This window comes from Octopus sinensis, linkage group LG4, assembly GCF_006345805.1.
Source record: "Octopus sinensis linkage group LG4, ASM634580v1, whole genome shotgun sequence".
In the NCBI taxonomy this organism is placed as follows: domain Eukaryota; kingdom Metazoa; phylum Mollusca; class Cephalopoda; order Octopoda; family Octopodidae; genus Octopus; species Octopus sinensis.
In genome coordinates this window covers 82,878,781-82,950,869 of record NC_043000.1, presented here as the reverse complement: position 1 = coordinate 82,950,869, position 72,089 = coordinate 82,878,781, and the positions used below count along the sequence as shown (strand labels likewise).

General features: G+C 34.7%; 1 protein-coding gene across 3 annotated transcripts; it reads right to left on the bottom strand.

Moving 5' to 3' along the window:
• Nucleotides 1-15,475: 15,475 nt before the first annotated feature.
• On the bottom strand, nucleotides 15,476-66,581 carry LOC115210814 (heterogeneous nuclear ribonucleoprotein R). 3 transcript variants are annotated; one of them, XM_029779560.2, is made up of 12 exons: nucleotides 66,303-66,581; nucleotides 56,883-57,063; nucleotides 43,465-43,691; nucleotides 28,949-29,056; nucleotides 26,696-26,872; nucleotides 24,621-24,756; nucleotides 23,576-23,784; nucleotides 21,097-21,270; nucleotides 20,857-20,972; nucleotides 17,195-17,316; nucleotides 16,273-16,394; nucleotides 15,476-15,929 (listed from the first exon to the last, which is right to left on the bottom strand). In XM_029779560.2, the coding sequence occupies exons 2-12, from the start codon at nucleotides 57,061-57,063 to the stop codon at nucleotides 15,591-15,593; spliced, it is 1,911 nt and encodes a 636-aa protein (XP_029635420.1). In that variant the 5' UTR covers nucleotides 66,303-66,581; the 3' UTR covers nucleotides 15,476-15,590. The 3 variants fall into 3 exon arrangements, with proteins under 3 accessions (XP_029635420.1, XP_029635421.1, XP_036358097.1); XM_029779561.2 differs by lacking the exon at nucleotides 66,303-66,581 and adding an exon at nucleotides 60,683-60,887; XM_036502204.1 differs by lacking the exon at nucleotides 66,303-66,581 and adding an exon at nucleotides 57,823-57,842.
• Between the last annotated feature and the right edge of the window lie 5,508 nt (nucleotides 66,582-72,089).

Genomic DNA, 72,089 nt, shown 5'->3' with positions numbered 1-72,089 from the left:
GTAATATTGGTAACAGCTGCGATACAGGACGGTAATCGAGATAACGATTACCTCCCCTTGCCGCAATGGGCGTCAACATAGCAATTGAATGATTTTTTAAATAAATACTTAATTATGTAGCATTAAGGAGTATTAATTAAGTGAATAATCACAATACCATATAACGGCTTTCTCTACACTCTACGAAATAAAACACTGTTCAGACACCCCCACAAGTAACATAGAAAATTAAGAACGTTCAGTTTCAAACACACCTCTGTAGATACTGAAATCTTACCTGTTCCAATGAGCAGCTATTCTATTACCCTCGTACACCAGTCAAACCTCCAGCTAATGAAATTCGCAAAACCGTTTTATTTTCCTGTTGAAACAATTCCAGTTTACTTACGCCACAAATTGCCTTATGAAAATTGATTTCAATTCATCTAATCTTCAACGCTAGATATAATTCAGGAGGGGGGGGGATATACTCCGTTGAATTGCAGTTCTAGGTACTAGGTAAATAAAAATTACTGCGGGAACAGCGAAATACGACCTCAAATTGCCATTCCTCTAAATTATTATACGGAGGAAAAAAAAAAAAAACTGGTTGTATAGCGACAAAATGTTATGAGTTATCTACCCTGGCGCCGTCGTTACAATTGAACGGTGATCAATTGTATAATTTACCTGTGACGAATTGACGTACAAGGTTAGTTACGTTGTTTAGAATAAACTATAAAGAAAGCGAGTGGCTAACATAGACCTGCATTCGCGTCAAATACATGCTATTCCACTAAAACTAAAAAAGTTCTTGTTCATATCTATTTTTTACTTCATTATCTTACAATATTCAAACCTTTTATATTTCTTTTTCCTCAAAAACACTGAAATTAAAAGTATTTCAATTGATATAAACTAACACACAAGACCATTTCGAAAGGTAATTATTTTATTAACATACAAACCGAGTGGGGAGGATGGGAAAAAAGGCCGAGTAGAAATAAAAAGAAACTTACCTCAAGAATCCTATAGCCAATTAAATAGACGAGCATTGTGAAAGAATACACTGCATCACACTACATACAGGTACCTTGTAATACTTTTACACACTGCATGAGTGGGAAACTATCAGAAAATACTTTTTTCTTTTAAAGTAAACTCTATCACTTTAGATTTTCTTCTCTTATCTTCACAAGATACAGCAATAACTTCTTGTATACTTTAAACAACTATAAAGCTAGCTATTATGAAGTCTTCATCCGGCTAACACTATCCAGCAGGTTGCTGTATCGACTAATTTAATGATTTCAGTGTAAACTGTGAAAGCAGGCTTGTGTGGTAGCAGCAGCAGCAAACTCTCTTTCTCATCTGTTTCCAACATGTTCTTAATAAGGATATCAGCTTTTGTAGTAGTAGTAGTGTATTAGTCATTGATCAGGGGGCCTTACCGTTTAATGAACAGTTCCAAAATGGTACCTTCAAGCCAAGGTCAGCACTGAACACCTTGATGGCACTCTGCAATTTCAACAACGTTGAGGTTAATAAATCTCTAGTTCAACACCATGCCAATTTATGCCAAAACAAAGAACAGGATTCTTGAAAATGTTATTATCAGTAAACATTTAGCTAGAAAAGTCTCAGATAGTTTAACATCGGACCAAGTGTGGTGAGCTACTTTGAGAAACAGATAATGGCAAAAATGGCAAAATGATTCTCATTATTACTTACCACATTTTACTGAAATTTTCCTCAAACGTTAACAAATACTAAGAAATGGTTCAATAATTTGGGTGCTGTCAAATGAATTTATAACTGAAATTGTGTAAAGTACATTTAGCAGCAACATTTTCTTCTGGAAATATCTTGTAGCAATAATGAAATGCAGATTTGCAAGCAGACTAATTATTTTCTTGCTAAATTACCATTGTAGAGATAATTAAAGTCAGCAGCTTTCCAAAAATAACATAGGTCTACAGAAGAATCTTGTAAATTATTGATGAGTAAAAAATGCTAATCATTCTCTTGATCTAATTTTCATTGGAGGAACAATACAATGTACTACAACAGATATTTTTAGCAAACAAAAGTCTGTCACTTTTTTTTAATGACATTTTAGAGATTCAATAGAAGTGAATGCCTCATTTTGTACATTAGTATAGTTCAGGCCTGTGGGTAGTCAATTTAATTCAAATATTTCATTGTGGTAGGAAACAAAAGAAACACCATCACTGTTAAAGATTTACTTTCAGTCAAAGAATAAGAGCTTGAAAAATTAAGACTCCCCACTCCTCAATAATCAACATTTTATGAACTCTTCTTATATAAGGCCATAGGATAGATGTCCAATCTAAGCATACAAACAATGCATTATAAAAATGTATGTATAAAAAGCTCCATTAATGTTAACAGAAAATCTCAGCAAGTGAGACAGCTCATAGGAATGGTGATTCTTTAAAGATATGATGGAATGAGGTCCAGTTAAATATAATGTAATAATAGTTTTGATAATTCCAAAACCTGAAGATGCCAACTATAAGTATCCCAAAGCAAATCTATAAAATAAATCTAATCATCATTGTCATCATCCAGGGCTGGTCATCTTTGTATAAACAGCTGGTGTATCAAAACAATTAAGTTATGCACATTTTGAGACTGGAGATACAACATACAATGTCTTGGATATTCTGTTGTCATTTTACTAAAACAAGAAAAGATTTCTGCTTCATGTATCGCACCAAAACTATATTTCAAACACAAAGTATTACAGAACAACAATCTATCTACATAGAACGTCCATCATCTGCAGTAAAACATTAAGAAAAAAAGGAAGAGGGCAACAAAAGCATTAAAAACTAAAGAAAACAAAACATATGCTTAAAGAAGTAAAATAAAAACAAAAAGACACAAAATGAAAAGCATAACATGCATTTTCAACAATAATTTTGGCTGAAGTTAATGAAATTCTCAGAAATAATTTACTTACCATCTTTGTATAGGTGTCAGCACCTATACAGCATTGATTAGTTACACACAGAGAAACAGTACTGAATTGAAGAGATGCTAGCTATGATGACATGCAATGAAACACAATTTAACTGATAGTTTAGAACCTCAACCACCTTCTCAAACAATATCTTAGTCTAAAACCTTATTGGAACTGTAATAGTACAGTAACTACTTACTCACATAGGTTTTAAATTTTGGCACAAGGCCAACAATTTCAGGGAAAGGGGTAATTTGATTACAGTGATCCCAGTGCTCAAATGATACTCATTTTATCGACCCCAAAATGATGAAAGCAAAGTCAACCTTGATGGAATTTGAACTCAGAATGTAAAAATTGATGAAACGCTGCTAAGCCTTGGTATGCTAAACGATTCTGCCAGCTTGCTGCCCTTAAACTACTGCTCATATAGTGCACACTAAGTAGTTAATATGTCAATAAATTTATCACAAAATGCTTGGAACTATATTTTACATATTTCAGTCTTGATTTGAGCAGATGGAAATATTACAAAAATCGTTTTTGTTTTTCATTGTTGAAAATAAAATAATTATGATGACTAACTCATGACAGTTTAACAATTTCAGTTACTGCACTAAATATTCTTTTCAAAAGAATGTTGACAATAGAAAATACAATTTTTAAAATGTGAAAGGTAATCTTTTTCATATGTATATCCCTGAAACTTCAATCATAATTTAATATTCTAAACAACAGATTAATAACAAAGAGTTTATTTTCTGAGATCCCTCCAAATTATTGATTATTAATTAAAGCAATTAGGCAGTGTTTCATCAGTGATATGGTTACAGTAAGTTAAGGCATCATGTTGAATAGTATAACCAATTTATAACAGAAGGGTTAGGAGTTCCTTCAGCCATATAATCTCTCAAATTATGAATGAGGAAAGTAGCCCATATGTGGTCACCATAATTTCTAGAAATAACAGCCAAATCTTTCCTCATAATCATATCCCAACCATTTTAAAATAAGAGCATTGGATAATGATTTACATGGTATCTGGAAACAAACATATAAGGGTTATCAGTGCAGAGATATGTTAGAATAGGGCTAGCCCTGGACTATACAACACCGGATAAATTTTGATCAGTTCTTGTTACTAAAATACCAATTGTCACCAGAATATATGTTAATTTAAGATCAGAAGTCCTATCCATTTATCAAAATTACTACAACTATATTGTGAGCTCTACAAATTGTAGTGATGGAAGTTCTAAATATTCTATCTGATTGTTTAAAGTAAATAGCCAGCCACAAATATATCTAATAAACTCTTAATAAATAATCTTTAAAATAGAAACAACAGTAACTAAGTTTTACATAAAAGCATGCTGTCATGATCACAGCCAACCCACTGAAGTTGGATTCTGACCAACATGCTGGATATCACAATGTGCACATTTAGAGGGGCTGAGTGTGGGAATCAGTTGCAAAACATTTGTAGGTTCATTATAATTAATTAGAAGATACTTAATATTATCATTACCAACAACTTTTTTCAAAATAAATATTATGAAAGACAAGTCTTCGTTCTCTATATTATTTTGGCTGACTTGCAGTAAGAAAGGCCAGAATGATCTCTGGTCCTGATTTATGATGAATAAATAAAAATATACAGTGAAAAGTCTTCACTCATGAGGTAGCTGGAAAAATAAACTAAGCTTTTGTTATATATATATAATTGCTTGCTTTATCTACTATTTTTGTTTTTCTTCAGATTATATATATATATATATATATATATATATATATATATATATATATATATATATATATATGAAAACAGAAAAATTGTATAATTAATTTAAAGGACCCCACCCTCTAACTAAAACATGTTATTTACGGTAAGAGAAAATTCTGAAGTGTACCTTTAGCAAGTCCCTTTCTAATAAAAGAAATAACTACATTTATATATGCAAATATGCAAGTATTTATATAAAACGAGTGGAAAGATTTAGGAGAGAATATATTACAAGAAAACAAAAGGAAGCAGTAAAAATGAAAACTGAAAAAAGTCACTTAAAAGTAAAAAAATTATATATATAGATATAAGCAAGTAACAACTTCTGAGTGTGCTGATTTAAGAATCTTAACCCTGAGGAAGGTGTGTGTAATTGTGGATACAAAATATTTGCTTAAATATTTCTCTTGAACATCCTTGGAATGTAAATTATCAATTTCTTTTTTTAATCAGTCTACCAAAAATTACCATAAATATTGGTAATATTCCTGAACAGTCAGATTTCGAGTTTAAATTTGGTTCTGGCAAGATAGATGAGATTTCTGAGAAGCTGCTTATGTTGTAAGTAACCTGAGGGTTAAGATCTTAGAACAGAGAGAAACCTAAAAGCATCAGCAATCTGTTGCCTCATTATTGAAAAGCAGTCTCAAGAAAACAAAATGTTACACCAAAACAATTATACTGACATAAAATTAAAGAAAAAAAAATATATATATAAATTTAAAAAAATAAAGATGTGTGAAAAAACAACAAACACAACAAAAGCACAAATTAAAATAAAAAACAGTGAAAATAGTAAAATAATTGCAATTTAACTGATGTAATGATAATAATTATATCTAACTTAGGCACAAAATCAGACATTTGGAGGAAGGGTTAGTCAAAATGACCCCAGTACTTTCTGGTACTTTACTTTATCGACCCCTGGAGGGATGAAAGGCAAAGTTGGCCTTATTAAGATGTGAACTCTGAGCGTAAAGAGCAAGAACAAACGCTGCAGGATATTTTGTCTGATGCTCTAAGATCCTGCCAATCTACTGCTTGCGCTTTATATAAACTGTGGCAGCTGTGGGATATGAACTCAAGTCTCCATAATAGCTTCTGACATGAGTGCAAAACCTCAATATTTTTTTTCTTTTTTGTGGAGGAGGGGGGCATAATTTTTCAGCTTGATCTCTGTATTTCTTTTATCATTCCTGGAAGGATGAAAAGTAACGTCAACCAAAGCAGGATTTGAACTCAGAATATAAAAAGAGATACATTCCAAAGTGATATTCTGCCAAGGTACTAATACATTGGTTCATATGAAGATTCATTGAAAATAATAATAGAGAGGAGAGAAATTACAGGAAACAAATTTTAGATATGATAACAAAATGGAATAATAGAAAGATGGATGGAGGTTGGGGGGGAAATAATAGTGATAGAAGTTATTAGTTCAACTATCTACTTCAAGATTGGCAGTGAAACATAAAGAACTAGAATTAAATAATTGTTGCTCTTTTTTGTTTTTCTAGAAAGATACATGGAAGAAGACATGATCTTTAGAAATTTCCCTGAGATAGATGTGTCGCAAAATATGGAAGGATTTAGTTCTTGAATGTCAGTTCAACAGTCAACAACTTAGTATTTTGCAAGCAGGAAGGTTACAATAAACTATTTCAAAGATGTGAAGATAGAAAATAGGAAAAAGTTAGTGTCACAGACTGATGGGAAATGGTAAAAACTGTGTGACATCATATTGTAGAAAACAAAGGAGGAGTAGGAGGTGAAGAAAGAGTATGATTAATTCAAAAGATTAATTAGTGGGATGGTAGTTTACAATGGATTTAGTAATTTGCAAGACATTGAGAAAGGATATGAGCACCCTATATAGATATAAATTTGAAAATAAGACCTATATACACACTTATACACACACACATATGTATATACACACACTGATGAATAACTAGGAGATAAAATATGATTCTTCTTCCTTCTAAAGAAATACTTCAAGGAATTTTCGACATTTAAAATGTGGATGTTTTTTCAAGAAGGCACTTTTGGTAGTGAAGGAAAAGAAATATATTATATAGACAACTTAATATTTATACAGTTTTAGATACGTAATGTCAAAAATGAAAAAAAAAAACATTGTTATTAGAATAGAATGAGAAATGTTTTTGCTTCATTTCAAATTTATGCAATCATACACATGTATAGTGGAAGATTAGGATAAAAGGTTTGGTTTTTTTAAAACTCAATTTTAATTTATTTAATCAAAAGGGAACAAACTGTCTTGCTCTTGATAGGAAGAAAATAATAATTTAATTTTTGAAGTATTAAATTTCTTTAAACATTGTTCTTACAATCCTGAGTGATGGTTTGTGTCAACATATGAAAATGTAAATTTATTAAAATTAATTAATTAATTAATAATAATAATAATAATAATAATATATACATTGGCAACCAACCATTTAAAGTAAATTGTTCAAGAGATTAATTACAACTGACAAGACAAAAAAAGAATAGATTATTTCTTGACTGGGTTAGTGTTTGCCAATAACTGTGCCAAAAGAGAGTTACAAAAAAAACGAAAATGAATTTTTTAAAAAATGGGCAAATTTTGAGGGGAATAAATAAACAATAGCGAAAAAATAATTGAATTTGAGCAGATTTGTTTATTTCTATTTATGTCATTAATTTTGAAAGCAGCACACTACTCTTGCTGTAAGTGTGTGTGTGTGTGAGAGAGAGTAGATAAGTGCCTGAGTTTTCTGAATGATAACATAACAAGAACATGCCTCTCAGAATGCATGTAATAGAGATATATTATCTAGAATTATATAGCAAAGTTTGCCAGAAAATTCCACTTTAAACTAATTGACAAAGTTTTTAAAAATTTTTTTATTTTTATTTTATTATATTTTTTAATGAGCCAAAAAGTAAATGAACATTACAGGGTGTATGTATATATATAGATATATGTAAAATATATAAATATATATAATATACAGATATATATATATTATATATAAATATATATATAGATATAATATATATATATACATATATACACACACACATTATGTGCATATATATGTATATATATATTTTAATAACTAAATGACAAAATGAGAACTATAATTAAAGTTTGTTGGTTTTTGATATTTTTTTTCTTTTCTCTTTTTTTTTTCTTTTCATAATTTGGTATAAAATATATTTCAAAATGATCAGTTTTCTGAAACCAGAATAAATATTTAAGTTTTCTTTGAAATATGAATAGAAAATGGAGAAGAATGAAGAATCAGGAGATATATATATATATGCCAGCATAATAGAACTGAAAAAAAAAATCTGTACAGGTTTTATAGTAGTGTCAATACAGGAGGAGAATAACTGGGGTGCCACTAGCTAATAATATGTGAAAGGAGGCTGGATTCCAAACAACAGAGATAATAATAATAATTATTATTATTATGAAGAAGTAGAGGGGGAGAAATATCAGAGAAAGAGGAGGTTCAGTAAATAAAAATCAATAAAAACATAAGAATGAAAATGAAATAAAACTGATAGGTTATGTAGCGTGCAGGTCAACACAGCTCTAGGACTATAATTGGGTTTTGGGGGTTAAAAAGTGACTAAACTTGTACATAGATGATTATTATTATTATTATTAAAAGTAGCTGTAGCTTGAAATATCTCTCTTACTCCCTCACAAACACATGCAAAATTCTACAAGCAACTACATTTCTTCTCAGCTCATCAATCAAACATTTTTTTTTATTATGATATTTGATAGCATCATTAGAGGGAGAGGTGGGGATGGGGACGTGAAGTAGAGGTAATGAATTATAAAAACTGTCCAGAAATTAGGAACTGAATGCAATGAGATTATGAAATACTTCGTTTTGATTATTCATCAAAAGATAATTAGAGACACAAAAGGAAGAGGAAAAAATTTTTTTTTTAATGTAATGATTTGTATATGTTATATAGAGCATTGTTAATGGTGTGTTTCTGATGTTAACAGAGGTTGACCGTTGTGAAGTAGATTATCATGGAGAGTTAAGTGGTTTTTGACTGTTAGTTTTTAGATGGTACCATACAACATCTCATAAGTCCATATCACAAAACATTCATAAAATTTTTTGTCAAAAACACAACTATAAAGGTTATTTTTATATTATCATTATAATCATTACTATTACTAATTTACATATCTTAACAGATGGAATTAGTGTAATGACCACATGTGTGTGTGTACAGTAACAACATACACATTCATAGAATAGACTGAGCAGAATTAAAGTAGAAGCTTTGCCAATATATAGCCAATAAGTAAACATTTGAGTTCAGCCTTATAGTAAGCTGGTAAAAATGACTCGTCTGTTTATGAAGCGCTCCTCCTATTTACAGCAAAGATCTAACTACCTATTTACAGTTAGGTGAACTACACTTAATTTGTCTAAGTAGTTGATCATTGTGCTGTAGCCACACAGGGCACCAACCTAAAGGACTTCTCTCGTCAATCTTATTGAACTCAGTATTTACATTGAGTATCATTAAATTATACCTTTGACACACTACCAATAAACATAAAAACAGATACACACGTAATATATATTACTTAGTACCTGTAGCTACTTCCTCCATGCCATGGTTTCATGCTAGTATCCAAGCAATTTGAATACAGCAATATTCCATGGAATCAGCTGTAGCTGTTCAAGCAAAAGACAAGATGACTGCAAGTCATGTGTGACATTACCAATGCTCTACCGGCTGCCTAGAAAAGAAATAGCAAAAACTTCATATATATATCTATATAATATATGACTTCATAGACAAGGCTCCAATGAAGCTATAAGGCGTTATTCAGGCATTCAGCTTTGAGTCCACTGCATCTTATAGTAGAAACAGCCATAAGCTAATGAAGTTCCTTTGTCATCCCTCTCTCTTATTACCACTCAACACTTCATTCTCAAGCATATATTGAGTTCTACACCAGGCTGTTGGTCTTGCAATGCCTAAGCAACACACACACATACATATATATATTTATTTACACATACACATGACAAGCTACCAATTCTACTCACAAGCTATTGCTTAACCTAAGGTTATAGCAAAAGATAGTTGACCATGCAATAGGATTGAACCCAGAACAATATGAAGTTCTAAAGTGAGTGTTTTAACCACATGGCCGTGCCTGTACCTAACATATACATTATAAAATAATAGGTGTGAACTGAAGGAATTTTTAAATAGTGATTAGACCTGTTGGAAACAGCTGTTAAACCACTCTCAAATCAAACCCTACTGTCTTAAAACAGGGAGGGGACAGTGGAAAATATAATCCCCAATATAGCTGTTTGAAGAAAAAGGCAGGCTGGTAGTGAGCTGGAAAGCTTTTGATCATAAATCTGCTTGACCAGGGGTAACATGTAGCTAATATATAAGCATACCTGTGCAATGGCATGTATAAGGAAGGGCTAAAGGATATATTTTCATAAGGTCAACAAGAAATATTAAAGCTTTAGTATTTAGTTAATATCCTAGTATCACATATTGGATGACACCAACATTAAGTGTTGGACATGGAAGAAAAATGCGAAAACCTAACAGGTGAGGACATCGAAAGTTTAGTAACCACACTAAAAACCCTATTATATATAATGACCACCTCATTGTCTATAAATTACCTATTTCAACAATACTGACCAATATACAGAACTTGCTAAAAATAACAACTAATCACTACTTTTCCAGAAAAAAAAGCCTGTTAACTGTGTCAGATTATCACCTATGTGTTTGACTTTTATTATAATACTATTCACATGCTTTATAGAAATATTTAATTGAGCCCAGAAGGATGAAAGGCAGAGTTGACTTTGAACTTGGAACAGAGAGGGCTTAACACTACTGTATTTCAATCTAGAATTAAGAGATTCTCCATCATTAAATTATAAGATTGCCATAAACTGTAAAAGAGAACGAAATGTGTGGCAATAGAAATAATCATGTACAGGATTCTATATTATTTTTCTCAACCATTAAAAAGAAATTAATATACTAGCTAAATATTTATCTAAAATTTTGGCACAAGGCCAGCAATTTCGGGGGAGGGGCTATGTCAATTACATTGACCTCAGTGGCATATGAACCCAGAATGTAAAGATGGATGAAATGCTGCTAAGCATTTTACCCAGTGTGCTAACAATTCTGCCAGCTCACCACCCTATGCTAGCTAAATATTAATAGTTAAAGAAAATCAGCAACTTAGTTATGTTACATAGGCATAAATGTTGGGGATACCTCTTATCTGACATAATTTCTACAGATCACTCAAACAACATGTTAATGAATTAATTAGTTGAGAGAGACATGCTATTAAGAACTGCAACAAAATAATTCAACTCAGACAATTATCTTATCTAGACCACTATGTATGTATAACACACAAGCATAAACACATATACTTTACATAATCCTATTTAAACCAAAATACACACACACATTACTGTTCTACAGACTAATCATACCTGTGTTATTGCCACCAGCCACCCTCATCTGAGGATTACCCCTAGAAATGAATAATGAAATGCAAAGCAGTCTGAACTAAGTACACACTAGAAATGTACTGTATGTAAGAAAGGAGTTCTCTTTCAATTTATTTTGAAAGTGGAAATAATTGCAAACGAAATCCCATGACCTGTCTAACTTGTCTGAAGAAGTGGCAGTACATTGTGGAAACTTCAGAGTAACAGGCCAATGGTGTACACATACACACACACATTCATCTGCTGGTTTTAAAATAGAGGAGGAAAGCACTCAATACCATGGTTGAGTATAATCACACAATTCAGTTGATCCATTGTCCGGTACTCGGGAGGATCTCCAATACCTAGATGACTCAAACAGAATAAGCTGTATAAGTTATCTGATGAACCAGATAGACATCTGTGAAACTCCACAGTAACTGACAACTAGAGTAGATGAATTAAATAATATATATATTACTTGAATATATATTATACAAAATTATGGTGTGTGCTGTAATGTAGAGCCAGGCCCAGTTTGGAGACACACAAATGTAAGTTTAATTCAAGTGAAACCAAAACCAATGCAATAACCTCTGACCCTCAGCAGTATTAATGTTCAATTTTTGGCCAACAGTTAAAGCAGTTACCTTCCTGTTTTTTCTTCTATCTTTCTCTCCCATTATTCAAAATGTAATGTTTCCACAAGAACATCAATACACACACAAGTATATTTTTGAGAGAGAGAGACAGTATTCATGCCCTATGCAAGTCCACCAAGGTTGGTGAGATTGAGTGTGATAAAATATTTACACATGTAAAGAGAAAACTAGAAACAGCTTCAAATGAATGAGAAAGGAGATATAATATAGAAGATAGACATATTCTTAAAAATTTAATAAAAACCCACTTAACTAAATGAGTATCAAGGATGAGTAGAGTACAATATATAAAGAAGAATTTTAGCAGAAATAATACAAGGGGGAATTTCAACCAAAATATAAGGAGAAAAAATAGAAGTTTATATGTTAATAGCAATGAGAAATAGTGAAATATTTGGTGAAGTAACCCAGTAGTTCTTTCAAGGGGCACCAATAGAAATATATAACAACAAAAGAAAGGATGATGAGATTAAGAGGTAAGCATCCCTATATTTCTGCAGACTTAACGTCACACTTTAAGCTATAGGGTTAATAGAAGCTATGTGAAAAGAGCTAGTGAGAGATGTTACATGTTTTGATTATGGACACAATTCAGTTTAAGTGGAAGTCAATACTTCAGTGAGTAGGTGGACACAACATAAATTTTGTTGGCCTGCTGTGATTATAAATGGCCAATATAAAGTGAATAATATACAGCAAATTGTTCTCTCTCTCTCTCAGACTTACTCTATTATATTTTATCTATTTTTTTTTAAGATGAAGACTGCATTGTTCTTTTTTGTGTCTTTTTACAGGTGGGGAGTAGAAAATTTGAGAGAATGGTAAAAGATGGAAGTTTCATCAATGTTATGTAGGAGTAAGTGATGAGAATAATGAGTTACAGAAGCAATATAGTAACTAATGTTCAAGATGAGATATATATATGGAACTTCCTTTCAATAATAAGAAAAACTAAATTGGCACTGAGACACACATTTAGGTTATATATGCAAATATCTATCTATGCCTGTACATACTACAGACATACATATATATGTGTGTGTGAAATGAGGAAATCCTGTCACATCTTTTTTTTTTCAATAGACGAGAACTGAGGTCTATACATATATCTCTAGCCAACTCTCTCTTTTGGAGGGACATAAGAATTGGGTGCAGTGAGATAAAATATTTATAAGTCTAATTGTTTGTACAGCATCATTCCTTCCTAAAGTGGAACATCAGAAAGAAATGTAAACAATAAGAAAAAAAAATACATAAATAAATAAATAAACAACCATTCTGCTCTTCTTTCTCTGACAAGAAACTATGGGAGAATACAACCAACAAGAAACCTAACAATCAACTCAAAACTGAAACACCACAAAAATGATATGTTAAAACTACTTCGATAGAGGATCAACAAACATGAAGACAATCCAATGAAGGAGCCGCTACATGGTCACTCAAACCTGCCAGAAATAGCAGCCAAATCTCCCTCAAACCGCAGTCTGCTAAACAAGAAACGGACACATTGAACAATGTTGTCCTCTAAACACTGTCTGAATAAGACAGAATGGACATGTCTGCTAATTCAAGGCTGACCTGGGCCTAAACAACAACAATGCAAAAGGACACAAACTACAGTAATACATTAAAACATTTGTTACATAGATAAAAAAAAAATAATTAAAATCTCACTCAGCCATATATCTACACACGCACACACACACACAAAATATTCAAAATATAAAGTGAAGAGGAAGCTAAACTCTGCTGAGATTAAACATCTTAATAGTATCAGTGGCCAGGAAAAAATAAATAGATTAACAGAAATAACTCAAAGGAGACAAAGCTGAGGAGAAGTCAAAAATTCTCAAAGACTGCACATGGTGGTAGTGCTGGCATGTGATCTATAGATAACTTTAACAATAATAATCACCTTTATCGTGTCTGCCAGCATGCATACGACTTTTACAACTGGAACCACCACCACCATCACCAGTTAGAGTAGGTTATCATGTACATGTCAGTCTAAGAGTGTATGATATTAAGTGACTGTATACGTCTGATGGGGGAAACACCATTACAAAGCATTAAATTCTCAAGAAATGTATTGTATGTATATGTATGTGCATGCGTGTGTGTATACACATATATACATACATACATGTCTAAGTGTTTGTATGTGTACATCAGTCATTAAAATAAATTATGAAGTCTTGTAATTGTAAAATTTGAAGAAAACAAAGAAACAACACAAAAACAGAAGTTATTTCAAAAGAAAGGAGGCCAAAAAATGTCAATAGAAAAAGAAAGGAAATTAAACTAAAAGCACGATACATTGATCTCAAGTTAAAATGTTTTCTCAACAAGGATTACAAAGGGAAAAAAAAGAAACAGGGGAAAGGGCTGGTGTTGGACCAGGGGTTTGTTACTTAAACGGAATGAAGTGAGGTCAGGTGGAGGGGAGGACAAGAAAAGATCATCCAAGACCAAATAATATAGCTCAAAGATGAATAATGCAAGATTAGGAAAAAGAAACCCACAAAAATGATCAAACAAAAAAAAAGGAAAAAAATTTAGATTACTATTTAAAAAATAATGTCTAAAATCTTACAATTTGAATTTTGTACAAATTTTGGTCACTATATATATATGAAATACCACTTTAGTTTTTTTTTTTCTTATGTTAATATTAAAATTTTTTTTTGCTTTGGTTTCTGATTTGTTTCCATATTTTTCTTTTTTTCTGCTATGGGTTATATATTTTTTTATGGCAGGCTATGTAACAGAAAAAGCCAAGTTCTTTTTTTTTTTGCTGTAGTTTTTTCATTTGTCTTATATATTTTTGTTAAATGCCAAATGGTATGTATATAATATGAGTATGTGCATACATACATAATACATACATATTTTATATATATATATATGTATACACACACACACGCATACACACACACACACATATATATATATACAAATATACACACAAACAGTATATATATTTTAAAACATTAAGGGTGGCAGAATGAACTTTACTACATACATATATATATATATATCTGTGTGTGTATGAGTGTGTGTGTGCATATATATACATACATACACACACACACATATATATATGGTGGAAACCAAATTTTAGATCCAAACAATAGGGACACATTTTTCTCAAACAAATGAACCGAATTGATCTCCATTATGTTTTTAAAATCTGTTCAGAGAAATGACATCATGATGAGCTCAACATACTTTACCATCGTTGGAAAAATCAAAAAATCAAATGAAGAATTTAGACAGAGGTGAATAGTAAGGGGGTGCAGGACAATTTCAGCTCACTCATGATTTTTTGATGTACAATTAATATGAATTCCAATGATTGAACTATTGTTAAAAAGGAGAACTTAAGACGAAAATATTTAAATATACATATACATACATGTATGAATGTATATATATATATATATATATATATAGATGAATAGATAGATAGACAGATAGGTATAGATAAATGTATACATAAAAATTAAATTTAAAAAAAAATCAGTTTCACTATTTTCAATTTTTTTTCTTTTTGGAATTTTTGGAGAGTTTGCTTCAAAGAAATGGAAGATTTTTTTTTTCTTTTGCTTTTGTTAAAAAAAAAAAAAAAGAGACATTGCTGCCGATAAAGCCATCTACCAGTTTCCACCATAAGAATCCTGATACCATTGTGCATCATTGCCCGTGTAACCAGATCCAGTACCATAATTGGACTGGTCTAGTGGCTGCTGAGCAATAGGCTGAGCTCCCCAATTATCTGATACCACTCTTCGCTTTGACTGGCCTTGGCTAAAGTCCGTACCAGCTTTCCGCTTGCCTCCTCGGACCGCTTTCTGTGTTGCACTACCTCCACCTCGTGCTCCACGAGCAGGTACACCACCTCGACCTGCACGGTTGCTCCCTCTGGTTCCTCTGCCTACAGGGATGCCACCCCTTGCTGCACGGAAGGGAGGAGCACCACGCCCTCGAACAGGCTGAAAATTAGAAAAAGAGAAAAAGGAAAATTTATCGAGAAAAACTGTTTTAAATAAGAGAATGTATTTTAATTTTAATAAATTGTTCTTGATGCTTAAAAATAAATCCCAACTAATTAAATACATTCTTCCTCATCACAAGAACCACATCATCTCAAAACACAGACGAACAACTAGCTGAAGTAATGAGGCAGAGACAAAGCATAAATCCTATTATACTGAGAGTGATTAATTTTCTCTCTTTGGAAATATAACTGTTAGGGGTGTGAGTTTATGGTGAATTGAATCGCATTAAGCAGAGGAATGATGTTTAAATCAGAACAGACAATAAGCTTTCACTTACAGGTGGTGGTAGTGCTCCACCTCTTCCACGACCTCGAAGTGGGCCAGGAGGTGGTGGAGGAGCATATGCTCCATAATAATCATATTCTTCAGGATATGGGTAATAGTCATCATAGTAAGGATCTGTAGGTAAATAAACAAAATGCATTAGAAAAACATCAGTGTTTCAACATGGAAGTGAGATATGTGAGGAAGAGAAAGTGGTTTTAATTAAGTCAAATGAATAATTAAGTAGACACTAATATATTTTTAGATAAATTTCTTGACAAAAGAAACAGAAAGTGCTGAGAGGGAAAACACCATTAAACAGCACCCAGAGAAAATCAATAATAAAGTGAGCAATTTCTTACATACTCACAGATAAAAAGACAATATTCTGTTTCCAATTATGTAGCAAAGTAAAACCAGCCAAGCAATGTTATTTTTAAATATATCGACCATGTAGCACATGGCCAAATAAGATACCTGTTTATTTTAATCTAAAGACAACAACACACAGTTTCTTTAATCTCTAATGTAAACTGCTGGAATATTCACGTGCGAATTAAACTGAAATGGATTTCAGACAAACTATTTCCACATATATACACACATGCAGCAAACCAACAAGGTAACTTTAATGAGGTTAATTAACTTGCTAGAAATAGCAGTTAAGTTTCCCTCAAATCATGCCCTACCATCTTAAGAAAAAATGAAGAACACATTGAATTAAATAATGTAATCATTGGTTTCACCAAGTCTGAAAGAAGACAGTAGTCACAGCTGGAAGGTTTTTGATTATAGATCTGCTGGTTAAACCTGACTTTTAGCTAAACAACACTCACATATATGATGCAAACATATATGATGCAACACATATATGATAAACAACATATAAACAACACATATATGATGCAAACAAACATATGCACGCAAGTACTCACCATAACCACCCCTGGCAGGAGGAGGGGGTGGGGGAGGTGGTCGCCTCATGCCACGTCCAGAGAGTGGTGGAGGAGGAGGTGGTGGCATGCGTCCTGGTGGCATGCACCAGTAGTCGTCATATCTACAGTAAATAAACATGAGATGCATAACAACAATATGTGAAGAAGAACTGTTAACATTTTTCACTCCAATACTCTCAAATAAGTTTTGAGCTTAATATGGAATAAAGGAAAATAAATTGGATGCATAAAAACCACAGCAAATACCCTAATTTCCATACGATGGTAGCAATACTTTATTAAACTGCACCCTGAATTAATCCATAATTGGACATTTTCATGTAAGATTAGAAATGAATAACACCCGCTTATATGATAGTGATATTTATGACTACCACACCATATTATGATGAAGAGGCACAATAACATACCTATAAATATATTTATTTATGCTTTACTTGTTTCAGTCACTGATGGCTTGACCCCAGTACTTATTGCTAAAACACTAAGTTACAGGTATGTAAACAAACACTGGTTGTCAAGTAGTGAGTGGTGAATAAACATGAAGACACACTCACACAGATATGTACAGGTATATGTGTGCAATAAGTTTCTTTCAGTTTCTGTCAATCAAATCCACTCACAAGACTTTGCTGGCCAGGGGCTAGAGTAGAAGGCACTTGACCAAGATGTCACACAGTGGGACTGAACTTGAAACCACGTCTGGGAAGTGAACTTTTTCACTCCAGAGCCATGTCTACAGTTACACTCTATTACCTTTGTACTTCTCTAGTTATTCATTATGACTACACCAGATTAATATATGTTTTTTACATGGCACCAGCACTGACAGGGTTGCCAAATATCTTGCAAGACAAAAACCCCTCAACTGGGAGGGGGAGGGCTTTGTGCCAGTTAACGTGAGATCAACTTATTAGCATTCAAACCAGCCACATCTGGCCAAAATATACCCGTTTTATGTTCCAACTGGTCAGATCCAGCCTCTCGCATCTACCCTACAATGTCATTGTAAAAATAAACAATAATATCATTGAAATCGTGAAGCTGCAAAATAATGCATGATTAATTCATAACAATATGAACAAATAAGGATTACATTTCAGACTAATCTGAATGTTAAATGGTTAAAGATATACAGGAACAAGGATATGTGTTTTGCTGAAGAGTAGATACATGGATATTCCAGTTGGAAAAGAAAGGTAAATGAGTCAGAGAGAGGGTGAATCAGAGAGTACAACAAAAGTGAGAGATGATAGTAAAGATGTGTCTGGACATTGGGGTAGTGAGAATAAGTAAGGTGATACAGAGATTTGGACTGGGTAAATGGGCAGAGTAGAGGTCATCATCAGAAGTGAAAAATAGGAAAGGTGGGGTGGGGGCGATAAACATTCTAGAGCATTGAGGGTGATAGCAGAAAAGGTGTTAACCACACACTGGAGAGAAGACATAGAAAGGAGGTGATTCGTAGAGACAGCAGGCAGGGGAAGATAATGAGAAATGGAAGTGGTTTGGGGTGGGGGCAAGGAAAATAACTGAGAAAGCTAGTGGGGTAGGGTGATGTAAGTGCCTATTCTGCTCTCAGGTAATAGAGAAGTGATGGGTATTAGGGGATGAAATGAAGAGGGAAATGGTTGCCAAGGCAGGGAGAATGCAGGTGGGAATGGGAGAGAGCCCTTCATAGACAACCATTATCAAAGTGGTTTTAGGATATCAATTCTGCTGCAGTAAATGGGTTTTCGTGTGTACAGCAAGGCACTAGATATCTCGATCCTTTGTCATTTCCTTCACAAGGCTCAGTGTATTGAGATCAGCCTTCAATACCTCCTAGGTCAACCTCTTCCACTAAGTGATCAGCACTTCTGTATGCGACTGCTCACATCCATATGCATCACCTGACCAAACCAATGCAGTCTTCTCTGTTGTACATTGCATCTAATGATTCTTGTGCCTAACTTTTCTCTGTTGCTCATTTACACTGACATTGCTCATCAAAGGGAGCATACTAACTTCATTCCTCTAGTCTTTATATGTCCTCTGCATCAGGGTACATGTCTCACTACCATATAGCATTGAGATTATTGCATGCAAATTAATCAAAGATTATACTAAGGTCAGCCAAATATAGAGGATGCTGGGAAGAAAATACACACATGAACATATAAAAACTTTCAATATACTGTTTTTAGGTTACTCCAAAACAATCTTCAATAAACCCATATGCAATGCATATGGGATTATTGAAGATTGTTTTGGAGTAACCTAAAAACAGTATATTGAAAGTTTTTATATGTTCATGTGTGTATTTTCTTCCCAGCATCCTCTATATTTGGCTGACCTCAGTATAATCTTTGATTAATCTTATGGAAACTTTATATACCTACACTTATATTTCATATTAAATATTATCCTTAAACCAATCCTATTTAAATTTGAATATGTGTGCATTCTACCCACCCCCATATAGAATTATATAGAGGGTGTATGGCCTTGTGGTTAGGGTGTTGCACTTGCAATCGCTAGATCGTGGTTTCAATTTGTAGACTGGGTGGTGCATTGTGTTCCTCAGCAAAACACTTCATTTCACGTTGCTCTGTGATCACTTCAACAGCTTAAGTGTGGTACACCGTGCACCTGTTCAGTCAATGTCAATTTGATGGAGAGAATGAAATAATGTGCAGCATGGATGTAATAAATCATTTGTGCAGATCATTCGGCAAAAGCTGAACACTCATACATCATACATATATACAAGATTCTTTCAGTTTCTATCTACCACATATATATTATTATCATTTTAACATAAACTTCACCATGCTTGCAAGGGTTGGATGGAGTTTACTGAGTCTCATTTTCTACATCCGGATGTCCTATGTGCTACCAACTGTTATCTGTTTCCAAGCAAGGCAATATTTCTCAATGGCAAGACATGTTCTTGCAGAATACTGGAGATGGAAAGTGCTGCTAGTATGACAGTGACAATCATTTCATAACTATCATGCAATGTCAAGACTAGGAGGCACGAAATATACACTCACACACCATACATATATACAACAAGATTCTTTCAGTTTCTATCTACCAAGTTCATTCATAAGGCTTTTGATCAGCCTGGAGCCATAATAGGAGACACTTGCCCAAGGTGCCACGCAGTGGAACTGAATCAGGAACTGTATAGTTTGGAAGCAAACTTCTTACCACACCTGCTCTTACAATACCCATGTACATGTGTATCTTTTCTTTTGATATTATTGGACAGTACAAATGTAAAGGAGGCCAACAAAAATCAACAACTGTATCTTCTTTTACTCTTTGTCATCAGATTTCAGCCATGCTAGGGCACTGCCTTGAAAGGTTTGGCCACACACATTGACCCCAGTACTTATTCTATCAGTCTCTTACGCCAAACTACTGTTACAGAGACATAAACAAACCAATACCAGCTGTCAAGCATTGCTGGAGGACAGATACACACATATGCAATGGGCTTCTTTCAGTTTCTCTTAACAAAATCCACTCACACGGCTTTGGTTGTCCCAGGGCTATAGCAGAAGACACATGCCCAATGTGTCACACAGTGAGACTGACTCCAGAACCATGAGGGAATAAACTTGATCAAGATATATAAATATGTCTTATCTTACCCTGGGTACATGGCAACAGGACCTCTACGATCTTGTTCTCGTTTGCGCTGTTCCTTTTTCCTGTTTTCCGTGGGAGGCTTTGCTAATGATACTTCTATTTCCATACCCCCAATTTTCTAAAAGAGACAAAAATTAAACAAAGACACAGGGAACAAATACAACAAAACAGTTTTCTGGTTTAATAGCGAATATATGAAAGATAAAAAAAAGGACAAACATGTGAAATACAATGCTACTTACTTGATTATTCAGAGATTCAAGAGCTTTTAAAGCATCTTCCCGTTCTTCAAAGTGGATGAAACCATAGTCTTTTATTTTTTTAGCTCGTTCTAGTTTACCAAAATATCCAAATTTTTCTTTTAAAAGTTCTTCTGTAACATCTGAGGTAAGATTTCTTACATACAATACCTTTACCTGGTGATGGATGGGGATAACAGACGGAAATGGAGGAAAAGGAAGGGGAAGAGGGTAGAATTAAAGGGAAAAGAAGAGAAAAGAAACAAGAGGAAAGAATTAAAATCCAGATTAAAGGATGAATATCAATATACTGAAATGGTAAAGTGTAGCAATGTCTATCTGTGACTAGAAAAATATTAGCAGATAATTAAAATAAATATATTTCCAACAGGCAATGGCATGGCTGTGTGAACATAGAGTTTGCTTTGCTAGCACATGGTCTCAAGTTCCATCTCATTGTGCAGCAAATTAGGCAAATGTTTTCTATGCTAGCTTTGGGTCACCCAATGCCTTAAGAGTAAAACTGGTAGACAGAAACTCCAAGGAAGGCCATTGCACATGTATACATACACACACGTGTGTGTGTGCATATGTGTGTGTATAAATGTTTAGATTATTTGCTTTGTTTGAAAAGAGCTGAGTTAAAAACATTAACGTTTGTTGACATTCTTTGTCAACAAATTCTCTGCTAGCACTGCACTTCCAAAGAAAAGTGTAATAAAAAGGCTCTTTGCTTGAAAAACAAGGGTTAGCAGCGAGAAAGACATTCAACTGCAAAATAAAATCTTAATATATATTCACTCAACCCATGTTAGCACGACAAAATAGATGGTAACATCATCATCATTTAATGTCCACTTTCCATGCTGGTATGGGTTGGACGGTTTGACAGAAGCTGGTGAGCAAGAGAACTTGTGTAAAGCTCTACTGTTTGCTTTGGTATGGCTTCTATAGCTGGATTCCTTTTTAATTCCAACCACTTTACAGAGTGTACTGGGTGCTTTTTATGTGAAGCCAGCACCAGTGAAGTCACTAAGTAACTTACAATTGAGGAAGAAGTAGTATTGGAAAAAGTGGGTACTACAAACAATAAAATCCTGTAATCAAAAATAGAATTACAATTACGGCACAATTCTTTTTCACGCAAATTTTGCTTGTTTCAATCTACATGGAGTGAAACAGTAGTTAAGGTGTTCAATTCTTGCCATACCCTTTTTGCTGTATTTTAGATGAAACACACTTCCTAGTCTGTTTGCTTAGTAGTAAGAAAGACATCCAAATATAACAAAACATTCTATTTTTATTATGCCCAGCATTTTTCTGAATGATAAAGTCAGTTTATAGGTTTGCATTAGACTATTCACAGTATTTCTGCTGATAAAAATGACAAAAGATAGTAACTGAGAGTGCAGGAATATGCATGCATTTGTGTGTGCATGAGTGTATGTAGGTGCATGCACGTGTATCTGTGTGTGTGCATGTAGGTGCATGCATATGCGTTTGTGTGAGTGAATTTCTATTTCCTCTTCTCTTCAAGTGTGGTCAAACTGTAAACAAGTCTCACTGTTAATACAGACAGTATCCTTTGGTTGTAGTCCACTGCAAAAGCCAGTCTGAGCTGTTCATTGTTAGACAGAGTACGGTTAATAGCTTTCTTGCAAACAGATGGAGTTGGCATTGGGAAGAGCATCCAGTTGTAGAAATAATGGCCCAATAAAATCTTAGCTAACCCATGAAAGCATGGAAAAGTGGACATACATATACACAATGGCTTCCACAATTGCAGTTTATCAAAATTCACTCACAAAACTTTTGATCAACCTGGGGTTACAGTGAAGATTTCCTGACCAAAAATATTTGCAGTAGGATTGAACTCTGAACTAGGGGGCTCAAAGCAAACTTGTTAACCACATACCCATATCTGCACCAGTTTCTTCCACAGATGATTGGGAAAAGTCTCCAAAACACCAAGCTATGAGCTAGTGCTTAGTTCTGATTTTTAGAGTATGAAGTCTAAATCCTATTCCTGGATATTAGAACATATGTCTACTACATGTAATAACCAATGGCCTGGTATTTATTCCAGTTACGTGCAATGATGCTCTGTAAAATAAAGAGTTCTTACCCAGAAACACAGCACTTTGACTACAGCAGATTTGAACACCTTACTTATGAGCAGCTAGTTTACTACTTTACCCACTTGAAAAACTGAATTGCTCCAGATACTCTATTTAAATACAAGGTTTTTGATGGTAATCAGACAACCTAACATCACTGACCGCTCAACTGTTGAGCCAAACGAATCCTCTGCACATTCACTTGACCTGCTTAAAATAATAGTCAAATTACCCCAAATCATAACCAGCTTTGTCTTAAATAAAAAAAAAAGGAACACATTGAATAGTAGTGATGTTTGTGACACATACACACAGTATATAGAAATATAGAAATTTATGATTACAATGAACAAATCAATATTTACCTTGGACATGGTGGATGTATCAGGTTCCTCTAAAGGATCAGCCCAGTCAACAACAAATTCCCCTCCCCAAGCTTTCAAACTCCTCGAAGTAAATCTCCGTTTTGCAGCAGATGCACTCTTGTGGGAATCATATTCAAGGAAGGCGAACCCCCGGTTCTTCCATTTGGGGTTGTCAGCTGAGCCATAAACAATTACATCAACAAGACCTTCTGCAAAGTAAGCAATGGAAAACAACTCCATAGTGTTAGAGGCATACAAGGCAAAAAAAAAAAAAAGAAAAAACAAGGAACTGTCTGCATTAGGGAAATTTTAATCCTTTAGTAATAAAGCAGTCATATCCAGCCCAAATATTCTACCTGTTTTATTTTCAAACTAACCAGATCCAACCTACTATGTTATTGTGAAAATAAACAAACACATCATCAAAATCTCAAAAACAATGTGAATAAATAAGCATTACATTTGAGAGGGTAATCTGAATGCTAAAGCAAAACTTGTGGCCATCTAAAGAAAGTTTTTCTTTTTACTTAAAACTAATAAAATAATTTTTTTAATAGTATATAGTACTGTATCTTTGTAATACTTAGTACTACAGAAAGGGTATAGTACACATATATCCTTGGGCTTTGCTTTAGAAGATACAATACTTCATGAAACTACCATAATGTTGTATTATCATAGTCCCAATAAAGACACTTATGCAGCTTCAGCGATCGCCTATGTGACTTAGGCAGATAGAGGGCATATTGTTAGTATTTCAAGGCAAAACAATCAGAAATTACAATTACCCTTTGCGTGTGTTTCAGTCTCTCTCTCTCTCTCTATATATATATACATACACATGCACACACACTCCAATTCTACCTCATCCACACTATACATACACATGAAATACAATCCTACATTATTAAAATTATATACAAATGAATACATATATATATACATACACACATATACACAAGGGAGGGAGAAAGCAATTCCCAATGTCAACAAAACACTATGAAAGGAATATTTCTAAACAATCATATACAATATTTTTGCTTACCTGTTAATTTGGAGAATTCTTCTTTGATGTCCTCTTTTGACTTACTCTTTGGAATACTGCCAACATACAGGCGAACATTGGCAATGGATATGTTCACCTTCAAGCGTTTACCTTTTCGAATTTCATGGTTGTCAAGCTATCATAACCAAAGAAAAAAAAAATTTAAGTACACAAAGGAAATTCTAGCTTATTAGAAAGATCAAATTAACCATATGATTAATTTGAAAACAGATCAATTACAAAGTTAGGTAATTGAGAGAAAACCATATATACATACATACACACACAATGTATGTGTGTATATTTATCATGTATATGTGTATGTAATATATGCCTGGCCAAAAGTCACACATCAGACATTTGAGATTTTATTTCTATTACATTATTATTATTAATTTTGTTCATCATGTACAAGCACATGTATTCATCATTATTTTATTTATTTTATTCAATTTTAGAAAAATTGAAGCATGTTTTTGACAATTCAGGAGCAATACTGACCTTTATGAGCATGTCTTTTGGACCACCCTATAATATATATACACCACACGTATAATTTCATACATATTGACAGATATAGTAGAAATAAAGATTACACACTGATGCCAGTGTCGTCTGACTGGCACCTGTGCCACGTAAAAAGCACTATTTGAGCATGGTCGATGCCAGTGCTGCTTGACTGGCTCCTATGTCAGTAGCACATAAAGAGCACTCACTTCATTCTCAGAGTGGTTGGCATTAAGAAGGGCATCCAGCTGTAGGAATCTTGCCAAATCAGATTGGAGCCTGGTGCAGCCTCCCAGCTTGCCAGCTGTCAGTCAAGCCATCCAGCCCATGCCAGCATGGAAAGCAGATGTTAAATGACAATGATGATGATGACGACACACATATAAATCATCATCATTTATTTCAATATCCACTTACAGGCTTGCATGAATCAAATAGAAACCACTGAGGCAGATTTTCTATGGCAGATGCCCTTCCTGTGGCCAAGCCCTGATATATTTTCACAGAAGATTGGAAATAAAGGACACTGCTTGTATGATGGTGATGCTTATTTAAAACTATCACGCATAGTCAAGACAAGAAGACACAAGCATACCTACACATCATCGTTGTCAACTTCATCATCATCATCTCAGTTTTCCTTGCTGGCATGTGATGGATGGTTTGACAGGATCTAGTGAGGCATAGGGCTTCATGCCAGCATTGGTATGGTTTCTACAGCTGACACATACATATACAAATATGGCAAACTTCTTTCAGTTTGCATCAACCAAATCCACTTACCCAAGATGCCATGTAGTGGGACTGAACCTGAAATGTGGTTGGGAGGCAAACCACTGAACCATATAGCCATGGCTGCATCTATATCCAACCATCTGTATGTGTGTGTGTGTGTGTGTGTGGTGTGTGTGTGTGTGTGTGTATATATATATATATATATATTATATATATATAATATATATATATATATATATACATACATACACACACACACAAGTAAGCACATAAATACAAAACAAGGTGGACAAAAATCGTACTGGAATAGAGTAATATGCTTTTATTAAAGCTGCAAAATCTTCACCAACTGTTCCTGCTCATTGGACAGTTGTGATGAATACTGTATTTATCATGAATGTGTGATAAACAGGAATGTGAAATTCTGAGTAACAGTGAAGATTTTGCAGTTTTAATAAGCACGTGTACATACACACACATATATATATATGGATGATGAAGATAATATTGATATAAGAGAAGAAAGGTAACATTTATATGTGTGACAGTAAATGAGGGTGAGATGCACTGGCATTATTTCAGTTAATTTAAAAAGCTAATCAGCTAATCAACAAATCTGAAGGATGAAGTAAAATAACTTTGTTATTGTTAGCTGTTGATAAACCATTGAGTTAGAAATATATATTCTAAAGAAATTATATGTAAAGAAATGGAAAAAAAAAACCCCAGAAAACAAATGCATCAGAAGATAAAATATGAAATGTTTGCAGATAAATCCAACAAAAATAAAATTAAAAAAGAAAAAGGTTTGTGATGGTTATGAAGGAACTAACCTGTTTTTTGGCTTCTACAGCCCCTTCTTTCTCACAGAAAGTCACAAAACAATATCCTCGACTGAAGCCAGTCACTGAATCAACCATTAACCGCAAGTCCCAGATTTTGCCACATTTTTCAAATAACGGAATTAACTCATCTTCAAATATATCTTTTGGGATTTTCCCACAAAAGACCTAAAATAGAAAATAGGAATGAACAGTTACTTCACTGAAAATACCTAAAATTGCAATATTCTGGGGGTCATTAGATTCATGGCACTGGGTATTTGGTAGATTTTTTGTTTATATTAAAACAAATCAACAGTTCTTATCACATAAATTTATAACAGAATTACATGCTCATACATGTCTCCCCACTGTTATGAAAGCATTGCATCTCCAAAAATGTTATAATAGAGAATTCAATAGAAAATATGTTACATGGGATAAAATTCCACCAAAAAGCAAGATTTTTCAAGAATGCAATGCTGTAATGTTGGGGTTGTATGTGTGAGTGCTGCTACTTATTTCAGTCACTGGACTGTGTCCATGCTGGGGTACAGCCTTGAAGGATTTAGTCAAACAAATCAACCCAAGCATTTATCTTTTACACCTGTTATTTATCCTATCAGTCTCTTTTACTGAATCGCTAAGTTAAGGGACCAAGAACCAACAGCAAACACATAGATATGTACAAAAGGCTTCTTTCAGTTTCCATCTACCAAATCTACTCACAAAGCTTTGGTGGGCCCAGGACTATAGTAGAAGACACTTACCTGAAGTGTCACACAGTGGGACTGAGCCCAGGACCACATGGTTGGGAAGCAAACATCTCAACCACACACACATATATATACACAGACATACATACACATATTTCTGTTTGTATATTTTATGCCTATTTTACCATACTACAATGGCTTGGATGAAAGCATTATTAAGGCATTATTTTACAACTGGATGCCCTTTCTTTGTCATTAGCTCTTACTTGTTTTACAATGGTTCTTTCTATTTTTTTTATACCACTCATCTTCAAAAGTGAAGAGCTAGGGAACAAATATATACTCAACATTTTTCATCTGAGGAGACAAAATTTAATATGTGTAGGTGCACATACAGACACAATAGGCTTCCCTATCCTTATGTATATATGCATATATGTCAGCATGAATATACACGTACAATATACAGAAATTATTTTAGCCTAAAGGAACAGGTCAGTGCTTATAGGACCCTTCAGTCCTTTCTGAAATTATGAGTTGTTGCTGAGGTTGATGGTCAACTGAAATTTTGGTAGGTTGATACTTCTAGAGAGTGAAATGAAAATAAGTCCCATAAAACTGTATCTTAGTGAGATCTAAACTCAGAACAAATACCTCAAGGAATTTTGTTGATACTTTAATCATTCAGCCAATTCACCATCCGAAACAATGATGTCTAATTTAGGCACAAAGCCAGGAGTTTTGATTGAAAGGAGTTGGTAAGTCAATACCACAGATCATAGTACTTAACTGGTAATTCATTTTTTCAATCCCAGAAGGATGAATGGCATAGTTGACTTCTGAATGTTAAGAGCTGATGCATTTTAACTGATACTCCTATGATTCTACCAATCTACTGCCTTTATAATAAGAATTGATTCTAACACAAATGCAAGCTATGAAATTTGGATGAGGGGAATTGTTGATGATACTGACCCCAGTAAATGACCAGTACTTTACTGTATTGAACCTGAAAGGATGAAAGGCAAAATTGACTTCAGTAGTATCTGAACCCAAAACATAAAGATCCAAAATTATGTTTACTTTATTAACAAGACAATATAATGTGAAACTGTATGCGATGATGATGGTTTCAAAGTTTGGCGCAAGGCCAACAATTCTGAGGGGAGGGGATTAATCAATATCCTCGAATACAGTACTTGACTGGTATTTAATTCACAGATGCTGGTGTAATTTGAACTCAGAATATGAGTTGAACTGGAAGAAATACCGCTAGATTCTGGCAGCCTTAACAATAATCTTTTTTTCTGTAGGTGCAAGGCTTGAAATTTTGAGGAAGGAGGCTAACCAATTACAAAGATCCTAATGCTCAACTGCTACTTATTTTATTGACCCTAATAGGATGAAAGGCAAAGTTGACCATGGCAGAATTAGAACTCATAAAACAAAGCAAAAAGAAATGCCATTAACCATTTCATCCAGTGTGCTGATTCTGCCAGCTTGCTGCCTAAACAGTAGTAGTAGTAGTAGTAGTAATGTTCTCACTTACTTCATGGCCAGAACCTGGTGATATGCCTGTCCAATCAGGTGGTGGACCGCCATATTTCCGCTGTCCTGTCGTAACATCAAGTGTGTAACCTGTACGAGCTAATATTTCCTAAAAAAAATAATAAAATTGGAATGTCACGATAGAAATAAATATATTTTCTTTATTGGCCACAAGGGCCAAACACATAATAAAAAAGAACAATACAAAACAAGGAAGTGGAGCTTAGAGCAAAAACACATGTATACAACACAAATAATAACAATTAACAAAATTTAAACAATAAAATTACCCAAATGAGGAGGCCAACCAAGGAACACCATATATCCTGGTTACTCCTTTCACCAAGGGCACCTCTCTCTTCCTCAATCCCCCGACCTATAAATATATGTTCAGGGTAGGCCCATTCACATGGGTCATCCTCACCACATTCAACCACCTTTCAACAAAAATACTGGGGGGCAGCACTTTCCCCTTCACCCTCAATTTTCTTTTTAAGTGGAACGTGAAAAAGTCTAAGTCTAAAGTCTTCAGTCTTTTCAACTTCATCCACCACACTACATCTGTAACCATAGTCACCAAGATAGAGGAAAACTGTGAGCCCTTCCTAGCCAAAAGAAGGTGGTGGGACAATCCTCACGATGGAGTTAGCTAATAACTGGATCCATCTTACATGTGTCAACAGTTGTGTGTGACAAAGCTCTACAAGTCAACAATGCTCAGACACTAGTCAAAATAACAATGATTTTTTTTATGTACAATTTTATAAGAAGGCAGAATATACTTGACTCCCAATAAATTAGTAATATTTAGTCTATTATCTTCCAAAACATAAAAGGTGAACTTGACCTCAGAACTTTATCTGGTGTGTGGGAGGAAGGACTATAGTCAATTATATTGACTCCAGTACTTGATTGGTACTTCATGTTGACTTCAGTGAAATCTGAACTATGAATGTAAAGGATTGTAACTCACCAAAGTTGCAAAGGTTTGATGCTGAAATGATGTCTAATAATGGTTTCTATTTGAGTTACTACTTCAGGTAAGTGGTAACAATCATCTCCCTTCCAAAGGTACTAAGTAAACATACATATAATATTTTTGTTAACTGTAGTTTTATTGCTTTGTTTGAAAGGAAAGGTTCCACGGTTGTTACTGGTCCTTCAGGATAGTTGATCTTCTTCAACAGTTGTAAATTAAAGACAAGGAAAGACAAAGCTAAGGTAAAATTTCCAGAAGGCCAATATTCTAACAGGGAAAGGTTGAGTGTGTAGTGGTTAATGCAGGGCCTAGGAATGACAATGTGGGTGACATGTGACTTGGATGGAACTAGTAGAAGCAGAGTAAGGAGACAGAACTTCTGTGAGCCTAGGTTGGAATGTGCTGCTAAATGATTTTATGCTGAAGATGCTATAAATCTAACACATGTACCACTATTATTATGAACCTCACTCAGCTGTTTTATCTTATATAACTTTTTTTTTAATGGTAGCTTCCAGTTTAGGGGGAAATTTATTCTATAGCACAAAATATTTTCAGCTGCTGCAACAAACTAAGAAGTGATAAAATTAATGCCAACTCTTAATTACTCACATCAATCTCAATTGCTAACTGGAAAAAATAACAACCTTTCTTATCTGGACTCTTCAGTTGTAAATACAACAGTAATGTACCTACAATGATACTGCAGTAGATGTTCTTTTTGGTTAGCTCCACTGAAGTCTTGAAAGAGCAAACCAAAGATCAACATAACTGGTAATCTTTTTCTACAAACTGTATTGTCCGATGTATTGATTTAAAAAAAATTTATTTAATCTGATTTCCAGCTAAATATGAAGGACAAGTATTTCCAAGAACAGGAGATGTAAACAGGAGCTATGACACTAGCACCATTAGTAAAGGCACCAATGGGTGTTAGTGGAACAGAAATTATCTAAGTAGTGAAGCAAAAGCAGGTCAAAGACTTCACTTTTCATGGACATCTCTAAAGAGCCATTTGCTTTTGAGAGCATGAGTCTAGTCTGATGAAAAACTCTTCCAACAGGGAAAATTAGCATGGAGTTATTTGTGATGTAAGTGTCGGCACAGCAATTACAGAATAGACCAGATAAAAAAATGAAAATATAAATATCGTCTTTCTAATAAGAAATAATCATTGCTACAAAACTTCTCACTGTTGTTGCTCTTCCTATACCAACACGAGCTGGATAAAAATTACTGATGAGTATTTTGTGGTTAGTTGCCCTTCCTGTAGCCAATGCTTGCTTTTCAGATATGGTAATTTTGTTTCACTGGTCTCTACACATGACAAACTTGTCAAGATCCAGCACATATATTTGTTTTTACAAGACATAAACAATCACCAGCTTTTTGTTCAAATAGAACACTGAAAGTATGTAGAAACATTTACACATGCATGCATATATACACAAGAAGCATGTGATCCCTTGTTTGATCCCACTGCATGCAACACCTAGGGCTAATGCCTTCTGGCATACTTCAACTCAATGAGTACCCTAAAAAGTAACATTTAGTACATAGATATGTGTGTTAGTGTCGGTACATTAGAGAAAGATACATGATGTTAAATAAAATTGTCAATAAATCAGTAGATCAAACAAAAATACTTTGCACTTTTTATTTGCCTGAATTTGACCAACACTCCCTTGTCACTCTCCACTCTCACCCTCAAAATGCAGTGAAATGTTGATTGTCTCACTGCAAAGCTACAGCCAATGATACTATTATTTACAAAATGTACATTACAGAATTTAAAAATACACAGGAACACACACATACAAACATACATAAAACTGTAGAATTAATGAGAACTGTCCACTAGATGGTAACTTCCTGGCAAAGTCGACAGTAAACAGTGTAAAGGCTGAATCAAACAGCAGTGATCAACCTAAAACATATATTGGGGCAAGGGAGCTCACATTCAAAAACTGTTATTACAAGCATATGGTTCTTGCGCAAGACAAGTCCTCATGAATTCAAAATTACCTGGTCTAGTGCGCAACATTGCAGGAATGAGAGCTTCAAATTAAAGATGCAGCATGACTTTTGTTTAAGCAAAAAAACTGAGAATATTGGCTCAAGGCACTAATAGTTTGGACAAAAGAAATGAACTGTTAATGCCATGTACGCATGTGGCTTAAGTATTTTTTAAGCAAATAAGATTCCTTGAATTCTGGTTCAGAAAAAAAAAAAACGGTTTTTGAAATATTTCATTAATGAATTTTAGTGATATATGTTTTAATATGTGAGCACATAGGTACATGTCCTCAGATTGACACCCAAACACTCTGAAATGTTTGTATTGGAGCTTCCTGCACAAATGCTAAGCAGTACAGCATGTTGTTTCCAAATTTCTGGCAGAGTGAATTGTGTCATGGTGCTGTTTTTCTCACAGATGATGCTGAACATACCCTACTATATACTGTGTAGTTGACAAAATCAAAAATAGTGTGCATACGCAAAATTAAAAAATGGCGACAATTTACCCATCGCATCCCGTATATATCTTTACTATTTTATCTATTTCAGTCATTAAACTGTGGCCATGCTGGGGCACTGTCTTGAATTTTTAGTTGAATGAATTGACACCAGTACTTATCCTTTTTTTTCTTTTAAGCTTGATATTTATTCTATCTGGTCTCTTTTGCCAAAGTCACAGGGATGTAAACACACCAACACCAGTGGAGGATAAATACCAACACACACACGCACACACATATATAACAGGCTTCTTTCACTTTGTCTACCAAATCCACTCACTATAATAGAAGACACTTGCTCAAGATGCCACACAGTGGGACTGAACTTGGAACCATGTGGGTGGAAGGTAAACTTCTATCAATACAGCCACACCTATATATATTTGCATTTAACCCTTTCGTTAAAAAACTGCCCAAAGCCACCCGAAAAAATTTTGGTTCATGTGACCAAGCTGCCCAAAACCACCCGTAATTACCTATTCATATTTAAATGAGAATATCAGAGCAAATCTCGTTAGTACATTCGTGAAAACACGTGATTATACTTCGTAAACAGTTCATCTACAGTTTTGTATGACAATCGACGTGTAATTTTAATTCTGTGAATTTTGGGAGATTTTTTTCCAAATTTGTTCCTATTGAGTTTTCAAAATTTGTAATTCTGGCAAAAAATGGATACAAATTTCATTATATCAAGCAGCAAGTCAGAATTCGAAGGATTTTCTACTGAAGACCTTCATAAATCTAACTCTATGACTGAAAAAAAAAAGCAAGTGGTATTTGATAATGAATCCGAGAGCTCTGACAGCGATAAAGAAAATGAATTGGCACCTGAATGGAGCGAAAATTTAAAAACTGTTTCTTTCAGTGATTTTTCTGAAGAAACTGGACCAAGCCACAGTCTTTCCCAGGAGAGTAAAGCCTTAGACTATTTCTTTTTACTTTTTCGAATGAGCCTATTTGAAATCATTACGGCGGAAATGAACCGTTACGCTAAATGTAAACAAAGCGAAAGAAAGGATAGTTTGTGGTTTCCCACAACCTTAAATGAAATTAAGCCCTATAAGGGGTGTATTTTGGTCAGAAATATAGTAACGAAAGGGTGAAACATGTACTTATGATAGACAGTTAAGGATTACATGGTCAGACACCCTTCCTAACATTGTTCATTAACCTCTTGCAGATGGGAAACAGTACGGACCGCATTGAAACACTGTGTGCGAGAGTAGTGAGATGTCTTGCTCTGTGTGGTACTGTGTTTTCAAATATAACTCATTGAGAAGAATCTGTAAATACACTAAAATTCCTTGTGGAAAATTATGTACTTACTGAATGACCTTAATATGGGTAGACAGCACTGACTGACAGTATTAAATCCGTCTGCAAGGGGTCAATGAGTGACACCAGATAAATAACTAAGTGCAGTTGACATGTAGCAAGATGGCTTGTATAGGTGCACAACCAGTAGGGTAGAAAGTCAATTCAGTTATAAACAATTTTGGTCTGCAGCTGGCAGCTGTAGCTACTACAGCCAGTTCTCATAAATCAACACAATTAACAAAACTAATAAATTGTTAACTGTTGTAGTTTAGCCCAATGTTAATCTAAATCAGTGAAGGCGCATGGCTCAGTGGTCAGAGCGTCGATCTTGTAATCGTGAGTTCGAATCCCTGACCGGGCTGCGTGTTATGTTCTTGAGCAAGACACTTTATTTCACGTTGCTCCAGTTCACTCAGCTGTAGAAATGAATTGCGATGTCACAGGTACCAAGCTGTATCGGCTTTTGCCTTTCCCTTGGATAACAATGGTGGTGTGGAGAGGGGAAGCCGGTATGCATGGGCGACTGCTGGTTTCCATAAACAACCAGGCCCAGACTTGTGTCTGGGAGGGTAACTTTCTAGGTGCAATCCCATGGTCAGTCATGATCGAAGGGGGTCTCAGCAATCTAAATCAAGCAGACTTAAGATCAAAGTCTTTAAACCATAGCTAATCCAGCATTTTTCAAAATTGACTTTAGAAATCATCATCAAAGTTGATTTCAAAAATCAACTCTGATGATGTGAAGATATAATAATTACATCAGGCCAGGTTTATGTAATTTGGCCTTACAAATATTCACTGAATCATACGTAAGGATGCTAGAAGAAAATAATTTGAGAACTCTCCAGTTTTATTTTTTCTAAGTATACTCAGTGATCTTTATGATTAAGGAGACCAGTGGCACAAATTCTCATCGTCAGAAGAACACAAGGAGTTCTAGATATTGGTTAATACTAGTTATATTTTATGCACCTTAACTTGTACCATATGAAAACAATACATATATAGATATGACTAAGTACAGGTATGAGAGTGTGATTAAAAAGTTAGCTTCCCAACTACGTGGTTTCAGGTTCAGTCCCACTGCATGGAACCTTGGACAACTGTTTTCTACTAGAAACCTGGGCTGACCAAAGCCTTTTAAGTGGATTTGATAAATGGAAACTTAAAGAAGCCCATCATGTGTGCATGAGTTTATATCTCTGTCTTGATACTGCATGATAATCATAAATGAATGCCACTATCATGCATTTCCAAAACATAACTGACCACATGGAAATATTAATATGCTTGGAAACAAATAAAAGCTGACGATGGGAAAGTATTAATAACATCAGCCATAACACTTGTATGAAAATGTGAAAGACTAACCAGTTAATGTGCTGTATAGCAGATTTAATAACTCTGGACATGAAAATAGTGATAATTTGTATACATATATACACACACACACATGTATATATGAAGAAGATTGTTGTAGAATGTTAAATATGTGGAATTTATTTGTAAAAGAATGAGAGAAAGAAAAGAGAACAGTGGTCAAGTGAATAAGGTATTGAGATGCCTGTTGATTGTAAGTTTAAATCTTTTGCAGGCAATTTGTTCTGTTTCCAAGCAGGGATACTTTACTTTGTTTTACCTTAGGTCTCCTTATCAATCAAAGGAAAGAGGTGCTAGATCAATATAATTCAGTCACAAAATAGGCTCAATGTAGGTGTATGTGTGTGTGTGTGTGCATGTGAGTGTTTGATACAACCTATTCCTACATATGACATTTCTCATCAAGTGATCATCTTCCTCATCCAATATAAATAAGCTTTTAATATACACAAACACACAAAAGCATACATGTCTAGTAAAATCACTGTTTAGTTAGTACAGTGAAAAATCATTCATTTCATTACAACCATCAATACCACCACCACTACACAGTTCATCTACTAATATCACTACCTCTTCCTTGTACATAACTTAGCAACTTTATCCTCCCAAGCTCTTGTAAGTTCTTCCACTAACACCATCATCTACACATTGTGTACAACCTAACAACTTTCACCAAGTCAACACTCTCTCTTCACAAACACCATTACTTGTTCCTGGTGTGACATTAGCAAGTTTCACTGGTTAGAGGTATTCAGACTAGACCTCTTCCCACCCATATCTTAAACATCAACATCACTCAGAGAGAAGAGCCTGCAAAGGTCATGGCAGTATTCCACCTCTTCAGATTAACTTATATAGAAAATTAAAAACCTACTTAAGTGCTTGCATTAAAATAGCACAATGTAGGATCTCCATTAGTCATATATATGTATGATCTGATGGGATAACCAGGACATTGCGGCCTCAAGCCCTGGAAGTCCTAGGGCCAGTTACCTGTGACTCAGATCACAATAATATCCCTGTCTGGGTGCCAACCCATCACAGGGTTACTCATTTACAAGTGAGTAGACTGGAGCAAAATGAAGAAGTGCTTTGTTCAAGAACAGAATGCATCATCTGATCTGAGAATTAAAACCATGCTCCGGCCATCTTGACTGCAACACCTAATCACTAAATGACATACCTTTACATATACACATGCCTGGACATGATTTTCTGAGGAAGACTAGTTGCTCAGTCTTGCAAGTCCTGTCTTTTGATGCCACTCATATTTATCCAAGAGAAATGGCATTAACTTGGGCCAATAATCTTGGCACCAGTGTCAGGACATAAAGAGCTGGAATGTGTACTGCAAAGAATCTCACTCGACTCTCTAGGATTTTTACCCTTTCACCACACTGGATCGGTACTTTTGCCTAAAGGATGAAAATCAAAGCTGACCCCAGTGGGGTTTAAACTCAGAGTGCAGAGAATTAATAAATACTACAAAGCATTCTATCTATACTGCCATGGCCATACCAGTTCACCACCTTAAAATAACATACACTGATTTACAAAGTAAATGACTATAGCGATGTTAGTAAATATCATTACTTAAATCTGGTTTCTGTAAATAGCAAAGTGACAAGTACAAGAGATAAAATTATAGCTGGATATAACTAAACCAGACTTACCAACCTACACACGCATGCTCAACTGGATCAATAATGGAAAATACCACAGATACTAAGATTCAAGCAAACTCTCACACAACCATGAAATATTAGATCTGTTAGGGCAGCAAAGTTCATATTTCGCAAAGAAATTACCAAGAAGTTAGCAGATATGGTTTTAGCTGGTTTGTCAAGTTACTACAACGTTGACACATTAACTGCTGTTGTAATTGTTACTGTTATTGTTTAGCCCGAGGTCAGACCCTTTCAGATTTATGATTGAAAACATTCTAGCTAAAACCATTCTTTTCTCTTTTACTTGTTTCAGTCATTAGACTGTGGCCATGTTGGGGCACCGCCATGAAGAACTTTTATTAAAAAATGAATTGACCCTACTACTTTTTTTTTTAAAGCTTGGTACTTATTCTATTGGTTTCTTTTGCCAAACTGCTAAGTTAAGGGGACTTAAACACACCAACACCAGTTGTCAAGTGGTTATTGGGGGGCAAACACAAACACACATCCACATACATAAAAATATATATATACACATACCTACATACAACAGGTTTCTTCCAGTTTCCGTCTACCAAATTCACTCCCAAAGCTTTGTTTGGCCCAAGGAAGAAAACACTTGCCACATAGTGGGACTGAGCCTGGAACCATGTCGTTAGGAAACATGCTTCTTACCACACAGCCATTCTATATTTTATTCAGGAATAGTATATCTCAGATAACATAATCCAATAAGATGGCAGGGTATGGTATGAGAGAGATCTGGTTGTTATGTGTAGAAGACTGACCAACCATGTTTAGACTTCATCAGTGGTGACATATAACTGTTATTTAGATCTAGGTAATCCTTGATTAACTAGACCCATAGTTAAAGACATTCCTTTCGGTTATGACCACTCCATATTCTTCCAAGATACAGGTGTACTGAGGATCACATTAACCAATTTAAACTTTTTTGAAAGACAGTACCATATAATCAGATGGCGGTTGGCTGCTACACGTAGGTGATCAAGCAACCATATAGACGCTTACCCAATCAATTAAATATAATGATTTCAAATTTTGGCACATGACCAACAATTTCGGTAAGTCAATTGCATCGACTCCAGTACTCAACTGATACTTATTTTATCGATCCTGGAAGGATGAAAGGTAAAGTTGACCTTGGGGGAATTTGGAGAGGGACAAAATGCCGCTAAGCATTTTGCCTGGCATGCTCGTGGTTCTGTCAGCTTGCCACCAATTCAATATAACTGTTTGTTAGATAGGCCATTACATATATGTATAGTGACATTATATCTATATTCCCAAATACAGCAGCAGGCAGCTATGTAAAATAAAATAGTCCTAAACATAATCCCAACTTAGTTTACTAACAACTCCAATGTCTGACACAGAAACACATTAACGTAGGTCAATATTTGCATAGTTACGAAAACATTCTAGCTATGACCATTCCAGCATATTTTTAGGCATTGTATCCTGGACATTATCCAAAGTGGCCTTCAATTTTTAAGGTAGGCTGTGACATTAAGGAGATTTGGCTACTGTTTCTAACAGGCTCAGCAGCAATGTAGATTTTCTCACTTGGAAAGATAGTAGGGTTTAAGGAAATTTCCTTACTATTCCTAGAGTTTGAGTTATCTCATAGAGTTTTCTATGTTGTCTGAATATGATGATAAAGTGTGATATGAGGGATATTTAATTGCTACTTCTAGCAAGTCAAGTGATCTCATGAACTTAATATATTTAAAAAGTTTAGAGATGGATTAACAGCAAAGTAGAGTAGACACAATGCTCTAGGAGCAGAGAAAATAATTTGTATTTTTGCTATCACACTTGAATTCTAACAGAAAGCTGCACTAGTATATCTGAAATGAACAACAATGATAGAATCACACATTATTGGTAAGGGATGAAGGGTAGAAGAAAGGAGCAATTAAGATTATGTAAGAAAGTTAGTACCTGCATAAATAAGATTATAAAGAGTAGGAAATAACAATGGTGGGGAGGATCATACTGACATGCTCGACTCGACATTAATAAACAAACAATAAATCATTAATGTTTAGATAACAACTTTAAAGGAGAAATTAAGGTGCTGATGTCCTTTGTTCAAAATATACCACAGGATTTTTGGGTAACCTTTCTAATACCAACTTACCTCTGGGTCTGTTTATATAAACCCACCTTCGTCAAAAAACTTTTATCTTGCAAATACCAGCTTAATATAATAATAAATGACAAAGTTAGTTACTTTACAAAAGACTTCCATCTTTATCACTTAAAACATAAATTTAAACCTTTCGTTACTGTATTTATTTTGAGATGCTTTGTTTCTTTCAATTACTTTGTGAGATGCTTTGTGTTTCTTTCAATATAACAAAGAATTTAGTAAAATAACTTAGTTATCATTCAGCTAGTGTTAAGAACATATATTGTGAATAAGGTTTGGTGGAAGATTTTAATTAAAAATTTATGAAAACAAGATATTTGTACTCAGAGCCAGAGCCGGTTTCAGCCAGGTTGGTATCAAAAGGGTTAAACGAGTCAAAGGCATGAGGTGTCATGAATTGCAAAGAATGCATTTGGCAGATTTGAGACATTGTTGGAGAAAAGTGTAAATGGAATGACAATGGCATAATTACCAAAAAGAAAAAGGCATGGGAGTGTTATTATGAGTCTGTTGAGCATGTGGGAAAGAGCAGAACTACCCCAAGTAAAACCAACAGGGGAATTATTCATTAAAGCTAACAGCAGTATGGTAACAAACACATTTAAAGATCTGAAGGCAAAAAAGACATCTGCTCTATCAAGGATAGCATTGAAATGCTAAAGATATCAAGTAAGTAAATCATATATTGGTCACTCACATAGTCAATCAGGCTCCAATGACTGACATAGCAGCATCCCTGTCAACTACTACAAGGGAAAAGGAGAGACACACGAGAAAGGTAACTTCAGAAGCATCAAATTGTCGGACCTGGTTATGAAAGTTACAGAAAGAATACCTGCACAATTTATAAGAAACAAGAGTGGATCAAATGAGATACAACTTGGCTTTGTAACAGGAAGAGGGTCAACTGATGCCAAGAACTTTGTGAAACTCTCGTAGGAGATGTACTTAGGACTCAGCTCTTATTTTTATAATTTATTGGTGGTTCGTAAGGAAATTAGGCTAGATGATTGAATGGCTTATGAGGTCTGTACAAACCAGGTACCAAGGTATGGTCAGCAATGAGTCCAGCAACAAAATTTAGCTGTTCATGAAGGCACAGTTCTCAGTTGTCATTATCCTTATTACAACATTCTTGAATATAAAAGGAAAGCTTAAGATAGGCTGTCTTTTGAGCTCTTGTATACTGCTGACCTTCTTCTTACATTTGAAGCAGTAACAGATTTATAGAAAAAAATTCCAGACACAGAAGGAAAAACTACCATCTAGAAGTTCCAAATTAAACATAGCAAAGAATATAGGACTCTGTTCTAACAAGAAGATGGCTATTCTAAATAGAGTACCTAAAGATACAAACACAGGCAGACAGAGAATTAGACTGTATATGGTATATATTAGATAAAAATACACACAAAATAATTTCCTTCAAATATTCTGGAGGTTCACTAATAACTTTAATTACATAGATGATTTAATCAGTAGTGCAGGTAGATACTTCTAAAGTATAGTAACCTGTGCACAAAAGTTCAGTGAGATATTACCTCTGCTGTTGACAAAATGTTTCTCACTCAGAGTAAACAGCATACAGTATGATGTTAGTGGATGAGTTGCAATGCTACATTGTAGTGAGACATCTACCACTTTCACTCACTATTGCTTATCTATCACTTTCATTCTGTTCTTATAGTCAATACTCTTACCATCAGCCAACATAAAGCTATTTTTGGTTGTTCTGTCACCTTGCGTTTGTGGTGTTTTTTTTTAATATTTTAGGACCATATAGCTATCAATGCTTACTTCACATTACTCTCTCACACCTATCAGTTTCACACTCATATTCTCTCACTCTCTTCTCTAGTCACCATCTCAGTCACATGTCTTTAGAGAATGGAAGCAATATAAATTCAAGAACTTTAGTCTTACAGGAGACAAGGCAATTGCTCTAGGTTTGGTGCTATGATAAAATGCACCCAGTATACTTTGTGAAGTAGTTGACAAATGAACAAAGACAATGTAGGGTGTAGAGAACATGACAACCTCAATAGTACTGGTGCCATAATAAAAGGACACTGTAAGAAAAAAAACTTGGTGTTAGGAAGGGAGTCCAATCACAATCATCATGCTAAACTGAAAGCAAGATGTGCTATGATCTGTTCAGAAGGTCAGTAGCTTCAAATAAGAACTAATCTGGTTGGTATGGAAAGATGTAAAATTATGGTATTGCATTTCACCAGAAATGCTAAGTGTGTTTGTTTTCAAGGTATTTAGCAAGAAAATGTTACTAAGAACAACTTTTTTATTTTGACTTTTGCTTAAATTTTTGTCAAAAGGGTTACTTTTCCTTTTTTAAAAAATCAAATTTAACTTTTGAATACAATTGGAACAACTTTAGACTTATAAATACTACCTCAGTTTTTCATTGTATATAATATATTTCAAAATAATTATCGGTTCTCTTTGAGTACATAAAAGACAAATTTTTCTGGAGCAAAATGAGTAAGACAAGATAAGGTAAATTTGCTGCTTCAATTCTCCAGAAAACAGACTCATATACATCAATATCCATCCCTAGACATCAGAAAGATAAGAAATGCAAAAAAAAATTTAATATCTAGGTCAAGTGAAAGAGGATCAGAGAAAAATGGCACATGATATAAAATTAATGAAACTCGACTAAATAGATAATAAAAAACAAACACAAAATATTCTCTATAGCTTCTTCATGATCTGCTGGAATGTCCTCTTCATGATATATTTACATGCCATGTAGTTGAAGAGAAGAAATTATTGAAATTTGTCATTACTCATTTTACTACAACAGACTTTTTTTGAAACTTGAAAGTTATCAAATTAGATAAGTAAGGGAAAAAATTGACTTGGAATCCAGATAAAAGAATATTGATTGTTAACATGAAAAATTATCCAGATATTTTATTAGCAACCTCAATTATGATCAGGTTAAAGTTGAGGAAAAATTTCTTGAAAAAAGAGGACTGGCCACCTGACCGTTTTGGACTCCCTCAGCTTCAATAACAGGTATGCTGACCAAGTTTTATTCCCAAATGTAATGTACCAGTACAAAACTATGATGCAATACTTGCAATGTAGTGATTTAAAACAAATAGGATGGAAATAAAAAATCACAAGTTACTCATTTTGCCCCACCCCCAATCTACAATATATATGTGTGAATATATATACACGATAATGATGATGATATATATATATATCACAACACTTCTCTTCCTCACATCTCCTTCATGCACTATGCTTATTTCTCACTCCCCAATCCTGTCCTCACAGCCCTGTTAAATGTATTATTGCTATCTGGTAGCTCCTCCCTCTCACATACCCAGGTTTTCACCACACACTACATTCCCCTCCCCTACTCTCTACTCACACTTTGGCAATGACCTGCCACTTATATTATGATTTCTGTACTTCAAGGATATGCCCTGGCACTTGCCAATATCTATCTCTCCTTTCTTTTACTCGACTATCCCATTTATTTTCTGATCCCCATTCCTTGTGAGTATGCACAGCATTTTGCCATCATCTCTCTTCTGCTTTCTCTTGCACTCCTGTCGCCCACTCTCTCTCCTTCTGCTCTTCCCGCAGATTGGGTAACCATGTATCTCCTTTACAGCAATGAATCTGGGAGTGTAGTGGATTCTTTTTGCATGCCACTGGCATGAGGGCCAGTCAGGCGGTACTGACATTGACCACGCTTGGATGGTGCTTTTTACATGCCATCAGCACAGGAGTCAGTCAAGTGGCACTGGCAATGATCATGCACAAGTGGTGCTTTCTACGTGCCTAATTCAATATGGCCTGTTTGGTGTACAGTAGCAAATGTAACCATAGACAGTGACTGAGAAATACAAGGTGTAAGCTGAGATGGCTATTAGGTTTGTATAAATATGAGCCAGATGAAAACAGTACTACACCACGTGTCAACAGTAGAAGGTGACCATGACAGGAGAACAAGGAAGATAAAAATTTTGAGGTTGCTAGACCTTATAGATGAGATATAACACACGATAACAAATGATGATATGCTGTACAGTGGCCCAATTCTTAACCTATACCAGCACAAATGTGACAGAAGTGAACACTACTTAAGGAATATCTGTGTTCCCTTAATCTGTTAGAATTGTCAGCCAAATCTCCCTAAGATCACCCTTTCCCAAAACGTTTAAAAGAAGGAAAGAAATAATTGGATCATGTACTCCTAAATACAATGTTTTGGGATGGTCAACAGGTGGTCACAGCTGGAATGGGATTCATAAAAGTCCTGCTGGAATAGAGCTGACCTAGTCTAAACAGACATCAAAGCAGGAGTGAAAATGACCGAAATACCTAGAACAAGAAATCAGGCAAATGCCAAAACTTATAAATACTGTGAAATACATGGAAAAGAAAACAAAAAAAAAAAGGGGGGGAGAGATTTGATGATAAAGAATTACAGCATACTTTTAATTTAGTTTCATCAGGGCCTTTTGCAGCAGAGTTGGGCATTCCTTGTATTTTTGTTCTCTGTCGAAACATTTTCATCTGTCCACATAAAAATGCACTTTTGTTAGCAACATGTTCCAAACTGCTATCACAAAACTGTTTCAACACAGATACAGCGTCTTCAGCAGGAAATTCTTTAAGAGCGTCCATTGCTCTGTCATCTAAATCAGACTGGGAAAGTTTCCCTAAAATAAAAAAAATAAAACAAAATGAACAAAGATATAAATTAGGTAGAATTAATTAATAGCTGTTCACTCAAACACTAGAGAATAATAAATACAAACCAATGAGCAGAATCTTAACAACACTTTCTTTTAGAGAATTTACAAACAGTAGCTTTGACATCTGTTATATAATAACACAAATGGACATAGACACTAAGACACAAATGAAACAATAGTGGAGTAAATAAATAGATTAAAAGGATACTTTCAGACAGTGAGAGGGAAGAGGGACCACCCAGACTGAAAATCACATGATAGAAGACCACACACAGGGGATAAAATACTGCAAGACTACAAGCAGACATGCTGAGCATTTGAGAGTGTACATTGACAGGAGAGTGTGCTGAAGACCACACACACAGACTACTAAATGAAGAACATACATAAGAGAGTGTGCTTCAGAAACACAAACACCCACAGAGGAATGGCTAAAGAAAGAATACATATTCTACAGGGACCATATAAACACAGAAACAGTAAGAGAAAAAAAAAACCATGCACTTGAAAGAAAAAAAGTAAGCAGACACACACACACAATCCCAAAATTTATAATATATGATAAAAACAAACTAGAAAATGTAAGTGTGTCTACAGATATGAAGGAAATACTTGGATAAGTACAGAGATCAATGTTCATATACTACATGTGTGATGAAGTCAACAACTACAACAACAAAGCATTGTTCATACCATTTAAGAGTTGTGTGGTATATGTTAACGAGTGCAGCAGCTGGCCAAGTTTGAGAAATTGGTTTATACCCTTGTCACTATTAACTGCAATGACGGTTGTGCAATCAATACACAGAACCTTTTACTCCTCAATATATTCTAATGATCTATTTCTTACAAGGACTGAAGGTATACAATACATATTACCAATGTGTATCACTATGCTTCTTTCTTAGCATTCCAGCCTGTTCAAATTTGAGTTTAATGGGTATAGATATACTGTTGTTGCCTTTTTTTTAAAAATTAAAGTTACAATTACACATACTCAATTAGACACATAACCTTACATTTTTGAGATTAAAGCATTGTTTAAATATAAATTTTAATGAAGTGTAACATGAAACATTACATTAAATGAAATAACTATATTATGAAAAACTGAAAAGTTTATTCTTTTATTAAAGAAACACTATAGAATAGAAGTTACATAATTAAAAAATGCTAAGATTGCTGACATCATGTTCCTAAATTCAGAATTGCTTCCACCAGATCCTTCATCAAAGCTCTTAAATCTGATTTGACTATTTGCCAGTGCAGAAAAGAGTGTCTCAATACTACAGTGGATGAGATTGTTGATACAGTTATAGCTACATCACTAATGGCCTCTAGATAAATAGGGATAATTTCTATAGTCAGTTTCTAGGTGCTTTCATACTTTCCCATTCTTTTAATCCATTTAAAAAAATCTTACCAATTTTTTTTTTATTTGGATTTGTTTTATAAATAAGCAGTGATGTTTTAACTTTCAATGTTCAAACTTTAATTCAGTGTTTCACTCCATTTGTTTTCTTACACTCTCAATGCTCCCACACCATTTTCTCATGTACATACACACAGCATCAGGCCAGATGAATTTAGTTCTAGGCACTATTTATATGCAGGTAACTACTTTATATAGTACCATCCTACTACAAGAGAACTTTTGACACACCATTGCTTGACTATAGTTAATGACCCAATCTTTAGCACATGGCTTTGACCAAACTTGGGTATGTTCTATGCTTCCTACATACCCTACTAGCTGACAGTTGAAATTTATTTTTATACTTTGATTTGTAGTTGTACAAAATTTTCCACCATCCATTTTGAGAAACAGTTGTCTACTTCATTTGATGATGATGATTCTGAGCTAACAGTACATCTACCTTCTTTGCTCTATGGTTCAATAGTTTCATGTAGTAGCTGTTGCCAATTTAAGCGAGATACTACTTTAAAGAGGGTATGTTTTCTTCAGCAATTTGGTTATTGTTCAAACACATCCAGTTCAATGGATAAGTATAAACAATAGCCAACAGAAGTTAATTATCCAGCAAGAGAACCTCTCCTACCATCAGCATTATATCATAATTTATGTATGGTCAAAATCAGTATGTGTCTATTAACTCTGATTCCAGTAACACAATAATTCCTTCTCAACCCTAGCAGTGACCCTGTGGGTAAGGAACTCAGTTGTTAATTCATTGTCCACATAGGCAAGTAATGGGAACACAATAAGAATGACAAAGGCTGACTTCAATCCTTCCTGTAAGAGATTGGAACTCATACTTGTTCTCCTAAACCCAATCAATTAAGGACCTTAGTATCACTACTTTAAGTTACATTTTTTCACAAACTACACTGATTCACAGAAGAAGTGTATTATAGGTAACAGATCTGTCTACCTGTAGACAGACTAATTGGTAAACTTAGGTACATACTCTCCAGATAATTAAACTGGGGTTACGGAGACCACAGACATCCATGAGCCCCATAAAACAAGAAAGGTCACAATAAACAAGTTGTCAGAGTTGATGAAAATCTGTAACAGCTGATAATTAATTTTCATTTGCTTTTAGATTTAACCCAGTAGAAATAGTGAAGGGAGCCAGACTAATCTTTGAGCAAAGGAGATTTATCCGAAAGTTCTACTGGAAATTTGTAAATGCAGTCAAGTGCAAAGACAGTTTAAGAGAGAATTTCAACCAGATCCAACTACATGACTTATCATCAAACTAAAGATAAGTTTGAAGTAGATGGAACTGTGCGGAATATCCAAATGAAACATTCCAGGAGACCACAGACATAAATGAACCCCATAAAACAAGAAAGGGCACAAGAAACATGTTGTCAGAGTTGATGAAAATCTGTTGACAAGCAGGCTGTGAGATATAAACTTCCAAAATCAAGTGTACAATATGGTAGAGTTCATTATCATATGGTTTAATTACACTATCCATTTTCGATGGTGCAGTAACTGGTCCTATTTTTGGACATGCTGTGAAAATCTATTATGCCACACATTACTGAGGACAGAAAATGTGGAGTTTTATTTCCAGCAAGATGAGGTATCCCCACATTACCATAGTATATTTTAAGGGCCTACCTTGGTGAGATTTTTCCAAACAAGTGGACTGGAAGAAGTTCAGGAAAATGCCTTTCATGTTCACCAGACCTCACACCAGGAGACTTTTTTTTAAAGGAGATACTTAAACTATAACGTTTACAGTACAAAACTGGCAACAGTTAATGAATTGAGGGTAGCCATTGAATGAGAATGCAAATACCAAATGAAACGTGAAAACACATACAAAGAAATTAAATTCTGTATGTAGATTCTCTATAAAATTTTGAAAATGAAATTTATTTTAGTAAGCATTCACTTTATAAATTATTCAGTGTGAGCATACATTTTTTGAGGACAACCTATATATATTAAATACACACACACATACACCAACCTGTGAGTATTCATTTTATTTAAAATGTAAGTCCAACAATTAGACAAAACAGATCTATGTAACATCATCATCGATTAACGTCCTCCTTCCATGCTGGCATAGGTTGGATGGCTTGACAAGAGCTGGCCAAGTGGGAGTCCACGCCATGAGAAGACTAGGGAATTGCAACATGATTGCGCAACCTATTAAAAATAACGGCCAGATCTCTTTCAAATCACATCCTACCACTTAAAGATCATCACATCAGTTTAATAAAGACTGACTTGGGGCACAATAACAACAAAGCACCATACAGAAATAATTTGAACAGAATTTTGAGAACTGCATAAAAACACAAAGAAAGGGTCATGCTTAAAGCTTTGGATTCTAGCTCTTTTTGTGAGAAGCAAAAATTTTAATTCTTGCTAATTTTGGAAACACAAAATATTTGATACATGAAGGTATTTTAGAATGAAAGTTGGGTCATCAAGAGACGGAAAATTCGAAATTATCTACAGATGACTGAGCTAAAGAGGCCAAGTTTCATGAAAGAGATGACAAAGGACTACTGCAAGTGGCCACAGGTTACACTAGAGAAGACACCCCCTCCCTCCACCAAAGCAAGCCTAGCAGAACTGAGGTAAAAATAGGGTGGTGGTGACAGAGGTTGTGATGTATATCTATATTTGGAATCTCTCTCACTTCATGCTGAAGTCTCCACCTGCTTTCCTCCAACTCTTTTCATTACCTTCTCATCAACATCTTCCCAATCACTAAGCCACAGTGATAGGGGTGAGGATAAATGGTAAGTGGTTAAAAAGAAGGTATAAATTTAGAACTGGATCTGTCCATGTTCAACATCCTTAACACTGGCGATTATCCTTATTTATTGCTAAAAAATTTAAAAAAATTTTTCTTACTACTTAATATTCACAATCATTACTACTTACATTGCTGATTCTACATAGATTTACAAGAATTCAGTCAATTATGAATTATAAGTTGATACAACAATGCTCATATTGGTTCTTGTTTAGCCTAGGAGGTCAATTCTGGTACAGCAAACCTATGATGAAATCTATTCCAACCATGATCATCCATCCAGACTTTTATTTTAATTCTATCAAGAACTACATTGCCTGATGTCTTCTTTATTTTCCATACTTGCATTGGTTAGATGAATATATTGCAGCACTGCTTTATGGCCAGATTCTCTTCCTGTTAGCTAAACTTTACCTATTTTTCAGATACAATGTTTCTTCTGCATATCTTTAAAGGTATAGAGTCAGCAGACATTTTGTTAACAAGAAAAATGACATCACTACTTGCAACTTGGTAGTTTTTAAAGAAGCATAAATGTAAACAAATACACACACACAAACAGAATCCTTCCACCATTTCTTCACAAAAGTCACCCTATTCTTACTCGTGTAATATAGCAATTACTATTAATTGATAATAACTGTCTGAAGCACAGATAGGAACAAAACTGAAATATAAACATCTATAACTAGTTTATACTCACTTTGTCAGTGACACAAATGATGATTGGTTTACTCCTTTATAATAATTATTATTATTAAGATGGCAAGATGGCAGAATTGTTAACGTGCAAGACAGAATGCTTAGCAGCATTTCAACTGTCTTTACATTTTGAGTTCAAATCTCGCCAAGTTTGACTTTGCCTTTCTTCCTTTCTACAAATATTGAGGTCTATATAATCAACTAACCTCCACCAAAACGTCAGGTATATAGTAGAATGGATTGTCATTATTACCACTACTATAAAACTTATCTATAGCATGCAGACAGGTGGTTGGTGGATAGAGTCAACAATCTTCATTGATAATGCATTTTCCACAAACCCACCCTCATAAAAAAAAAAACTTTTACCTCCTGTGAGTCATTATTGCAGTTAAAAGGTAAGTGTTGAGGCAAACTAAGATACTATACAACAAAGGCTTAGTCTTTATTGCCACGTCAAGTTCTCACCATAGCCTTCTCTCACAAGCAAGTATCAATCAATAGTATGTGCCATGCTTTTGCTAACTGTTTTAGGTGCTCACATGAACTGCCACCCTTGACACAGAACATTCAGATGAGACAGCTGGAAGAGAGAATGCAGCCCCAGCTCTTGGCTGATATGCATTTCCAAGTAAGGTGATAGGGCAAAATACAACAATATCATCACAGTGATTTTTGGAGAAGTCATGTTATCACAATCAATTACTATTAATTGATAATGAAAAGCATCTGAAACACAAAATGTCTTGCTCAAGAACACAAGTTGCTTAGTCAAGAGATCAAACCCACAACCTTAAGATCATGAGCCAAACACGCTAACCACAAGGCCATACATCTACAATGAATAATAAACAATAGCTAACAAAGCTTGTATATGGATTCTATATTGCTGACTTTCACATGAAGTCAGTGGCTTCAATAGAAAACTAGTGGATTTTTTGAAGTTCATATCTACCAAAGAGATTGTGAAACAATCATAGTCATCATCTATTGACTACACTTTGCATCATGTATGGTGTCAAACATACCACATATTTCATTCCATCATTCAGTGTCCCTATGAGGGATCGGTTTCCAGATGATGACTTGAGTGCCTCTTTCAGGCAGTATTCAGAAAGCAGCAGGCATTTTCTTATTATCTTGTCAATCAATAGTAAACCTTCTGTATTATTGTTTCTCATTATAAAAGATCAATAACACAAATTATGGTTAATCTTTTCAAGACCAGGCCTGAGCAGGAACTTGTGTATTAATGGATCTTTATTACAGATAACCATATATACTAGGATATAGATTGTAATAGTATAGTTTTTTTTTTGTTCTTCTAAATGAGTATGAACTATAGTGAAACAATCTGAACTATATTTGTCTACTGTCACTTCAAATAGTGAAGATGATTCAAATATTTAACCATGTTGTTAGCATATTTCTGTTGAGAAATACAGCCTTTGTTTCAATTATTTCGAAAATTAAGAATTTTGCATAAAAAAAACTTCATCATTGTTAAAGGTAGAGTTTGGAATATAAATTAACATGAAATTTTAATGTAAGGTTTTAATTTAGCTCACTTTAAAACAGGAAGTTTGTATCATAGGGCAAAGACAATCTCAGGCAGGTTGTTATCAAAAGGGTTAAAGGAATGACCAGATGTATTGAATAAAAAACATCAATAAAGGTATTTTTATGAAGCAGTAATATAGCAATAATCATAAAATAATTTAGCAGTAAGAGAAGAACTAACTTTTCAAGAATGAGATCAGATCAGATATTCCAGCTGAGCAATAACTGGGTAAATCTCACTAGTATGAAAAGAGGCTGTAAGTGTTATAGGGATTGTATCAACTCTTTTATGAACAACTTATTGTATAACAGTTGTAGTTGAGTTACTAACTATAGTTGGTTCTATATCATAAACAAACAGATGACATTGAAAACAGTGATGTGGGGGTCTACCCACAGCTCTACTGTGTCAGATGTCTTAACACACTTTATGTTTGTTACACATCTTTTAATCATCATTTTAGCCATAGCTACCCTGATTTTAGCACAGAACATAGTTTAACTAGGTTTTAGGGTGTGAAGAAACATCATGACTCTCTTCATTTCAAAGACTCTAGAATGTTTACTTTCAGCAGATATACAGAAATCTCACACTGAATTACAGGCACTGAAGATTAAGAGGATAAAGTACTCTATGACTACTAGAACAGTAGCCTGTGGATCATACTTTAAATACTGTCTTAATCTTTCATATCTCAAAGGTTGATAAAATAATCAATAATAAAAGAACAGCTAACAGAAAATCCATTAAGTGTGATACAAAACTGAAAATAGTAATCAAAGGATTGCTACATTTATGAATGCCTATCTTTTACCATAAATTGCAAGCATCATTCTAAACTTGAAACATATTAGCAGGGGCTTAACATATATTAGGAACTGGAAATATTAGTCACTACTATCAATTATTGTAATTAGCTTATTGCATAAAATATTACAAAAAGTTTTTAAACTTATTTTATATTCCCATGAATTGTATAAGTTGGAGTGCCCATTTCTTTTCATCTCTAAGTTTTACAATGTAACATGTGAACATGAATTTTTAGGCTCCTGCAATACAACATAAGACAACATCTGTGTGTCTTTAATCTTAAGTCTTACAAAGCAACAATACTGAGTTGTCTTTTACCCCTTAGTCTTGTCATATGTGACTGTGTCTTTAATCCTAAATCTTAGAATGCAACACCTGGAATATGTCTTTAATCTTAAGTCTACAAAACATCATGTTAATGCCTGCATATCTTATGCCATTATTCCTGTTCTCACAGCTGAGTGAACTAATTCTAGACCCACTCCTACCACAAGGATCTTCCATATCCACCAACAACACCAGCTGCTAACACAAACTGGACATCATCTCTGAGATCTAGTACCAAACAGAAGTTCTATCTATGACCCCACCCACTGATTTTATGTAATTTGTCTCAAGATATAGATCCGGGGAAACTAAAATCTAATGTTATTTTCTGAAATAAATGGGTTGTTTTTTTCCCCCTCCTCCCTCTGCTTTAGCATGATAAGCTGAAACAAACCCATCCATGTCAGCAATAAAAAAAGACATGATGATGAAACCTGGTGTGTGTGTGTGTGTATCCTAACAAATATCCTTTTGTTTCAGTCATTTGACTGCAGCTATTCTGGAGCACCACCTTTAGTTGAACAAATTAACCCTAGTACTTATTCTATTGGTCTCTTTTGACAAAATGATAAGTTACGAGGGCTGTAAACACACCAACATCGGTTGTCAAGCAATGGTTGGGGAACAGAAACACACACATATATACGGCGGGCTTCTTTCAGTTTCCGTCTATCAAATCCACTCACAAGGCTGTTGTCAGCCCGAGGCTATAGTAGAAGACTCTTGCCCAAGGTGCCATACAGTGGGACTGAACCCAGAACCATGTGGTTTGTAAGCAAGCTACTTACCACACAGCCACTTCTGTGCCTATAAAACATCAAGAATTATTTTGACAATTATTCTATCTTACAGAAGTCAAATTTATCCCTCAACAAATTCCTATGTAAGTCTGTAGTTATAAATTTTGGGGCTGCAAATTCACAATAAAGAAAAGTTAGCTACTGCTGGACCATCAATAAGCTGATGAAGTTCTAACAAAATGAGCAGGATAGTCAACAGAAGAATGTGCAATGCACACTGCTACAATTGATAAACTGCTGCATGTTGGAATGCAGTATATTCTTTAGTATATCTTTAGCGCTTAACCTAGCTTGTTCATTTTTCATTCATTTTTCCATACTTACATGGGTCTCACACACATTACTGAGGTATTGTTTTACAGTTGGATGCCCTTCCTGCCATTAAACTTTACCTCTTTTTCAAGTAAATGGACAATCTATAAACAAGGAATGTCAAGAAACAACACTGTAGCTCAGCACTTTTCCATGTGTAGCATATACTGGAAATATTCACACAGACATATGCACATATCTGAGAAATGGAGCCATAGCAGAGGATGACACAGTGTTATTGAACATGAAACCATACAGCCGAGAAGTGAATTTCTTAACACATAGCCATGCCCATGCCTGCCTAATTCTATGATCAATGGAGTCTGCTCAATTGAGCTGACTTCAGACTTCCCAACAACGTGATAGAATGATTGCTGCATCTGTAGGTTTTAGAGTTAAATTGCCTCCTTATGGACTATAAGCCTACTGAAGAATAACTGACTGAAGCTATAAATTGAAACTGTGAAAATGCTTTGTACATCTATTTTAATAAAGTCAGAAATTTAGAGGATCTTTTTTCATGGCTAAGCCAAAAGTGAAAAGGTAGTAGCATCACATCCCTGACCCATTGTAGGGCCTATAAGTCTGGTGGAAGGAAGTTACAATATGATCAGTGACCTGCATGTTTACAAAATGGATGATAATTTAAGTTCATCATCCACCTGAATAACTACAACAGGTAGATTAGAAGAGTTCCAGTGACCTACTGACCACATGGCCAGCCAGGGTCACCTGTAAAACCAGTACCTTACTTCTATGGATCAGTAGCAGGTTTAATAACCCTTTAGTATTTAAACTAGCCATATCCAGCTCAAATCTACTTGTTTTATGTTCAAACCTGCCAGATCTGGCTTTTTACACTTACCCCACAAAGTCATTCTAAAAATAAACAATCACATCATTGAAATCTCAAAGCTATGAGATAATGCATGATTAATTCAAAGCAATGTGAATAAATATTAAATTTGACAGAGCAATCTGAATGCGAAAGGGAAGGGCACACATTTGTTAAAGGCACTGCCATAATTCATTTGCAGAACAAGAGAAAGAAAAATAACATGTAGCTGTTGTTCAGCCTCAGATTGATGTTAATTGAGCAGACAGATTAAAGGCATGGCAGTCATGACTACTACATCATATTTTTTTTTTGTTTTGTCTGTTTTTGTTACAATGCATCCATGAGTTTATATTTTCTGTTTCCACTTTTTAAGATGGTAGAGATGATTTAGAGAGATTTAGTTAGTATTTTTAGCAGGCTGAGCAACTTCATGTCGTCTTTCTAGCTAGCTAAAAGAAGTTCCTAATTAATGTAATAATTTATTTCTACAATTAAAAAAAGAAAAAGAAAAAAGTTACTTCATTATCTGGAGGAAAAGACAGAAATAAAGTGAAATAGAAAACCCCAGAAAACATCTCAGATATTTAATACAGATATCTAAGAATCAATCTTAAATGAAGCAGAGGTATTGATTTGAGAGGAAGTATTATCTGATTTTAGATCAGCATTCAATTAAAAACAAACCAACAAATTTGTTTATAATTATAAATATACTGGGTTTTACTTTACTGTTCAAACGGATAAAGATTTCAGCCAAAGATAATTGATTGTAAACTACAGTCAACTGTAGATGGGCCAGACAACAATGTTCACAAGCTATCTCCCAGTGTTAAGCACAATGCAGAAAAAGTATGTGTGTGTGTATATTTATATATATATATTCTTTTATCCATTTACTTATTTGTCATTTGACTGTGGCCATGCTGGAGCACTGCCTTGAAGGGTTTTAGCTGAACAAATCAAGCACTGTACTCATTTTCTTAAGCCCAGTACTTATTCTATTGGTCTCTTTTACTGAACCGCTAAGTTACAGGGGCATTGGTTGTCAAGCAGTGAAGGGAAGACAAACACACACATATATATGACAGACTTCTTTCAATTTCTGTCAACCAAATCCACTCACAAGGATTTGGTCAGCCCAAGGATATAGCAGAAAACACTCACCCAAGTTCCCATGCAGTAGGACTGAACCTGAAACCATGTGGTTAGGAGCCCAAGCATGGCCACACCCTCTCGGTCGAAATGTATAAAACAATAAAAGACTATATATACGTATATAAATTAATATATATATATATATATAATATTACATAATCTACACAGGTACACAGGCAAGGAGTTCAAAAAAAGTACTTGATGCTGAGGGGTGAGGGTTGTTTATGTTATTGCAGTTGTCACCTCACATTTAGATATACTAATTTCAGGTTCCTATTCAATCAGGCTAAATATAAAGTGAACTTCATATCCAGTTGGACAATCATTCATATCTGCTCTAGTACTTATCGTAACAGAATATATTTGTTAAAATACTAAGTTAATAGTTTGAAGCATCATTCCTTTTACAACTAGGTGTGTTAAAATACACAAACACAGATACATAGAGACGTATGATAGGTTTTTGAAGAGTTTCTGTAAACACAACTACATCCACAGGATACTGATCAACCCAAGACTTCAATATAAGAAGCGATATCAGACTATAACTTTTAATCACACATGCATACCTGCAAATCATAAATATATACAAAGTGCAGGCACAGCTGAGTAAATAAATTTGCTTTTCTTCAACTACATGGTCTTGGGTTGTGTTCCATTGTGCAGTACCTTGAACAAGTGCTTTCCTCCATAGCACCCAAATGACCAATACCTTGCAAGTGAATTTAGTAGATGGAAGCTGTGCAAAAGCTCTTCAATTATATATATAGGGATGGGTGTGTGGTTAAGAAATTGAAACCATGTTGTGCGTGTCTGTGTGTGCATCATGACTGTGCTTTGCTGTTTGACCATTGGTGTAGGTTTGTTTAAATTCTGTCACTTTGCCATCTCATATAAAAATATTCTATAAGTACCAAACTTAAAATAAAAAATAAGTACTATGGCTGAGTTAATTGGTTTAAAATCCATTAAGTCTGTGTACCAACTGATGATTCAATCCATCACTCAGAGTTTCTGTAGGGGGACAAAAGGTTCACCTTTTTGTCATTTGAAACATTATACAATATGAGAAATTGGCAAGTGGTAGAGTGACTCTAGTTTCAAATGAATGAATAAAAGTCTTTTACATATACTTACTACTTTTTCTCCCATAATATATTATGTATACCCAAATGTGAATATATTTTATATTATGGTACAAAGATATATATGTAACTACATATATATATATATACACACACACGCGCACATATATATATTGGAGACCCGCTTCAGTCATGAATGACCAAGGGACTGCACCTAGAAAGTTACTTTCCGTGGCACAAGTCCGGGCAAGGTTGTTTGTGGAAGGCCAGCAGTCGCCCATGCATACCAGCCTCCCCTCTCCACACTACTGATGTAATCCAAGGGAAAGGCAAAGGCCAATACAGCTTGGCACCAGTGATGTCGCAACTCATTTCTACAACTGAGTTAACTGGAGCAACGTGAAATATAGAGTCTTGCTCACGAACACAACACACAGCCCGGCCCAGGAATTGAACTCACAACCTCACAATCATAAGCGTGATGCTCTAACCACTGAGCCATGCGCCTTCATACCACGCACACACACGATGTTAGGAAAGGCAGCCATCCATAGAAACTATGCCACATCAGACAGGAACCTGATGCAGCCCTCTGGCTTTCCAGTTCCCTCTCAAACCGTTTAACCCATGTCAGCATGGAATATGGCTGTTAAATGATTATGATGATGAAATAGATCAACAAACGGATAGATATATATTATGGTACAACGATAAACAAATGTGTTTATATTCTATGGCTGTTTGTCATATGTAATTTAATTAAGATAGCATGAAGGCGCATGGCTTAGTGGTTAGGGCATTCGGCCCATGATTGTAAGGTTGTGACTTCAATTCCCGGCAACACGTCGTGTCCTTTATTTTCACGTTGCTCCAGTCCACTTAGCTGGCAAAAATGAGTAGTACCTGTATTTCAAAGGGCTGGACTTTCCACACTGTGTGTCACACTGAATCTCCCTGAGAACTATGTTAAGGGTACATGTGTCTGTGGAGTGCTCAGCCACTTGCACATTAATTTCACAAGCTAACTTTTCCATTGATAGTATCAGCTGGGACCCTCGTCGTCATAACTGACGGAGTACTCCTAATTAAGATAGCACAAATTCTTTACGTCTAGAAATATAAACCCAATTAATACACACACACGCACACTTACATAAAAGTTTGCTTTCCTATAAGAATAAATGTAATATTTATTATTTTTTAATACTCTCATCAGGTTTCCTTGTCACTACATTAATAGCAGTTTTCATGGTGTTCATGTTAAATGTGTAACAATAATAACTACAAAAACTAAAAGAAGTAGTAAGTAACTCACCAGTTTTGTAAATTTTAATCAATTCATCAGCTACTTTCTTATCGATTCCATGATCGATTAATTTTTGATAATCGTCAGAGTGACCATTCTCCATGGTTTCTGTAGATTCTTCAGCTTCGTCCTCAGCTAAAAGTTGATCTTCCAATGATGGATCTACTTCTTCCTGTCCATTTTCAGCCATCTAATATTTAACAAGAGAAAAGAAGAGAGAAAGAAAAAAACAACAACAAATCAATACAGTCTGCAAAACAACCTAATAACAAAAACAGAATACATATTGAAACATCATCATATTCTCTGCTATCCACAATACTTTTTACAGGCACTGGGCCAAAATTTAGTCAATTAAATCAACCCCAGTACTTGACTGATACTTTATCTGATGCTGGAAGGATGAGAAGTAGTTGAATAATGAGGACTTCTGTCATAGGCAAAAGGCAACACATTCATAGGGAGGGCTTTGTTGATGAGATTTTATGTCAGTACTTGGCTGATACACATTTGATCAAATCCAAAGAAAGAGGACAAGTCTATTTCCAGAGAGATTTTAACTCAGAACAAAAAGGAATGCAACTAAACACAAGATGATAATAATGCTTAAGGAGGAATAGGAGAAATGGTGACTCTCATGCCTTTCCTAGTAAAAAAGAAGCTATTCTTACACAAGCATGAAGCATGTCAAGACAGTATGAAAAATATTATGATGCTTTGGAATTATTAAATAGTAAGAGGCATGTTTGGGAGTATGTATAACAATGGTCTTTTAATTAGCTCTTATTAGAAATTATTGAGTAGACTTTTCACTCATCACTGTGAGACAGTGATAACAAGGTGAGGTTAATAGTGTTGAAGCATGACACAGGAAGAGAGAAACACAGGGGACAATTTTTTTTCAATTTGGTAAAGAGGTAACAGCCCTTTTAGACACAGGCACACTTACAAGATCCCAGGCAAACAGATGAAAAGTTGGTGGTTTTACAAAGTTGTCTACACTGTACTGTGTCTTCAGTTATAATCAGGCCAATGAGTCAATAAAAAAGAGTACAATTCAGTGAAATTCCCTTTGGGATGTCCAAAGCTTGAAGTGGGATAGCCACCAAACTGACTTACTCTAAAAAGACAAATTCTTTAGTAGTATTCCTATATGGTACTATGCTGTGGTACTCACCAGGTTAAGTGTAGTAATAAGAAAGTAAAGTACACTATTCAGTTAGCAGGGTGTGATTTACTGTCCAGTGGTAAAAGAATAAAAAATAAGCAAAAAAAAACATAGGAAACAGTTTAAGAAGTTGAGGGAGGAAGAAAGAGGAATAGTTTTGGTTCTAAGTACAATAACCTCATCAAACATTTGAAGAAATCATCAGCTGGCACATACAAAGAAACTTTCAGCACTTGTTGGCATTTTTGCTATTTTCAGACCTACCACATATAATTACAAACACACCTTAACTAAAATTAGCTTAAGAAACAGTGGTAACCAAAAACAGCATCTACCAAAATGATGTAACCTTGGCACCAGTATTTCTTATCTTAGCACATATCCAAATTATTTTGGTGACATCATTACTTTTGCCATTCTGTCACGCACAAATATAATTCTCCTCTGTATGTAGGAATTTAACTTTTAAGTTCTACAAATACATACCAAAGAGAAAATTCTAAAACAGCAATAATTATTACTTTAAAATGCAGAGAGAAAATCAACATGTCAGAGACAGTGAAAAAGAGAGGATCCTGAGAAAAAGAGGAAAAAAATGAGATTTTCATCCTCCAATTTACTTATCTACATTTTTTCATCTTTTATTTAAACAATTCTTTTTACTTTGCTGAAACTCAACCTTCAGTATTGGCAAAAGCATAATACATTAAAACACTTTTTAAATTTTTCTTTAGCAACTTTTAGTTCACTGTTGGAAACTATCTGGATTAAATCTCCAGTTTCCCTATTTTTCTTGCAGGTACTTAGGCTGTGCATCACCAGCTAGGAAAAGCTTACTCTGACTAAAACCCTGACATATAAAATATAAGTTTCTTTATTTCTACATACATCTACACAAACACCACTGAGTGACAAAAAATCAAATGTAGAACAGACGAACTCATTTGAGAAAAGGTTTGAAAATATGACACTAAATATAACGATAATAATTGTCACATCATCATCTTGACTAAAATAATCAAATCACACAATATCCCAAAAAATAAATGCTTAACCCTACATTGGCCGTAATCCGGCAGACATATGATCAAAGGCATCCCAACCATGACTATCTGACCTTTTTTCAAACACTGTCTATTAAGGACTAGTGTCCTTTCAAAAGAACAGGATGTAATTTGAAGTAGATATTGTTGATTTTTCTAATAGGCTGGGCAACAATAACACTTTGTGGTTAAGTCCAAGTTATGGATCTTTTTTTTTAAAGCTGACTGGCTGAATGGTTAAAAATTGAGACTACTTTTTCACACATCATGAGTTCAAAGCTGATAAAAATATACAAGGGTGCATAACACTTCATTCCGCTTAAGTTTACTTAGGGTGTTACATTCATTCGGGAAGGCTACATGCAACAACAGAAAGTGTCCTTTTCAAAAGATTTATTTCTCATACATTTTAATGCTGTGAAACTACAACTAGACACCCTGTATTTATATTTACATAACCTTCTACTGGGAAAATACCTCCCTACCACCAACCCTCCTTTTCTTAACATTCCCCAAGCAAGGATATGCATATATACCACGAAAAGAACATTTGTCTTAATACATATTTTCATTATTTTCCTTGTTTCACTTATTGGAATATGACGATAGTAATACAAGAGTAAATCATAATGACACCAGTTCTTTGTAACCGGATACTGATTTTATTGAACAAGGAAGGAAAAAAACGGCTAAGTTGACCTCGGTGGGATTTCGACTCAGAATGTAGAGACATACTTTTGTTTTAAACACAACTAAACCACGGCCAATGGATTTATAAGTAACATAAATATACATCCAGATATGTAGGAGACATATGCACACACACATACACATTTAAAAACAATAATTTTGTCTTGAAAACATATGGAGGCATTTGCTACCTCCCCAACCAGACGAAAACAAAATACATACACACAAAGGTGTAAGACCTAATGGAAAAAAGAAAAGAAAAAAAATAGCAGGGTATCTTTTAGGGTGGCGTAATCGATAGACAAATCAAAAGTAGGTCACAGAGGTGGGCGAATGGAACTGTCATGACATTGAGTAATTAAGAAATAACAAGTCATAACAAAAAGCTATTTATAATCTTTGACGATCGCTTAAAATTATTACTAATAGATTTTCCCCTTTTCTTTGTTTTTTTTTTTTTTCTCTCTCTCTCCGATTAAGAGACAATTGAATTCACTTACAATTTATTTCTCAGTATACTCATTCAGTACATCTCCCCACTTCGGTTAGCTTAAGATTTGCCTATATACTTAGAAGGAGAAGGGGTTAATTATACAAGATACAAAGTGGTTGGGGATTACAAACTTCATATGCATTGTTGAGTATACAGAGATAATTTTCTTCCTTGATTTCAATCTATGAACCGAGGCCATGGTGGAGCACTGCCTTCAAGAGTTTTCAGCAAATTAAATCGATTCAAATACTCAGTCTGTTATTTATTTTACCGTTCTGCATGTCTCTCTCTATCTCTCTTTATATATATATATATATACACACACACACATAAATATACAAATATATATGTACGTATGTATACACACACCCTATAAATTCACACGTATACATATGAATAATAGGAACCAACAAACCTTTACGTGGTCGATTGACCAGCTAGAATTAACAGCTAACAAATTTCCATTAAATCACAGTCCACTGAAAAGACACTGCAGTCCTGGATGTGCAAGAACACAAAATGGTCACAGCTGGAACACTTTGATATCACAGTTCTGTTTCGACCAGAGGCGATCTGAGGCCTAATAAAACCATACCTGTGCACGTATAGACACACTATATATGAATGTATATATATATATATTATATATATATATATGCACGCACACAGCTACACTTCAACACACAAGCAAATCCTCATACAAAGCATGTAAAAATAGCAGCAGCTACATAAAGTTGCAACTATGTAACTGACAATTTAGCAACGAAAAATACACGTGCGTTCGAGTGTGTGTGTATGCGAAGAGAGGGAGAGAGAGATAGGAAGAGAGTGCATACTATGATACAATGTACAAGCCAATGGCGGTACTGACCCAATTGTAGCAGTTGCACATTTCTTCTAACTCTGCCATCTCTCTGTATATCAATGCCCTACCACCCCAACTTCGACGCCATCCCGCTATATTCAAATCAAGCCAGACATTTTGTCTTCTTCAGTTTCGTTATTTCTGATGTCACGTTTCCCGCCATCATTATATATATATAAGGTAGATAGATAGATGAATATAATATGCATACACACACAAACATATATAGTGTGGGTGTTACTTTCACTTCAGTATATGTACATATGCCTAACACTAAAAACAACTTCCATATTTCTATAATGCTCATTAGAAAATAAAAAGAACACAAACATACTTGTATGTGTGTGTGCTCGGCAAGATACAACTGCAATGAGATAAGAAAAATTAATAACCCTCTTAAAAATATAATATAAACTATCTTCTTTCCTATCTATTGGATCCGATCAATATCAAATAACAAGCGAGCACCTCCCATAAATCCATTCCTGTACAAACACCAAGAAAATTAATACACACTTCCCGATGACTGTGTATGTATGTTTGTCTGAGCCATCACGGTCAAGGCCTTCCGAGTTGAATGTCCTGTCTTTCGCGCGTGCGCATGTATGTATACACACATATTTATTAAGCTAAATCATTTCAAAAATAGCATGAGAAACAACGAGAGCTTCTACGAAGTCGCTCGATCCGTTAGAAATCTCTCAAATCACCATGCAGTTTTTAAAAAGGATTTATTGTATAATAAAGAGTCCTTCACAAATGGAATACTTTTGTCCAGATAGATCTGCTCGATTAAAGCTGACCAGGGACTAAACAACTAAAGGAAGTTATAGTAGTTTTACTTATTCTAAAATAGAGAAAAATATAAAATATAGATTTCATACATTTGAAAACGGAATTCAAGAGCTAGTAGGGCAGAGGTGGGGGGAGGGGTATAGTTGATCTCAAACAACTAACAAATCTTTAATCTATGAAAGCACGTGTGTGTACCGAGTTTATCTTAGTTATGAAGAAACAGGTTAAGTTTCTAAACCTGGTCCACTCGATCGATTCAACGTCTTCATCACCCTACGCCACACCCAGGCATTTGAATACCAAAGATTATATTAGATAATCCATGTGTGCTTCCATTTTTAAGACGGTAGGTTTAAATTAAAATTTAGTTGCTATTTCTACCAGGTTCAGCGTGTATCAAGAGAAAACAAGTTATTCGTTTAACCCTCAAAGTTTTTATGTCCTTCTAAAAAGCAATAAATGCGGTCTTTGACTTTGTTTTAAGCATCGAAGATTCGGAAATTACAAATTGTATATATTTAAATTTTTTAAATCAGAAACTTGTCACAGTTAAGCAAGCAATTTACATGATCGAAAGGTTTGAAAGTTCGCTTAACAATCGCGCAGATGTGGGCCTTATCAACACACTGTACCAAGATGATTCTACTCGAAAATAGTTACATTAAGGATACATGTGCCTATAGAATGTTCAACCACCTCCACGCCAATTCAGCGAGCAGGTAATCCAGTTAAATGAAACCGATGGAGATCCCTTTACAAAGATTTTGTGTGTATTTGAAAACATTTGCTGTTTAACGATTAGAAAATATAAACGCTGCTGTTTCAGTTTCACTTTAAGACGAAAATGTAACCCCATATTTACACGCATCAAATACAAACTAGATATATTTGTATACGATTCAAATACAAAAATACATACCACAGCTTAAATACTTCCTCATCTTAATTAGTGTCTGACTGAAATAATAACAACAGTTCGCAGATATTGAATCTCAAATGTTCAAAACAACAATAACCCGAAGATTTAAGGAGAAAAAAATCGGAAAAAGTTGACACGATCGGTGAAAGAAATTCGAAGATGCAACCCCATTGAATATAGGCCCAACTTTAGGTGGAATGGTAGTATGATTAATAGTTTTCCAATAAGAACAATCAATCAAATCATTTCTAGTAGTTGACTGGAACTAACCAATATTATCCAATGACAGTTCAAACCATGTTTTCTATTTTAGTTACAAGAGCCTCGATCCGTTAGAAATCTCTCAAATCACCATGCAGTTTTTAAAAAGGATTTATTGTATAACATAGAGTCCCTCACAAATGGAATACTTTTGTCCAGACAGGTCTGTTCGATTAAAGCTGACTTAGGGCTAAACAACTACAGGAAGAAAGTTACGACTTAACCCCAACACAAATTTGTAAGAGACAATATCACAGTATATCACCGTAATCAACGACGATGGAGAGACGAGAGGCTAAACAGAAACCCTGATTTATGGTGATTTACACTACTTCAGTTATTTAAAAAAAATAGCGAATTTAGTACAATAACTGCCATTATGAAGCTGTTGGTGTTTGGAACATCAATTAATATGAAATTTGATGGAAGGTTTAACTTAGATTACTTTAAAAGATGTTTTGTATCAGGTAATCCAAAGCAGGTGGCATTAGTTATAAAGCGCTCACATTGCGTTTCAAAGACCCAAGCTTGCCCCGATCTATGGATAAAAAATGTTCTAGTTGTGACCACCCAGTGTTTCTGTATATCTATATCTAGAGTTCAATGTTACCCTTCCTTTAAGGGTTACCAGATGGGACTAAACTAGCGGATCACACTACTTATTTTTTCCGTTTCTTTGCCTTATAATAAATTAGGGATATTTGCTACCTCTAGCATTTAAAGATAAGAATCTATTAAACATCATATTAAATTTAAAAAAGAAATTAGAACCCATCAGCATGATTACAGTTTGGTGCCCAACTGCGATTCATAACTTTCTGAACAATATCTAACGAAATTTGTCAGAGATGGATTTTCGAGATTGCAGCTTAGGATTATTTTGATTAAATTTTGAAAAAAATATAATTGTACAGGTGTTTTGGATTACCCCACCCCCCCACGACCAACTCTCCAAAACCTATTTCGGTAGAATGTCATATTTAAAGGTCGAGGAATAATACAAAACTCCAAAAGCATTTTTTTTTCATGTTACCGCAATAATTGTAATCTACGTTCCCAAAAGAAGTGAGATTTCATTAAAAATATGCATTTTTTAGAAAGTTACGAGTAAACAAATTCAAAGAGAACTGGGGCACCAAACTGAAATTATGACGAACCGAACAAATAAATCCTTGTAGTCTTTAAGTTACATTTTGGGCTACTCTTTATGAAAACAACCTATCAACCTGGCTTCCTTCTTTTTTATTTCACAGAAAGGTGATTGAGGAGATTTGTGAGCTATTTCAGATCGAGATTTGGCTTTGTTGGCAAAGTAGTAGTAGTTAAAACCAACTGAATAAATGTGGTGAAGACAAGATAAGAGACGAGAAGCAAGTCGAAGAATGAGGTCACTGTATTTTAGCGGCAAGAGCAATGAGTACACCTTACACAATATATCGCCGGTGGTGGTAGGCAGTAAGATAGTTATTAACCGAGAAGAATGTGGGAGATGGTGGTTGGGTCTTGCGTGAGTTTAAGGAAACTTCACTAAAATTAGAATGTTGAAGGAGTTGGGTGAGGTAGGTAAAAGACATGAGAATTAGTATATCATCACTATTACCTCTACAAGCACAAGAGAGCAACGGCCTCTAAGTAGTGTATCGACCTGTTAGAAATACTGATTCTCGATTAAAGAACATTCACCCTACAGTTTTAAGAAGAAAGGAACATAGTGGATAATGAAATACCAAAGATGGTGGTGATCTTGGCTAGAAAACTTATGATCAAAAGCCTGCTCAGTTAGAACTGGGCTAGGGCTACAACTTTACCAACAGAAACGTTAAAGACATTTTGCCGCCACAAAACTTCCGGGTCGACACACACGCACACATACATAAATATCCATCAATATCTAATGAAAAAAAAACCTAGTGTTTTAAGATACGGAGATATATGTTTGTTTATATTTGTGAGTGCACACACACTCACATTATATATATATATTATATATATATATATTATATATATATATATATATATATATATTGCCTCTCTTCTCTTCGTGAGTAAATTCTCCTTACTCTGAAAGCAACTGTGGGTATATATATATATATATATATATATATATATATGCATTCATATATTGATGTATGTGTGTCTTTACAAATATGTATTTAAAGCCATATTGTTTTAAAAGCTAAATATTTCTTTCTTGTAGGAGAAAATGGCAGAAGAGAAAGAAGTATGGATCTTCGTTGAATTCTGAGGACAATAGTGTACATAGAGCAATATAAATAGAGTAAATATAGCTAGAAACATAGATAACTCGATCGAAATATAGGCATAATAAACTAGATAGATTAATAGCTAGACAAATATAGTTAGATCTAAATACAAACAAGTAGGGAGTTAGCCAGTTGGATCGATAGGTGGTTTGCTAGCTGAATCGTTAGAATGATAACCAATTGGATCGATAAACAGCCCGATCAATAGGTAGATACAACGACAACGAAAAAAATATAGCTAAAAAATGAAAAGGCGGGAGATATATAAACAATGTTGATCGTTTAGAAGTAGGAAGATATTGGAGAGGCATCGAGTGCTTAACTGATGATGACTGAACGAGAAAATTTGGAGGAAAATTTGAAATTACTGGAACAGAGGGTGACTGACTAGATGCGATAAGTAGGAGAGAAAGACCCCTAGTCTATCTGTGATTACAGAGAATAATTCATCTCATTGTACTAACATAAATACATATAATCTCCATGTCTAATTAAATTATTAAGTTCAATAGCAAAGGCTAATACACACACTACACAAATAAATTCGTATCAAATTTGTGAAATATAATCTCATTAGTGACCAAATCAAAGGTTATATATATATGCATACGATCTTATTTTAAGTTATCGAGATCGGTAAAAAAAAAAAAAACGGAGGGACACGAGGAAGAGATACGATGTACGAAGAAAATACGTTAATTTAGCCGGTCATTTGATAGAGATTCAAAACATACATTGTATATATATATATATATAAAATATAAAATCGAATATTGCATCGTGGTGTAATACATAGGTTTACGAGAATCCAAAGTGACTGATGTTTACTATCGATATATATATGCGTGTGTGTATGTTTATACTATACATGTATATACTAATATATAAATTAATGAATTAAAATTGTAATTAGTATAGCATTAGCACGTACCTTTCAATTAGGGGGTTTAACAGCTATTTTGGTAAATAAACGAAGGGGGGTGACCCCAAAAACTGAAGACGCGAAATAAAGAGAGGACAGAGAAAGAGAGAGGGAGAGAGAGAGAAGACACAGGAAATAGATATGTATAAGCGCGTGTGTGTGTATGTATGTGTATATATAATTATATTTATATATACATATATATATAAATATATATATATATATGTATATATAAATGTTTTCAAACAACGACCGTCTCCTCTCTTTCGTAATGATGAGGTTCAGGCATGCGCACTACCGCATGGATACGGGTCTTTCAAATGTAATGACATGGGCGATTTAGCCACGAACCGAAGTAGTTTTTCTTTTTTTTTTTCTGGACACCAGAATACACACACACAAAGGCACATACATACACACACATACCACACATTTAAATATATGGATACATATATGTAATTATGTCTATAGATATATCAATCCTGTACACAAATATATATACATACGTACATGTGTTTTTTAATACAGACATAAGGTCACAGCTTTTCTTAGAAGCATGATAGTATGCAATATTCGATTATATCGATTCCCACACTTCCCTTATCTCCAACGACTCTCTATTTTATATTTTATCACTAGTCCTTCCCATTTCTGAAAGAATGAAATGCAAAATCAAACCTTGGCGGGAATCGAACTCAGAGAGCAAAGGGAGACAACTTGATAACAAAATAGATAAGGCAAGGCCATAAATAATACTCTTATAAACATGCAGCTAGTTAGTGACTGATACTTTTTTATCGACCCCGGAATGTTGACTGTCGATGTCAATCTCAACGGATTTGAACACAGACCGTAAATTGATGTAATTAAATACGGTAATCTTGCTGAATGCATATGTAATCAAAACGTCCTTGACCTCTCATACAAAACGGAAGTGACGTAACGTGAAACAAAATTGAGCGAAGGAAAATCAAATACTAACATGTTACAAATTTTAAAATTCTCAAAAAAAACAACAGATCTTAGTTCAAAAAGTTAATAATCAGTCATCTGTTAGCATTAGTATATCTCTTTAGTTGTTTTTGGTAGATTCACGTATCTCGAAGTATACTGTGTAGCAGATTGTATAGTTCTCCATTTAAAAATCTATAAATAACACGCAGGTATTGCAGTATTTGTTGACTGTAAAGAAACAGTAGACTAGGTTAAATAATACGATTAACATTTGAAAGCAAAACAAAAATAGTGGCGACAACAAGATATTTGAATGTAGCGCCATATCACTTCAGCAAGCTATTTTGGAGAAGTTTTTTCGGCGCATTGTGAACAGACGCTTTATTCTTATTGATAATCTCGTTTTTGTTTTTGTAATGCGTTCATTTATTTCCTGTCGCCTTCGTTTTGTACTGGTTGTCAAGAACATTCTGATTACTAAACACATTTAACAACTTTGCCCTAAATACTACCAAGCCTAAAATAATAGCGCAAGTTGATTCATGACCTCAGTACTCGACGGGTACTTACTTTTATCGACCCGTGAAATCTGAAAAGCAACATCATTTTTAGCGAATTTTGAATTCATACTCAACATAATATACCTACCGGTTTACCGATCATGGGGTACATCAGTAATTTCATTATTTAACGATAAAACTGATCATTGTTGTTGTTTAATATAAGTCAGCTTTAATTGAGTCGAAATAGGACAAAAGTTTTCCGGCTACGACCTCCTCATTTTCTTTGTAGAAATAGTGTATTTACTGACTGTATATTATTGGTTCCATATTGGCCCTACTCTAGCATAAACGTTGTCACACAGTTTTAGGAATATTGTCATGGATAATTCTTTGCGTATCTGAGGTATCACCGGTGACTCCCGCGATACAGAATGAATATAATATTCGTTCTGTATCGCAGGAATAACTTGTGTTACTCATGCTATAAATCAATGTAGTAATTTATATTATAAGCTAGAACATATATTGGTTAATTTTTTTTTATAGCAAAAAAAAAAACGCTGGTGCAAAAGAAAATATGCTCGAAAAAGGGCTTGGTAAGCAAATCGTCACTAATATATGACTGGTGCTTATTAGATTGACTATGGGATATTTTGATGATGATGATGATGATGATGATGATCTCTAGAATTAAGAAAAATAAAAATTGGATACAGCTTTGGAAAGGACAGGAGATAGTCAACTATTTGCTATTAATGCATGATCTAAAAGTTGTTAATCCAGTAAGAGTGAGAAAGAATTTGAGATCTTTGCCGATACCGCGAGAGTGTTTTGCAATGACATCAGAAAGGAACTTGCTTTTTTTCAGCGTGGACACCTTGTGACGAAGAAAAGGAAATATCATAAGAAGTGATGGATTAAATCTACCGAAAGCGGAGAAGATAGGGATGATAAATATAAATATTTGAGTCTGGCAAAGCTGATGGTATGAGGGATAGACAGGAAAAGAATATTTTCGAAGAATAAAGAGAATACTAAATCCAATCTCAATGACAAATGCTAGAACATAAATACTAGAACATAAAGTCAAAGTGTATATCCACCATCACGCACAGCACCAGAATAATCAAATGGACAAAAGATGGTCTTGAGAATGTTGTGGAAAAACAAGGAAATTTCTGACAATCTACAGGTTCTCGCATCCACAGAGAGGTAATAGGTTGTATTTCAACAAAAAAAAAAAAAAAGTGAACTGTTAAGTCTAGAAAACTGCGTGGAAGTAGAGATAGAAAGTCTAGCGAAGTACGTTACTGACAATGAAGAGACCCTTTTGGTAGCAGTATGAAGAGAGAATAAAAGTAAAGTTCTTGGAGCGGGAAAGCAATGAAAAGTTTACACAGGAGTTTTTTTGTTTTTTTTTGCTTTATATTTTTTTAATACTGATGGATATCGAGAGCAGAAGTCAGTTATGGAATTCTGACGACGATAACCACCTATTAAGTAAGAAAGACATCTCAGTTGAACGTAGAATATGAGATGAGGCTGTTGCGCATAGTCTCCGAATATGAACTGCTTGCTCAGCAGGACTATAAGAACTGGAGGCATGGCAAGGTTGCAACAATCATACATTGGCAAATCTGTAAAACATGCGAATGGAATGGTTAGTTCCTGGACCCTTAACCAAAAATCAAAATCTTAACCTAAATTTTTCTATAAGCCTATTCCCTTTCTTTAAGCCTCTTTCCTACTTAAACATTTATGAGAGTCAACTGCTATACTCTGTATAAATTAGATAAGCTAAATCCTTTTCCTCTACATCTTAGATGTAATGTACAATAGTTTAACGCAGGTACACACATTCACTTTCTTTGTTCTCCCGACTTACTTTCAGCTTTTGGACATTTATAGATTCGAACCGTCTCCGGATATCTTCGAACAGTTCATTTTCACGCTTAGACGTTGCACGTTTATCTCTTTCTAGTACCTACATTTGACATGAACATTTCCTCAAACGTTGTACGAGCCTTTTAGTTACTATCATCCCCTCATCACTGGTAAACAGCCGACTACTACAGACTCTGTACACTGACCCTAAGGAGACGAATTGTGCCGGATAAATAAAACCTGCAAGAAATTACTTCTTTCTGTTAATTCATTTTGGTGCATACTTCACTGTTCCAGTAAGTGTTATCTAACCCTAACCTGCTATCAATACTAATAACTACTGCATTCGTTACATCTATCAGTACATATAACTGTTGCACGAATTTGAAGATATGAAAAAATGTTATAACCATAAACAGAACACATCCTCGAAGGTGACCATGTATGAAACTTCAAACAGGTAAACCAATGCACTATTTATGCCCGATATAGTCGTACTTAATAAAGAGGAAAGAGAGTGATTGCGTCATCGATGTTGTGTACCCGTCTGACACAAAAGTGGAAGATAAAGAGAGTGAGAAAATAACGGCATACAAAATATGAACTTCATTGAATCGGATATTACAGTAAATTTCTCATTACTCAATCGCAAAGGGAATCTTAGGAACAGTTGCAGAAAGTTTGAATGGTTGAATTAAGATATAGGATATCGATATGATTTCCCTGATTCTACAGAAAATCTGTTTTGCTTGGCCCATCAAGTACGATAAGAAAGGCGCTAAACGACTAAATTTGCAGGATGTAATTTCATATCTAGCGATCTAATACCGGCAGAACAACAACGAAATGCTGAAAGAACCAGAGGTTGTGATAAAGAATGAGAATTACAAGACTTTATGGGATTTCCCCTTAGAAAAATACTAACCATACTATTGAAGCACGAACATCAGGTATGATTATAGAGGACAAAAGAAACAGACGGTGTAAGACCATATACGTTATAATAGCGTATAGAGTGGATACTAAAAAAATTGAGGAACATGAGGTCCTAGCCACAGAGTTCAAGAAATTGTGGAAGACTCAAACAACAATTATTCCTGTGGTAATTGGTACACTAGGCATAACACCCAAAGTACCACTTAAGAGACCGAAAAATAAAGGAATTGAGACTCGCGTTGTCGACTTGCAGAAAAGCAGAATCTTGTATTCTGCAAGAATCTCCTAAGAAAGATACATGAGATTTGAGGAGACTTGTCACCAATAATCCTTTCTACTAAATGCACGAGGCCTGAAATTTGGGGGGAGGGGACTTGTCGATTACATCGACCACGGTGTTTCACTGATGCTTAATTTATTGACTCCAAAAGGATGAATGGCAAAGTGGACCTCGTAGAATTAGAACTCAGAACGTGAAGACGATAAAAATACCGCGAAGCATTATACCCGGTGTACTAATGATTCTGCCAGTTCGCCGCCCAAATAATAATAATAATGATAATTTCTATTATAGGCACTAGGCCTGAAATTTGGGGGAGTGGGACATCGATCCCAGTACTCAAATGGTACTTAATTTATCGACTCCGAAAGGATGAAAGGCAAGGTCGAACTCAGTGGAATTTGAACTCAGAACGGAGCGACGGACGAAATACAACTGAGCATTTCGTCCAGTGGGCTAATGATTCTGCCAGAATACCAAACAGTGGCTCTCATGGCTTCTGATTTTAATTGATTAGAAGTGTTATTGTGTACATCTTTCATATTGGTTTAAAAGATGAACTACAGCTCATATTCTGCTCTATGACACAGATTTGCTTGCCAGTTGGTTGACCGTAACCGATTGAGCATGTCCCTTAGTGGCTGACAATATGTACGTTTCTGATCACGGGCAGGAGTAGCGGGGAAGTTTCATAGCCATGTGTTGAGAGGAATTCTTTGGGGTTTGAATAATTCATCTCTGGAAACACGGGTGTTTCGTTCATCATCCTTATGCAGTCTTTTATCTTTCACTTGTTTGTCATTTGACTGCGGCCACGCTGGAACACTGCCTAGAACAATTTTTAGTCGAATGAATCGACTCCCGTCCTTATTTTAAAGTTTGGTACTTGTGCTATCGATTTTTTTTTGCTGAACCGCTAAGTTACGGAGACGTAAACACACCGATTTTCAAGCGGTGGTGAGGAACAAACACCGACACAAAGATACATGCAAACACACACACACACACACACTCTCTCTCTCTCTCTCTCTCTCTCACTTACATACACACACATACATACATGCATACATACATACATACATATCTATATATACGACGGGCTTCTTTCGGTTTCAGTCAACCAAATCCACTCACAAGGCTTTGGTCGGCCTAAGCTATTATAGAAGACACTTGTCCAATGCGCCACGCAAACCTGAATTTAAAAATCAAAAATAAATTTAAGAAAAGCACTGGACACAT

What these genes read in the sequence shown, in the direction of transcription:
- LOC115210814 (XM_029779560.2), bottom strand. Translation starts at nt 57,063, where the DNA reads ATGGCTGAAAATGGACAGGAAGAAGTAGATCCATCATTGGAAGATCAA. An exon ending in GATTAAAATTTACAAAACTG is followed by an intron (nt 43,692 to 56,882) that starts GTGAGTTACTTA and finishes TTTTTATTTTAG; the next exon opens with GGAAACTTTCCCAGTCTGAT. An exon ending in CCTGTTGCCATGTACCCAGG is followed by an intron (nt 17,317 to 20,856) that starts GTAAGATAAGAC and finishes TATTTACTGTAG; the next exon opens with ATATGACGACTACTGGTGCA.